At 33.6% G+C, this 72,089-nt stretch overlaps 2 protein-coding genes and 1 long non-coding RNA gene across 6 annotated transcripts; 1 reads left to right on the forward strand and 2 right to left on the reverse strand.

Annotated features, from left to right (window-relative positions):
- Nucleotides 1-10,789: 10,789 nt before the first annotated feature.
- LOC128238414 (thymidine phosphorylase-like) lies at nt 10,790-19,282 on the reverse strand. The gene is made up of 8 exons (XM_052954322.1): nt 18,880-19,282; nt 17,051-17,253; nt 16,499-16,727; nt 15,109-15,227; nt 14,328-14,490; nt 12,793-13,020; nt 12,309-12,449; nt 10,790-11,851 (listed from the first exon to the last, which is right to left on the reverse strand). The coding sequence occupies exons 1-8, from the start codon at nt 19,067-19,069 to the stop codon at nt 11,715-11,717; spliced, it is 1,410 nt and encodes a 469-aa protein (XP_052810282.1). The 5' UTR covers nt 19,070-19,282; the 3' UTR covers nt 10,790-11,714.
- A 5,081-nt stretch (nt 19,283-24,363) lies between these two features.
- Nucleotides 24,364-38,985, reverse strand: LOC128238415 (thymidine phosphorylase-like). 4 transcript variants are annotated; one of them, XM_052954324.1, is made up of 10 exons: nt 38,907-38,985; nt 38,379-38,590; nt 37,883-38,124; nt 29,782-29,984; nt 29,277-29,505; nt 28,505-28,623; nt 27,448-27,610; nt 26,281-26,508; nt 25,808-25,948; nt 24,364-25,395 (listed from the first exon to the last, which is right to left on the reverse strand). In XM_052954324.1, exons 2-10 carry the CDS (start codon nt 38,423-38,425, stop codon nt 25,259-25,261), a joined length of 1,509 nt encoding a protein of 502 aa, XP_052810284.1. In that variant the 5' UTR covers nt 38,426-38,590; nt 38,907-38,985; the 3' UTR covers nt 24,364-25,258. The 4 variants fall into 4 exon arrangements, with proteins under 4 accessions (XP_052810284.1, XP_052810283.1, XP_052810285.1 ...); XM_052954323.1 differs by lacking the exon at nt 38,907-38,985 and having other exon boundaries at nt 38,379-38,783; XM_052954325.1 differs by lacking the exon at nt 38,907-38,985 and having other exon boundaries at nt 37,883-38,783.
- LOC128238416 (uncharacterized) lies at nt 30,692-47,120 on the forward strand. Its single transcript, XR_008261701.1, has 3 exons — nt 30,692-30,942; nt 39,645-39,711; nt 46,913-47,120. It is a non-coding gene; the product is annotated as an uncharacterized LOC128238416 (long non-coding RNA).
- The last annotated feature ends 24,969 nt before the right edge of the window (nt 47,121-72,089 follow it).

The raw sequence follows: 72,089 nt of genomic DNA on the forward strand, positions 1-72,089 counted from the left end.
GACTGTCTGTGCATCTGTCTGAATGCATGTATATCCATCTGTCTAACTGACTGTCTGTGCATCTGACTGTATGAATGTATGTCCATCTGTCTGGCTTCCTGTATGAATGTATGTCAATCTGTCTGGCTGTATATATGACTGTCTGACCATATGTCTACCTTTCTGACTGTCTGTATGAATGTCTGTCCACCTGCCTGTATGCATGTCTGTATATATGTCGATCTGTCTATCTGTCTGTATGAATGTTTTTTCCATCTGGTCTAGATGTCTGTATGAATGCCTGTCCATCTGCCTATTTGTCAATCTGCATGTATGAATGTATTTCCAGATGGTATTGCCGTCATAATAAATGTATGTCCATCTGCGTTACTGTCTGTCTGTCCATATGTAGTTTAAATGTATGCCCAGCTGTCTGTATGAAAGTATGTCAATCTGGTCAATCTGTCTGTATGAAAGTATGTCCATCTGGTCAATATGTCGGTATAGATTTATGCTCATCTGTCTGTATGAAAGTATGTCCATCTGGTCAATATGTCTGTATGAAAGTATGTCCATCTGGTCAATATGTCTGTATGAAAGTATGTCCATCAGGTAAATATGTCTGTATGAAAGTATGTCCATCTGGTCAATATGTCTGTATAGATTTATGTTCATCTGTCTGTATGAAAGTATGTCCATCTGGTCAATCTGTCTGTATGAAAGTATGCCGATCTGGTCAATATGTCTGTATGAAAGTATGTCCATCTGGTCAATATGTCTGTATGAAAGTATGTTCATCTGGTCAATATGTCTGTATGAAAGTATGTTCATCTGGTCAATCTGTCTGTATGAAAGAATGTCCATCTGGTCAATCTGTCTGTATGAAAGTATGTCCATCTGGTCAATATGTCTGTATGAAAGTATGTCCATCTGGTCAATATGTCTGTATGAAAGTATGTCCATCTGGTCAATATGTCTGTATGAAAGTATGTCCACCTGGTCAATATGTCTGTATAGATTTATGTTCATCGGTCTGTATGAAAGAATGTCCATCTGGTCAATCTGTCTGTATGAAAGTATGTCCATCTGGTCAATATGTCTGTATGAAAGTATGTCCATCTGGTCAATCTGTCTGTATGAAAGAATGTCCATCTGGTCAATCTGTCTGTATGAAAGTATGTCCATCTGGTCAATATGTCTGTATGAAAGTATGTCCATCTGGTCAATCTGTCTGTATGAAAGAATGTCCATCTGGTCAATATGTCTGTATGAAAGTATGTCCATCTGGTCAATCTGTCTGTATGAAAGAATGTCCATCTGGTCAATCTGTCTGTATGAAAGTATGTCCATCTGGTCAATATGTCTGTATGAAAGAATGTCCATCTGGTCAATCTGTCTGTATGAAAGAATGTCCATCTGGTCAATCTGTCTGTATGAAAGTATGTCCAGCTAGTCAATATGTCTGTATAGATTTATGTTCATCTGTCTGTATGAAAGTATGTCCACTGGTCAATATGTCTGTTTGAATGTCTTTCCATCTGTTCACTGTCTGTCTGTCCATATGTCTGTGTAAATGTATGTACATATGTCTGTATAAATGTATGTCCATCTTTCCTGGCTGTCTGCATGAATGTCCTACACTCTGTCTGTATGAATGTCTGTCCATCTGTTTAACTATTTGTCTGTACGAATGTTTATCCACCTGTCTGAATGAATGTCTGTCCATCTGTTTTACTATTTGTCTGTACGAATGTTTATACACCTGTCTGAATGAATGTCTGTCCATCTGTTTAACTGTCTATCTGTTTATCTGTCGGATTGACAGTCTCCGTATGTCTATATAAATGTCTGTCCATCTGTGTAGCTGTTTGTCTGTATGACAATCCGTCTGTATGTATGTCTGTTCATCTCGTTGTGTCGTGGTAAGTCTCTCTATTTTCTATATGTATGTCTGTATGTCTACCCAATCATCCATCCAGATCAACACATAGACAAACAGTCAGCCACAAAGTATTAAGGGCAAGTAGAAACAAATAGACGCACAGACACCACATAATCAGAGAAGCAAGCAGTAAAAGACAAATATGCATTCATCCATTAACAATCTTCCTGTCTGACTTGTTGCCAATCTGACTGGTTGCCTATACCTTTGTATGTGTGTTTGTGTGTGTGTGTTTAAATCGCATTTAGCAAGCGAATCTTTCTGTAATTAACCGCCCGACTGTTTGAACCGGAAATCAAAACATGATACAAAATTTATCCCTGTTCAGTGTTTAAATACTTTTTCAAAAGCGGCACCAGCCTAAAGAGACTGAAATAATAGTGGATTTGCGAATGTTTTGTCGTGTAATGGTACACAATCTCTTCATGTTTTGGAACAGAAATGAGGCCAGATTGCTATATATGAACACTCAGCAGGTAAAATAGCTATAAATGTTGTTGTTACCTATAAGGCACTTTGTAAAAATATGTTCATTTGTCAGCAGCGTTTTCGTTCAGGTTCAAAAAAAACGTAAGATAGTTGCTTTACCGTACATGCCGGTGACAACACTAAAATGACCGTCATGATCAAACGTTAAGGGCAGGATCTTTGGTCTATTGGTAATACACTTGACTGTCAATCAAGGGATTGCAGGTTCAATTCCCCGCCGCATCGGTATAACACAAGCGAATCGTCTTTCGGGAGGGACGTTTAAAATGCACCTGCACGTAAAAGAACTAGGCTAGCATTAACCAAGATTACATTCTGTGTATACACTATGCTCTTTAACCCTTAATTACAAACAATATTACAATATTATCCAAGCAATTGCCGAATGGACCTTGCCTGACTATAAACAAGCACATACACGCACGGACGCACGCACGCACGCACGCACACACGCACACACACGCTACGGGTAATCATGGTAAGTCTTTGGCAGTGTTGCACTAAGTGGAGAATTGGTCAGCTGAATGTACTGAAGAAACAGAACCCTTCTGACCTTAGTTCGACGTTTGATATTCGTCCCAAACATCTTGACTTCATTCCAATACCAATCCGATTAAGGTCTGGACACAAGGCTTCTGTTAATATCCTGCTCTAAACCATTCTGTATTAGTAATTCAATTTCATTTACAGAAGCCTGTATTGCAAACTATTTTATCGATAATGTCATGGAACCAGAAGGACGGAATCCTAATATCCTATCATCGTAATCCTGTTTCTTGCTTTTTGAAAATGTCCAAGAAAAGAAACGCGATTTATGTTTGCTAAAATGTCGCATTTATTTCAAGTTATACAGTGCGTTATGAAGTAAAACATCTTGGTAGTCAGAAAATAAAGATGCTCCGATTCAACAATTTTAAACATTTTTGAAATAATTTTGTTTCATCTAAAACTTTTAAACATATGACAATACTCATAAATCCAAGAAGGAGTTAAACAAATCATAGGCTTACCAAACTTTTTTTCTTCTTGATTACAATTACGTATCTGCGTAATTGTTAAAATAGTTTCATATTAATTATTTATGTCCAAAGATGTCTATAAAATATATCCAAACCAGAAAACATTTCTATGTGCTAGGCCGACCATTACCGTAGGGTGTACTTTTCCGAAATAACGACATACAACGATTTCTGCAAAACAAAAGGATATACTTTGCTGAGAAAAACAACAGACAACAGAGATGGATGGTGCTGCCAAACATAATTGCACCACCGCCGAATCATTTACGGATTGAACTTTAAACACATGAAGGCAAGCGTGGAGAAACGTGCGAAAAAAATAATAATAACAGGAGCTTGACCTTAAACAAGACAAATGAACACTGAAGGAAGGTAGTCAGCCAAAACTACATGTTTCATCCGTCCGTATATTTATTATAGAATTTAATTTAATAACACATTTGCATTTTCCAGATGTACAAAGTTCAAGCATAATCGAAGGATTACCTTTTGCTAAAGTAGGTGAAAATTAGAAAAGTGGTATATGCACTGAACAGTATAATAAAGACAGACTTGGGAAGGAAGCTTTATACTATGTCTAGCATCTGTTTCTCTTTCAAGCTGCTCATGCTTGTGTAAAGGCTGATATGGAGTTTGTTAAAGTATGCGCATGAAATATATTTTGAAGATATTCCAGTTGTATTGGTATAACGGTATAATACATGCTGGCTGCTTACAGTATGGTGCTGTTCCGTAAAGTACAGAACTGTACAGCTTATGGCTTCTCTTATTTGGACAAATCCATGATGTTATTCCAATACATTTGTAATAGTTGTTTGGTGTGCGGAGTGAATAGCGCAATCGCTTCTTACTGATGCGTGCCGTGTTTGATTCCCGGGGTATGTGAGTTTGCTTTATGGTAGCCAAACTAGACCTGTGGGTTTTCTCCGGGTACCCCGGTTCCCTCAACAGCACAAAACCACCCTATCGCGTAACATCGTGCCAACTAGAATGATTGCGATGTTTTAATAACGTGTTTCACAACCGTTGTTGAATAGGTTATTTAAAACTAATGAATAACTTGTCAACAGTCTTTTTCGGACAATGCTAAACTGGTGTCGTCATATATGGGGACTTTCGTTTCAAAAAGAACGTATTTCGTACCTAAAAGAGAAAATCTGGCATAGTTTGACACACTCATTTTTTGTTTAAGTTATGAATGTCATTGCGTTGGATCCTGTTATTTAAGAGGAACAATCGGAAACCTTTTTCAACAGCTCAGATATCAATCATAATCTGAGACGAAGATATTCAAAAGTTAAATAGTCCAGACAAAATGTAAACCATTTGCATTAATAAGACAGGGTCATACTCTAAACGAGTCGATCATAACTGGGTTGCATGGAAATAACAATGAAAGCATTTCTAATCGAAAGGCAGGCGCTGATTAAACAGTGCCGTAAAAGGGAACAAAGATGCATATTTTGTTTAATATTTTATCATATAATACAACCTGTACGCATTCATTCTTAACGATGAATGTTTCAAAAAGGGGTATATCTGACAACAAATAAACAGGAACAAATAATTTACCCCAGGGGCAAATGTTCAGTATAAAAACGCGGATCAGGTTAAGTCCGCTGTTCTGTCTTAGCTATATCATGTCTTGTATTATTAAGCCTAAAATGTACAAACCAGCAAGACATGTGTTTATGAGGCATATCTTTATGATTAGATATAGTCGTTTCTGAATCATTCGAGGTAAAAAAAGGACGGCTGGAAAACACGAAATTGAATTTCTTGACATATATATATATATATATATATATATATATATATATATATATATATATAATTTGTTAACATAACAGACTAGACATTGTCACATTTAAAACGAGACGAGGTGCAAGGAAATAACAATGAAACCATGTATATCCAAAAGACAGGCGCTGATATAATAGTCCTGCGAGAAGACAAAGAACATTGAACAGTTATTGCCACTATTGTAAATATTTTCTGGCATGTATCCAAACAGAAAATCAAATTGCCTCATTACATGTCATTGGTTATTTCATTAGTTTCTGAAATCGCTGCAATACATAGTTGCAACTCTATTAATCTGTCATTTAATACAAACTGTACGCCTTCCATTTAAATGGCATATACAAATGCAATACGAACAAGACACAATACCCTTATAAATGAATATCTGCCACCAGATACTCAGCACTAAAATCGCAACTAAAGTTAAATACACTTTCGGTCTTAGCTACTTCATGTCTTGGTTTGCAAAACTGTACAAACCAACCAAACATGTGTTTATGGGGCGTACCTTTATGATTACTAGATAATCTAAATTAGATTAGATATTTCGTTTTTGCATCGTTCGGGAGTAATAAGGATGGCTGGAAGACACATTGATTGAATTTCCAGACCCCATTACAGAGACAGAGACAGTATTAAAAGGACAATAGGCTATAACCAGCAAGTCCGCTCTTTCCATTGAAACAAAAACATTCATTTGCCAAGAAACACAATATCATGACAGTACTTTACAATGTCTCATCCGAATAATTGAAAAGATACTTACCAATCGAGGAATTTATCATACGGGATTTAGATTTTTCTCAATTAGGATACATGAAGGGTAGCATTTAAAGAGCTGAAAGGGAATATTTTCTTATTTACTTAATTATATTAAAATAAACATTGATAAAAATAAAAGAAGGGCTAGACAGGAAAATAAAGCAAACGAACTGTTAGGGAAAAACGTTTTCTAAATAAAATACAGGAAATGAAAAACGGTCAAGAAGACATCAAATAAAAGATAAAAACTTTGATTGAAGACGATGTTAAGAAGCTCAAGACATAAATGCGCAAAACGACAATCTGGAGAACCAGCACAGGCTTAAGCAGTACCGTTCAATAATGAAACTTTTTTTTCAGAAATAATTAAAGACCTGTTTGTAATATTCCAGTGAAATCATTACTCGCTAACATATGCCCTTATTAACTGTGTGCGTGATTTTAGTTTCAGTAGTCATCACACTTCATTTCATTAATTGCGTTTGAAGCCAATATTTACAGCTAATGGTTTCACGTCTTAAAACCTCTACGGCTTGTGCCGGCCGTCTGCCGTTAGTGTCCAAAGCGGCCCTGGACCCCCATGGCGTGAATATTAGATATATGTGCAATACTCAAACGAAGCGCATTGCTTCATAAACCATGCACAGCTTTTCTGTAGGTAGGTGTTCGCTCAACACAGATCGCAATACTCCTTTGGTTTAAACAGCCCGTGCAACAGTTATACCGTTGCTGTTCGTGCCTTATCGTTCCGTATTTCGTTCCTTCACTCGTGCAATACTAAATCGTTTTCAGCATAGCAAGCTGACAATTTCTCTGTCGCTGGATGCTGGGTCCTTAAATTACAGCTCGTTAAATACCCTTTTCCTTCTAACTAATCTACAGTATATTTACATCGGTTGTGATTGCTATATCAACTAAAAAGATGTTACTTGCATTCTTTACTACACAAATATCAGAGATTGAAAAAAATGCTGTCGATCATAACTTATCCTACAACAAGTAAATATTTTATAGCAACATTTTTTACACTTCACAAATAGAAACTAAAAAAAACACAAAACGAATTAACTATAAAAAATAAGCTTAAAATAGGTACTTCTTAATATATAAATGGCAACTGACACCTATTAATGGCTGTTCGTGTAAAGGTTTTCCTGACATATTTGTTTTGTATTTATAACGATGATCTATATGAGCTTTAGTCAAATTAACATTATATCCCATTATTTCTTCTATGATGATGTTTCAAGGTTGCAGCTATTGTATTTACATTTTAAAAAAGTTTATTGTTTCGATGTCTGATACTATATAACTGGAAAATGCTCTTTAACCAATCAAATAGTAAATATAATTGACGAAGAAATGGTAAACATAACGTTGAAGACCTTTAATACATCAAGCAAAGCATGCAGTTAAGGCTTATATCATTTAGAAACAGTTACATGAACATATGCTGCAGTAAAACGCAGTTCTATTTCGCAAGTTCTCTCGCATCATCAACTAAATATGCTCATAATAGATTCAAAACAGCAGTGGGCATTTATATAATTGAGCTTATTAGGATATTTATCGACAAATGGATTTGAACTATCAAAGTAATGCACTTCATGGAATTGTACTTTCTTGATCTTTTATGTCTTTATATAACAAACTACAGAAACAAAGCGAGTTACTTCAACAATTGAAATTTTACAGAAAACGGTCATCACTTTGATCTCTCAATTATATCACCTGACAAGACCAGTAACTATGATACTGACATATTTTGGGCTGACAAAGCCCGCCATGCAGTGGTACTTTTGTTAAATTGTTTAGTGTGTTAAACTTGTAAGAGTTATATGTACATATTGAACGAATGATGATTTTTATGTTGGATCGGTCATTTTGAAGTAACATATCTTTCATTTTTTCTTTCTAATAAGAGATACAACATGTTTGTGTCATTACAAAATACATAACAGAATTTCTTCATGAATTGATTTTATCATTCTTCAAATATTATAACTTAATAAGTATGCATCATATCATACTGTTCCAGTGTATCTCATATTTCCGAAGTTTAATCTACTTGTTTCCCATACGAAGACCAAGGGAGAGCATGCATTGGAGACGAATCAAACGTTATGATAGACGGCTAGTTTGCCTTTAACCTAAAGCATTTGGCTTCTGGGTTAGGGTTAGCTTTTCGCATAAATATTCTGTAAACACTTTACGATCAATCATTGTGACTTGATCATATGGTGTTTTTATTGCACAGTTAATAAGATTTGCTAGAATATGTACAGATGTAAAACAAAATCAGCTCTCGCAGTAAACTTATGACGGAAAAACTTCTAAAACAGGGTTTCAGATATTATAAATTAAGGAAAACTTTCTCAAAATTTGTTAATGGTCATTATAATCTTATATCAAAATACAATAATAGTCTTAAATCGCTTATTGCTAATAGTATTGGTCATCCCGATTTTATGGTGATGTTTTAAAGAAAATTCGTAAAATAAAAGTGTTTCCAGCAGGAAGTTTGGCAGATAGACTCAATGAATAACTTGGATTTTATTTAAACCGTGGACATTAAGGAAATATTTTGAAGAGTACTTGCCTTCTAGTTTTTGAAAATGAATTCCTGAAACAAAATATAGGGTTGAATATGGCATCCCTATATAACTGAGCTTTCAGTCCTTTGATTTTATGAAAATTTTGCTAATTCATGTTATTTTCAAAACCTTTTTTGGCTGACTCGGAGTGTTTTGGCATGCGACTTCATTTTCTTCAAATATTTTACCTTTTCAAATCATTTGGAAGGAAAGATTAGCTAATACATGACACTTTTATTTTTAATAATGTTTTCTTTATTTGTTCCCAGTTTTAGTACCATGATGCTTTTTATTATGAAACTCTATGATAACACAGTTTTAAACCTTTTATTTTATAAGGCAGACTGTGTGTGATGTTCATAGTTTCAACCAATGACTGCACCGTATCTATGAAAAGTTTTTACATAAGGTGCTCTGAATTGTATTCCTCCGTCTGCAGATATAATTGGGATCTCTAATCATATAACTAATTGGCGGTTACCTTTAAGTTTATTATTATTTGTTTTATCGTTAAGTTTCATACTTTGATGAGATTTAACTTTTGCGTTTTTTATATATTTAGGATTGTTGGGATAAGAGTGAGGGTTATATATATGATGACGTTCAAACGTTTACATTATTGATTTATTCGGGATTGTTGGGATAAGAGTGAGGTTGTGCACACAAACTGGTTTAAACCCCAAGTAAATTTACATTTTACTGACCGTCCCAAGGCGGTACCTTACAATCCGAGATAAACATACCTAGTTTTTTATATATAGTATGTATGCTTTTGTGCTGTTCTTCCATGTTTCTTGTTTGTGATTGTATGTTCTATTTCTTTTGCGTTTACCCAGTGCCATTAAACCGGGTTTATGTCTAACCTTTTTGCTACTGAGCTTGTTTTTGTAGCTTTTCGCATAAATGTTGTGCACTTTAACTGCTTTAAGCCCCCAGTATTTTTACATTTTATTGCCCGTTCCAAGGCGGTACCTAACAATCCTTGATAAACAACCCTTGTTTTTTTTTATAAATGGTATATGTGTACTGAGTTGTTTGTGGAGTTTTTTGGTGTTGTTCCATGTGTCTGGTTTGTTTTTGTATTCTATGTCTTTGGCGTTTACTCTGTGCCATTAAACGTGGTTAATGTTTCTCCAAGTTAGTGTATACTTCGATAAGTTTTACCATTTACGTTTTTACTTTATTCGGGATTGTTGGGATAAGAGTGAGGTTGTGCACACAAACTGGTGTTAACCCTAAGTAAATTTACATTTAACTGAATGTTCCAAGGCGGTACCTAACAATCCGTGACAAACATACCTAGTTGTTTATGTATAGCCTGTATGCATTGTGCTGCTTGTGGAGTACTTTGCTTTTCTTCCATGTTTCTTGTTTGTGATTTTATAATTTAAGTCTTTGGCGTTTACCCAGTGCCAATAAACCGGGTTTATGTTTAAACATTTTGCTACTGAGGTTGTTTGTGTAGCTTTTCGCATAAATATTGAAACTGTGCTTTTAGTCCAAGTGTACCATTTATATACTTACTTTAACTATTTTATATTGAGTTTTTGCGTCTCTTCTTTCGACGGGCATTTTTTATGTTTAAACACCTTTTATGTCTATCGGAAGTTATATTAGTGTTTGTTCGATGCAGAATTAAAATAAGCGTGCGTAAATATATGTGAAATTAAGACACGAGCTGTAAGACTTGTACATATTTATAACAAAAGGCAATTTGTTACCCAATAAGAACGTCTCGCGTATTTGTTATGCAACAAAACCTACCAGATACACTTGTATACTTTTCTAGCATTTCATATATAAACTCATGAACGTATTACTCTTCATATCAGGCAAATTGTTTGGGTGGTTTTACATTCAGGTTAGAAAAGGTGCATTTTTGTTAAAAATTATACCAAGTAGGTCCTTGTGATGAAAGCATGTTAATGATCACTTCCAACTCAATGAATATTTCCTAATGTTTGACATTTATTTCCAATGCCATCTCATACTTTCAATCAAGTGTTTTCGTATGAAAAATTTACCGTTTCCTTAAATAGCTTAATATCATTGCTGTACGGGGACATTGTAAGTCTGCTTTAAATTCAGTTTTATATTAGAAAAAATACAATAGTTGTCGAAGCTTCTGGTAATTTCTTTATTTGTTACCTGCAAGCTAACCTACATTGAATTTTGACGAAAGAAACATGCAAACGAACAGCAATCATTATGATGTTTTATTTTAAACGAAAAATAAACATATACAGCAACAAAATATATATGAACCAACATAATTTATGTACAAATAATACACTATCATAATGGTAAATTAACTCGGCTTAACAGAATGTACATTCAACGTGAGTCAATCACAAAAAGAGATCCTAAAATATAATTCCATTTTTATCAAAAAGCTCAAGAACAATTTAATTTTCAAAACATCTTATTTAAATCTTATCTTATTACGGTGTTCCAGATGTCAAGGAAATGTGTTTTAAATATGTTTTTCTTGTTGCAATAACATTTTCAATTTTTCAAAAGTGGTTTTCAATCTTGTACACTATTTTCAAGAGCCAGTAAATCTGTGTGCTGAAAACCTAATACAGAAAATTTCTATATGTTTATTTATGACATTCAAACTAAAAAAGGAAAAAAACGAAACTTTCTAACTTATTGTCTAATGACGGCAACAGAAATGGTCATTATTGTATAATTGTAAGTGTAGCAACATCAAATAAATACAAAATAATATATAAAATTAACATAAGATACATGTAACAAAGTAGCTGCACCAGATAAAATAACGTGGATATATTCACAAATGAAACTCAATGAAAACCAAAGAGACAGTTTGGAGTCGACTAATGTACCAACATGAATAAATCGATTTAATACGTACAAACAATTATCATCAAGACGATTGATGTTCATATAAATTCATCATTACGGTACAGGTCATGTCATGTTTCATATAACTGTACAATTTACACGATATTTAATTTAGAATGAAAGCTGATTCAAATGTTGTCTCTTCAAGAGCGTATTCATAACCGAAATACCAAACTTCACCTAACTGATTTATACAACACCTTCGTTTGGATATTACATTAATGTAATTGATAAATGAGTGTGATGAAGTCTCGATAGCTACGTGATAACGTCAAGAACACGTGTGCCATGTGTGATCGGGCTTTTGCCAATTACAAAAGCGTCCTTGAGTAAACCTGCGAATTCTGCAGGGAAAATGCCATCCTCGTCGTGATGGACAACCATCGCAACTTCGTCTGAAAAAATAAGGGGAGGATATACAATTTAAACTATTTATTAAATATGTATGTTTGCTTATTATAGCTATCTAAATCTAAGCAAATATATATTAAATAATATAAAACGGGTATTGTTATTTTCATTTACAGTAAATGAATCAAGTCTACTATATTTAATAATAGCATGAAAAAATACTTAAATATTACTTTTATTCTTTTTGGTGTATGAGATTGTCATAAGTCACGCATTTTCAAAAATGATTGTCTTGATTTTATGAAGCTACAAAGGAAGCATGGCTGGTCATGTAATTGACGCATATGTTGATCAAATAAATATACTGTGTAAAGGAGGGTATATTCAAATATCGGTACGGATGGGAAACTGAAGAGCAATATGACCGATTACCATAATTAGTATTTTGTTGGCAACAAATCTATGATACACATGGAATATAATCATAAATCATAAACCAACCTTTGTTAACCGCGTCGCCGACATGTTTTTTCAACTGAATTCCAACCCCGAAGTTAATGGCCTCTCCCGCCTTCTTCCGGCCAGCTCCCAATTTCCACGTTACAATTGCGCAGTTCATTGAGTCGATGCTGTGGATGTGGCCTGTTTATGATCAATAGCAAATCAATTCAAATGTGAAGCAACAACAGCGGGACAGTAGTCATACTAAATGAAGTGCACCATACTTTTTTGAATGCACAAGAATTTACTTCGTGTACCTTTATTGGTATGAACAAAAAGTAAAATTTAAAACAAACGACCAGAGTTAGTATCAATACTATTACACCCCTTATTAGCTTACTTATTGTGAATTGCAATAGTCGTTTTTAACTAAAGGCCACGAGAAATGACAATTGTTCCAGAAATATCGGAAATGTCAGCTGACAATAAATCTTATTTGCTCCATAAACTTATAACGATTAACAGATCATGTTTTATTATATACCTGATTTCGAACATTTAATCTCATATGTGTGTTTTGCCTTGGGCAAGTATTCAAACACATCCGCCCCCTTGAGGCACAGTTTGTCCGCAAGTTCCTCTTGGACACCCTGGGCTACCATCATGGCCTGGAACTTGGCAAGGGCGCTCCCGTCAATCAGCGTCTTGGCTACCATATCAACAGCCGCATCCATGCTACCCGCTGCGTTAACTTTGTATAGAAGATGGCCACCTAAAGAAAAGATGTTAGTTTTGCACTAGTTTAGTTTAGATCGAACAAAATATATTTGGCAGAGCAAAACGTGCTGCATATTTCCACTCGAAGAACTAGATGTTTGACATGATAGAAACTTGCTTAACTTTAGTTTAAGTCTATAGTCAGAATTCGGAAAAATTGTAAAAGTGTGCCCTGATTTAAATCGCCTGATTCCGTATCCGAGGTAGTTCTAAATTCTATCATTTAACGTCAAAGATGCTGGGCATTTAGGGATTATAGGATAAGAGTTGGAACACTTGACCACATGACAACTTTCACAAATGAGTATAGAATTCGTTGGAATATAGGAGAGGGAATCTAATAAAGTTACTGGGTATTTGTGAGGTCACATCACTTTATACCTTATTCATCAAACTATGCATGTATGGTATTGTATTATTATATAGTACGTAGATCAAAGTTCAATTATATGTGGATAAAATACAATCATGGTTCAAATTCATTTAGATGCACAACACATATGGTTTTGCAAGTTTAAGTTTATATTAAATAAGGGTTTGGCGCACACACGCGCGCAACTGATTATAAAACGCTTATAGTACAATCAAAAGTTTAGAAATATGACCAGACGTACACAGAAAAAATAATTCCCGTTCAATAAGATTATAAAACATCAACGATGAATTGGTATTTATGAGTTCGCATCAATGAAAAGTCTTCATTCATCACAACTGGCCTGCAGCGGATTGTATTATCTCAAAGCAAGTAGTTCAAAGGTCAAAACATTGCGTCATGAATCACATTCATTGAGAATCATTACACGTATGGTTGTTCTAAATTGAGCAACCAAAAGATAAAGACAAGGCGGACACACAAGTGCGACTATTTATAAATCGCTTGAAATACAATCAAACGATTAGAAATATTTGAATTAAAAAAAAATATTCCCCATTCAATACGTTTCTGAAACATTTCCCTATATGGACGGAAATCCAAGAGTACATCACATGAATAACCAACCTTGTTATCTTTTCCCCTCAATGGGCAACCTAAACAGCGGAAAACGAATAGCGATAACAGGAAAACTGGCTTGCATAACTCTTTACATTCACAAAATGTCAAGGACAAGTAAATATTGCGTTCTTTCCCGCCACAACAAATGATAAAATTGGGCCACTGTTTCAGTAGGTAACTAAGACTATGTTTCAGTAGGTAACTAAGACTAAGTTGCGAAACTAAAATAACTTATATATCTATATCTAACCCTAACCCTATAAGCTTAGAAAAATGTCAAATGTGAGATAACAAGACTTGCACAATACCTAGTCTTGTAACGAGGTCTGTTAAATCGTTTGGACCATTTCCATGTAGACACTCAATGGTTTCAGCAACTTCGAGAGCATTTCCGATATTCATTCCGATTGGTGAATTCATGTCGGTTAGTAGGGCAATAGTCTGTACACCAGATCCGTTTCCGGCGGCAACCTGTTGGGAAAGCTACTACGATTAGAATGGCATACTTACGGAAGTCTCTTCAAATCATTTGAGTGTTCAAAAACAATTTACGAAATCCAGTGTATATCATTATACAATACATTTTTGCTTTTATCGTATCGCCTATATTAGTAGGTATGGTTTAAATATGTTATGGACGAAGTAAAATAATATTTCCAACATATGTTAGAAATAATGTAATATAAACTTAAATTCCACTTAAGTAATTAAGATACAGCAGGTTTTAGGATAAGGTCTTAAAGAGTTGATGATCATATTATAAGATAAATCATTCTGGCAGATACAATCATACGCAATAACCTGAGAACTGTAAGCATTTAGGAACTTGATTGGCCAACATAATATAACATTCAAGGGCGACGCATCTGGTACACTCGTTATTGACAGAATGACTGCGGAAGGACTCTGAAACCTTTTGGAAAACAGTATACCGAAGTTTTAGACATGATAAGATAGGGTCAAACTCAGTTTTGTTGTTTTGTTGATATTGTTCTTGTTATTGACTGACGTAAAAAGGAAAATGAAAAAATACTATATTAACATACTGAGTTGAATTTTAAAAACAAGTTTAAATAACTACAAAGTTACCATTCTGTTTGCCAGTTCTCGTGCGTCTTTCTCATTCTTCAGGAAAGCGCCCTTCCCAATTTTCACGTCTAGAACAAGGGCGTCGAGGGACTCGGCAACTTTCTTGGAGATTATTGAGGCTGGAAACATCAAGACATACACTTGTTAATAAAACTCTCGAATATATTGTATACAAAACATTTTGCGAACAATCACGAGTAGTTTTTTTTAATGTGTGTACCCTCAAATGATTAAAATTCACATTTATAAGCGACGTGAGAGAAGAACATTAGGTAAGTGTTATCAAAGATTAACCGTACTTATATCGGGCTAGCAATAATAAAAAATTAAAAATGTTTATCTAGGCTTATGTACGGTAAATTTTAAAGCTCTCTATTATATCGTTTTGTTTGGCGATGGCCAACAACAAACAATGCAAAATACTCTGTAAAAAATACTTTTTAATTTTACTGGATAGGCCATGACCAATTTTGACATTGTTGAACTGATGGTTTTTTTAGTTTTCTCCGTAAACTTTCAATTATAAATGAAATGTCAATATTAAGTTCAAACCGTTATATACGAAATGCAACAGAGTCGAAAAACAGTATTTGTTTAACGACTCATTACCTAAAAGATAGAGCTAAACAAATGTACCCGTCTAGAACAAGTGCGTCCAAGGACTCGGCGGCTTTCTTTTTTATTGAGGCTGATACAAGAAAGAGACGACCTATCAGCTAGTTGTTTATTTAAGGCCTCAATAACAAATAGTGTGTTTCTACTTATAAGTATATCAGTAATTGCAAGAATGTTATTTTTATAATATATTTCGCTTATTTAGAATTTAGAAAAATTGTATGCAATGTTTGCCCCTGAAATACACAAAAATCATATTCATATAAAGCGACGCTAGAGAAAAGTGTAAATGTCATCATAAATTAACGGTATTTAACAGCCCTAATTTGTTAACGGGATAGCGAAAACGAAATTATTGTTCAATGCAAGTGTACGGTGAATTTATAGTTCCATTTTTAATCATTTTGTTTCGCTTTGTCCGTTTTGCTGGTGATTGCAAGCAAAAAAACAGGCAATGTCTTCTTTGAAATGTTTTACAACAATTATTGTGTTATATGATGACAAGCAACGTGTCCGATTAACTTACTGGGGTCCATGACCGATGTTGGTCATGTTAAACTGGAATTATTGTGTATTTATGCCGTTAACTGTCGATTTAAAAAAAACTGTCAAACTCAAACCGCATTTACAAAATTCGATACAGCCCAAAATGTATATTTTAACCTATATTTTGCCCAGAGCTTAAAGCTTCAAACGATCGTATACTTTATGCAGATACCCCAGTGGTTATTTACTTTATTTGAATATGCACAGACATCTAAAAGCGTGTCCTTACATGTTATTAAGCCAATATTTTCAGTCGTTGACGTCACATCGCGCGTGGCATACATAATCTTGTCCGCTGGCACGAGATTGCTCGTCTGTCCAACAATGCAGCAGCCGACGTCTTCAAGAATCTTGATCATGTTTGCATGTGATTGGGAAACCGTGAATCCAGGAATGGATTCCAGTTTATCGAGTGTTCCGCCTGTGTGACAGAGACCGCGTCCCGACACCATCGGTACCTGTGATGTACGATGAAAGGATGTCTCGCTACTGTAATGCAAAAACTCGCCTATGCCTACTTCTTTTTCTTCGCATATAGGGATTGCATGTGTAACCCTATTCTAATTTTACTTTAAGATGCAAGTGCTGTGGAGTTGTTTTCTTGACAGCTTGACAACACTTAACAGTGTACGATTTCTGTAGTGATTGCGTGATTGTAAAGTCCTTTTTTGTATTCGCCTTGGCTTGTTTATGGAAATGATTTATGCAAATTATATAACATTAGGCTAGGCTGTTCACTTTTGGTGTATGTTTTGCCATCACTGGTGCTAGCTCTACTCACCTTCATACCACACGCGGCTAGAGCAGGCGCGAGTATCAGGCTGACTTTGTCCCCAACTCCACCAGTGCTGTGTTTGTCGACAATTTTGCCTCTCCATTCCGCTGGCCACTTCAAAACCTCACCACTGTGTGTCATTGAGCGCGTCAAGTAGGACGTCTCATCATAGTCAAGGCCGCGGATGTACATCGCCATCAACATTGCCCCTGTGAGAACAAGAAGTAAAGTTGTAACGCCTTTTCATGAAAACCCTCAACTCAGCCAAATCCCTAACTACCCCTCTCCCATTCCTACACTCATGCATAAGATTTTACTTGAAACATTCCATTGAAAAATCCGGATTATAATTTTATTTAACCTAAGGTTCGGTAATTACATATTGACCTACTTTCTAAGATATCATTGTAAACAGGGAGCTTATGTTTGCCAAAACCGGGAAATTTGCGTCGCAAATAGTTGACATTTAAGCGTTAATTGTTATTTCCAGCTTGAATGATTGCTGTTTTACAATTATGTTCACAAACAAAAGATGACTGTTTGTCCTTCCATCATATTTCGCTATTAAATTTAATGAGACATTTTTGTGGTTTAATAAATCAAAAGGATATGTTTATTATGTTGTTGTGCCCTACATAGTGAAATGTTGAAAATAGTCTGTACGAATAATAACTTTGAAATAGGTAGCTGACATATAATGGCTATATTAACTTTTATCAAGCGGGCCTTCGTGAATAGTTCGTTAAGTAACTGACAAACTGAACTAGTCAACTAGGGCAATAATGAAAATGAGATTTCGAGTGGAGTTAAACTTTATATTCAACCTCAGGATTCAAAATAAAATAAATCGTAGAAAATTCCTGGTTTATCATTCTCTAGAACTCAAGGTTCATTCATTTTACTAAGCGCATGAGGAATACGAAATGTATACAAATAAACCATATTGTTTCCATTTCCATTATGATATAAATAATTTGATTAGTGGGTGCAGTTTATTGTATGCTCTATTTATTAAAGCCATTGCAATGATTAATTTGTATACTGAACTCGTTCGTGTATAGATAACTTCACACTATCAGTCTTAAAAATATTATGCGCATAAGTGAAAACTTACATGAAGATCATGATAGGCCAAATGTTTGAATACATTGGCAGGTGAAGCTGTCAGACATAAAATAGAGCCGATAACGTTACAAGAAGTAAATATTGCAAAAAACAAAATTGCGACTGTTGATAATTAAAATGTAATATTAATAAAATAACATAGTTTGATAAATACTTCCACACATTATATAAGATATTCCTTGATGTACTTTTCTACAAAAAAATGTGACATTATATATATTTCTACCTTAAAAGATGCTCTTTGATCGGTAGTATTATCATTAAGTTAAAAAGTTCATTGTTCGATTTTCTCTGCAGATATTATTGCTATATACACACATTTTATACACTTTTTGTTGAATACAAGCATTCATTATTATTATTATTATTATTATTATTATTATTATTATTATTATTATTATTATTATTATTATTATTATTATTATGCAATTACGATTTGTTTGTATTCTATATTTTTAATAATGTTCACTCACTGATTGATACCGTTTGGTTGCGATAACGGTTTCTTTTTTCTTTTTGGAACTGCTAAATGTAACAAATAAAAGCAACAATGTCACATGTAATGTAGAAATACATAGAAAGAGCTAAATAAATATATATTCAAAGCAATAACGGTTTGTTTGTATGACATATACAAATATTTATTGCGCATTCATATACGTTTGTTCTAATAAAAATAACTGTAATATTATTTTCATAATTATTCCTACCTAGTTGCGCATCTTGAACCTGACCGGCCACAACCTCTTTCACAAAATATTCCACCTCTTCACGAGTTAGCTGTTTTCCATCTCTTTTTCGTTTAATCAAGCTAGGAATACACAGTTCTCCATTTATTTTCCCAGTTTCCGTCTCCCCGTTTCTTTTTTTGTTATTGGAGTTTCCTGAGTTTGGAGGCATTTTAATGAGTTTTGCTTTGGATTTGGAAATATATTTTTAGCTAAACAAATGTTGAACAAAGGTATAGCCTTAAATGTGGCAAAGTTCTTCGCGGATGGTGTTGCTATGATTAGTCAACTTATGATAAAATTTAACAACGGAACGTTTGCATCAACAACGCGTCTATGCTATTCGATATTACTTCTGCAATATTGAAATACTCGTATAGATAGAAATATACAGCTGCGTCCTTTTATATTGCTTATTGTAGACGAATACTGAAACAGTTTCCGTACAACTCGATTTGCAATGCGAAAATGTTCTAACCGCTCCTTCATGTAATGTCACTTAGGATAGTATCGCTTTAAAACTTTCGTTACATAATTTGTCCTGAAATCTAGGTCAATGAGATAAAACCGTCCGATTTGAAAAAGTACACCAGACCGACCTTGTGAAAATGCGTTATTGAATGTTTACAATTATTCTACGCAATTCACAGTCAGTCTCGTATACTTTTCAAATCGGACATTTTATATCTCATTCATAAAATTTACGAATGTGCAATTTGTTTATATTGTTATCTTTTGTGTTATAAGTGGGATTCTGTTTATGATAGGGGCAATCTGTTGAATGATGATACGATATTTAATTACACTTTTGTTCGGCACTCAATCCATATTGTAGCCCAGCTCAAATAAACAAACCATTTTGTATATATGCAATGTACATGTATATGAATGGTCGTCTTTGTTTTAAGTGCATTTAATATTGTTGAATTTTTTTATCAATGGTCATTTTTACCAATTTCTTCTTCTTCTTCTTCTTCTTCTTCTTCTTCTTCTTCTTCTTCTTCTTCTTCTTCTTCTTTTTCATCTTCTTCTTCTTCTTCTTCTTCTTCTTCTTCTTCTTCTTCTTCTTCTTCTTCTTCTTCTTCTTCTTCTTCTTCTTCTTCTTCTTCTTCTTCTTCTTCTTCTTCTTTTTCAAATAAACGTTGTTGTAAGGGTTTTATTTATAGATATAACTTTATCATAGGACAGGAGTTTTACTTATACGCGCCGCATATGAACACACCTTAACGATTTTTCATTCAAAAAAGCAAAGGCTTTATTGACATAGACACAATCAAAGAAAACAAGTTTCCGGTACTGGTTTGAGAGGACCCGCGTCATTATTCGGACCTCATGTATTCTGGACCCCTTTTCAGATAAAGGTTCAATATATGTGCGTTTTTTACTCCACATTTCAATGCTATCAAATCAATTATTGGTGTGTTTGAATTCTAGGTTTTAATTAGGACGATCAAGTAATGACCATCAATCTTAAAACATTGTGCGTGTATAATGTAGTGAGCGACAATAAACAATGGTAAAATTGTTAGTATATACTTACCAAAAGAAAGAATTTAATGCGACGCAGTTATTTCAATACTTAACACAGGTGAAAAGTTTGTCGAATCGAAATGTCGCTTTAATCGTGACCGTTGACTGTACTTCATAACAACAACAACAACAACCTTTAATCCATTGGGGATATTCATCGCAGCCAGAAAAAAGCATACAAATGAGTATACATGTTGGGGTATCGTATATCATTATGGTTAAATATGTTAATAACTTGCAATATTGAAAATCTAGGAGGGGACAATGTTATAACATTTATATGAGATTATAAAGATTAAATTGTTAAAACATTTCGAGATTCAGTAAAGGAAATGTCTTAAAGTGAAAGACAAAAATGTAATAAATAATAGGGTTTGATTTTAGTAAATACAATAGGATGAATAGCAACCAAATGCATGGGTAAATGTTTACATGTAAACACGCAAGTAAATAATGTTCTCACTATCTGGGTCAATGGTGCGTAGGGGGATATGCATGACGGTTCACGAGGATCTCGTGTAGTGAGGCGTTTTATGAATTTAATGCCTCCAGGAATGAAACATTTCAGATAAGCTTCATTAGAGATAAGACTTTTATTGTGAATTTTTACTACGAGATGCAAGATGTATACTGGTTATTTATTTTAAATGAATAGTTGGGATATTTCCCCATCATCAGCGATTACCGAAGAATTTTAGTATGCGACTAGCAAAGACGCCGAGGTTTGTAAGTACACTTATATCATTTGATTGGAAAAAATCACAAAATGTTGGCACGTTTGAATTAACATAGTAATATATCTTAATGAATTTGATTCTTAGGTCTTTGTATTTGTCCCAATTGAGCAGATAGTGATAGGCATCAACTAAGTCCGGTTTAGAAAATAGAGTACAACATGACCCATTTATTTTAATGACTTTGTCGTAGAAATGTATTCGGTTTGGATATTGCTTAAAACCAATAGGTAGTACCTCATTTCGGTCGTCGAATATGATGCACATTTTTCATAGAAAATGCAAAACACAAACAACTCTTTTAAGCGACCACTTTTGACAAAAACTCTTGCTAAGCAAAATACTTCAAACTACCCAAAACCATGTTATAATAGGTATCAGAAATCTTATTGAAGATTTGCCAGATATATACATTATAATAGTCAAAATGCAGAATGGTTATCAGCATTATAATGCAATCCTCATTGTACAAATGCCATCGATTCAAATAGTAGTTCCCTCTTTATGACGTTTATCCTAATCGCCTCATCATATGTTCTGTCCATTTTTACAATGGTAGGAACGTGCGTCACGCCCACCTACTGAAACGAATCCACAAGCTCGAGGAAAACGTTAACAAACTAGGTATTGTTCATGTTTTTTTATTTCCTGACATATTTCCATAAAAAGCAATAGCACATCGAACAAATCAAAATTTATTGCATGCACGGTAATGGTTCATTTCTGAAATTCACTATTCGTGTTAGCCTGAAAATGGAATAATTATTTTAAGATAAGGGTTCCCTGCGGACGGAATTAAATTTCTTTACTTAAAGTGAACAGAAAAAAATATGTTTATGTACTTTTGGGGGTGGGGTGGCACGATCTGGCTAAAAAAACTCTGAATCTTGTGAAATGGCTGTCAGGACCTTTCTCGATCAAGATCTGCATAAAATCTGTCCGATTGCCTAAAATGATGCTACACCGATGCAGATTTTATTATTGATTTGAGGTCATCCGGTCAAATGCCAAGGTCACAGTGACCTTAAACGTGTAAATCTCTCCGAGTTGTAACTTGACAATGCATAGACCTTTGGTCATCAAACTTGTCATAGATGTTGGTTGTGACTAGTTTATGGCCCCTATTTATATTGTTGTCAATAGGCCCAAAGGGGTCATTATAACCATGAACTCGAAGTTCTTGTCCGAGTGGTAACTTCTGCCTGCACCGACGGTCCTTTTACTTGACGTCGAGGTTGGATGTGACCAGTTGATGAACACTTTTGATTTTGAGGCCATCAGGTCAAATCAGCTGGCCATTCGGTCCATACATATTTTATTCTCCAAATATTCATAACATCTTGGCAACATGGTTTAAACTAATTTATCAGTAATACAACTTCGTGGATTCTCTTGATATGTTGTGCCTACATATTTGAGAAAAAAAGGACGTAACGTTTTACTTCGACAATTCAAATATCAAAGAAAACGGTCATCTCCTTGAATTCCTCAGTAATCCTGATACATGCAACAATGATACTGATATATTTCCGGTTGAAACCCGCTGTGAGATGACTTCTTATAACTTACGTTCAGCGTGTTGCATTAGATAAATGGATAGATTTATTATGGCACAGTGAAACATAGCACGAGGATAACAACAGCACAAAGAATAGATTAAAATGCAATGAAGAACCATGACATACTGCAATACCAAGGATAACACAATATAGAGTCATCTCTTATTTCCATTATAGCCTTTCGTATTGGTAGCATGGCATAGGAGTTATATTCACATCTTAAACGAAGGATGATTTGTATGTTTGAAACGACATATTGAAAAATATGTCGTGATTCTTTCTAAGAGATATCATGTTTTTTAACAACATGTCTGTTTTTGTAAAGACAACACAAATAACTGAAATTGATTCATCTACTGAATTTCTTTCTCTTCAAAAGCAATTACTTAATCTGAACCGTATGCATCATCTTAGAATACTGTTCCAATAGAGGCTTGTCAAACATAAGGAGACCAAGGGAGTACATACATAGCAGACGATTCAAACGTAATGGCATACGGTTATTTTTCCTACTTTTATAGTTGGCTTCATTAACAACATAGATTATGCAGAAATATTAAAGGCCTTGAATGTTTATGTGAAAAACTAGAGAAACAAGCTCAGTAGGCAAAAGTTTAAACATAAACCCCGTTACATGGCACAGGGTAAACGCCAAAGCCTCCAATATCTGCAGATGGATGCAATGTATTACTTTAAAATGCTATGAAATGAGATCATGTATAACGTTGATTTTTGTATAATTTTGCTTTTGAGCTTCGATAGCGTTCAACAAACTGCGTCCGGTGAAAATATTAGTACTTCTACTTTCGTTTTAATGCGTTGCAATATATTTAAGTGAAACATAAAATGCGGCTGCTTCAACATGCCGACGCAACGTTTGAAGAGTTAAACATAGAGACCCGGAAACGCCTCATAGTTGCTATAAGACATCTAAGTTTGCTCTTGTAGACACCTCTATGTCACAAGTAAACAGAGGCCCAAAGAATTTGTCAGGATAGAAGTGAATCTGTGAAATAATAAGGTATAATAATTTATTGTTATCATGAGGCCAACTCTCTCAATTTCTTTGTTCGTTGTTAAGATGTCATTCATCATTGTTAAATAGCACCATTTGGGCTTAAAAAGCCCCAATAGCATTCCTCATCAATACACTACACGAGACTCAAAATAAAATGTGGGGCCGTATTCATAAAACGTCTTAGTGTATAATATTAACATTGTGAAAAATCTCATAATATATTACAATGTTTATTTCAAAATCCGAGTAATTTTTATCATAGGTTTCATATGAACTCATCATTTAGACCATTTCCGTGCATATTTTCATAGTTTGTTGTACAAACATTGTTAGCTTCCATCAAAATTAGCATCGTAAAAAGCCAAAGTTTTTAGTTGAAATTCAACCCAAGTTGTTTTATTAATACGGACACAGTACTTTCCTTCATTTATTAATAATAAAAGAAAAAAGAAACGCTATCAATCATTGTTGTGCATATGTTCATATTTTTGTTTTATACTTACTAGCATTGTCAATATTTTTAGATTAAACAAAAATGCACAAAATAACCTAAGTTGCCTTATCTGCACCCTGCAATTTCCGATCTGTACTGCACCTTTAAAAATATTTATAAAAGAAACTCGTATTACTATCATTATCCAGTTTTATTCTAAATGTAAAACATATACATCAACAAAATATATCAACAAAGAAAAAACATGTTTAAAATAATACACGATTTGGTAAATCAACCTATCGGCCTAACAGATTGTAAAAAAAAGGTTACATAACATCAGTTTCTCAATCGACTCAATGACTCTTTGATTCTCATAAGAAAAAAAATGCAATTCTTATTTACTTAGTGTGTTATCAACCGTCTAAATAATGGCAAGCTTTCCTTGTTGTAAATTAACGACTTTTTATAAATAATCAATATCATACACTGTCAAGACCCAATAAAAAATCCGAGCGTTATCTGCAAGATAGGAAAAGTCTCTGGTATTTAAATGAAAAAGGCGGGAAAAGGGACAAAAGCTTCATTACATTTTCCAGTGACACCAACTAAAATAATCAACATGACAATATGGCGAATGTTTATAGAATCCAAACAATATGTATGCATAGGTATATACAAAATCAAATTAAAATAACAACACACAAATAAATCAATAACAAACGAACGTAACAAAGTAGCTGCACATGATGAAATAACTTGAATATTTTTATAGATGAAATACAATGAAAAAACAAAGATACAATTTGGAGTCGCCATTTGTACCAACATCAACACTATTGAAACAGTTAAAACTCCTTGTTGTCCCTACAGTATTGGTTATGTCCTTTGTAATATGACTGCATGCATAAAATGTACGACATAGAGTTCGAAATCAACGTGTAATCGAATTTTGTCTCTTCAAGAGCATGTTAATAACAGATATAACAACTTCTTCTACACATTCTTACGACACGTTGTGTCGGATATCATTTTATTTACAATGAACTAATGTCTGAGCGTGGTGAGCGTGATGACGTCTCGATAGTTACGTGATAACGTCAAGAACACGTGTGGCGTGCGTGACCGGGCGATCACCAATAACAAACGCGTCCTTGAGCAAACCTGCAAATTCTTCAGGAAAAATGCCATCCTCGTCGTGATGGACCACCATCGCAACTTCGTCTGAAATAGTGAGGGGATTACATTCAATTTATATTATGAATCAATAATGTCTGTAAAATTGCAATCAATATATAAACACATACATGAATAAGATATAATTGGAATTGTTGTTTTATTTTTATTAAAACACTTTTACTTATTGTCTTTTGTCTAAAAGTTACTAACGTTACTTCTTTAAATCATCTCATTTAGCACGTTGTCCCGTAATAATTAAAAGAACTTTTTTCAGGAAATCACGAAAGAAGCCATGCTGCTTATCTTATTAACATAAACATCGCTTATGTAAAGAAGGATAAACACAAATAACGGTACAAATCAGAAACCATAGCACATTTGGTACGGTAACCACAGTAAGTCTTTCTTAAGCAACAAATCTATGATACAAATGAAATAAAGTTTTTTATGTACCAACCTTTCTCTATAGCGTCACCGATGTGCTTTTTCAAATGAATTCCAACCGCGAAGTTAATGACCTCTCCCGCCTTTGCTCGGCCAGCTCCCAACTTCCCTGTTACTATGGCACAATTCATTGAGTCGATGCTGTGGATGTGGCCTGTATATGGTCGAAGGAAAATCAATATTTATATAGAGAAGAACGAACAAAGTCGTGAAATAAGGCATGTTTCATTAAAGCGTATGACGGAAAGAATCTTGAAGCTCAGATTGTTCGGAAATTTATTTTTAAAATATATTTAACGAAAACAAAGTGTCAACAAAGTTTCACCTGTTATTTGTCTCTTTTTTGAGAACTTCAAAAGTTATTTTGAACTAAAGACCAAAAAAGAAATCGAATCTTTCAAATATCGGAAATGTCGGCAGATCGGACCATTTATCTCATTAGCTCTTTAGAATAAATAAGATTAACAGCATTATTTCAGTAAATACCTGATTTTGCACATTGAATTTCATATGTGTATTTTGCCTTGGGCAAGACCTCAAACACATCCGCTCCCTTGCGGCACAGTTTGTCCGCAATTTCCTCTTGGACACCCTGAGCCACGATCATGGCCCGGAACTTGGCAAGGGCTCTTCCGTCATTCAGCGTCGAAGCTATCATATTAATAGCCGCATCCATGCTTTCTGCCGCGTTGATTTTGTACAGAAGCTGTCCACCTGAAGAACACATGTAAGTTTACAATTATATTAGTTTAGTTTTGATCGAAAGTTCTGATGTTTGATTTCAGACTCAGTAGTCGAAACGGCAACTCTAAGCTATGTATCCTTCTGTTATGCAGATCATAAAAGTGCTGCATACACTCCAACGTAAATGTTTAGATTTTGCCATGTAAGAAACTTGCTTTTCATGAGTCTGGGTCTAGTTTCAAACTTTAAAAAGTTTGTAAACATTGGCCCTGATTTGAATTACTCTCGATTTCGCATCTTAGTAGAAGATAGTAGTAACGTATGTAGTTACTAACCCAATACACCTTATGTAGTAACTAACCCAAGACAACTTATGTAGTAACTAACCCAATACAACTTATGTATTAACTAACCCAAGACATATAGAAATAATTTGAATATAAAAGAAGGAAGAGCAATACTTGTACTAATTAATGGGTATTTATTCACCAAAATGGCATGCAATATATTGGGTGGGGGGGTACATAGTAAGTAGTTCAAAGGTCAAATCATTGCAGAGTCACGTGTATAGTTCAGTCAAAAGTTAAGGAGTATATTCGATAAAGAGGCTAGCGCAACGTAAAGAAAATCCCCACTCAATACCATAACCGAATGATCCCTTATAAGGACTGTTATCTTAAAGTACATCACATGAGTAACCCACTTAATTATGTGCAATTCAAACATCACTATACAAATAGCGATAACAGAAATATTCATTTACATAACTTTCTCCAACACGACATTTCAAGGACAAGTAAATATCGCCTCATTTCCCGCCACAACAAATCAGAAAATTGGGCCACTGCGTCAGTGGGTAACTAAGATTAAGATGTGAACCAAACAAGTGTTTATATAATCATATATACAGGTTTAGGGATAGGTCAAATGTGAGATGATAAAATACTAATAAACCGACTTTCGCCATACCAAGTCTTGTTACGAGGTCTGTTAAATCGTTTGGACCATTGCCATGTAGACACTCAATCGATTCAGCCACTTCGAAAGCGTTTCCGATTTTCTTTCCGATTGGTGAATTCATGTCGGTAAGTAGGGCAACAGTCTGCACACCAGATCCGTTTCCGGCGGCAACCTGATAGGAAAATTACTGCAATGAGAACTGTATACGCACAAAAGCCCCTTAGTAGTCACTTGATATTTATAAAATCAAATATTAATGATTGATATAGGATATAGCATTCTTATCTTTCTCTTTTATTAACACGAACTAAGTATGGTTTACACATTTTGTTGATAAAAAACAAAGAGTAAATTTAGAAAAACTGTTATATATAAGAGAAAGTATCAAAAGCCCCAGCGTCGATCATCATAGTATAATTTTAAAACATTCTAACTTATACAATCATATAGATTAACCAGAGAATAGTAGACTCAATCGCCCTTGGCTGACCTACAAAACTTTTTTCTAAAATTTGAGGGTGATGGAACAGTTGCTGGACTCTGATACATGTTGGTCAAAAGTTTAACCAAGGTTTAGGACATAGTTAGATAAGGTCAACCACAACTGGTTCATGGTCCAATTAATTCTTGGATCGCGTGTGTTTTGTTTTATCATTCGACTTGCTTTCATGTATGTTTGATCATTATGAATCGATATTTATATTTTGGGTAGGCAGTTTTTCGTTGTTGATTATCACCCGAAAACAAGGTAACATTTTTTAAAATGTACTTCTTGTTTCATATGCCTATATGTTGATCGTAAAGACCTTGTTTAATAGCGTCTAATTTAAACAGTAAAACAGTACATAGTATGATCTATACTTAGACAAGAGTAAAGACATGTTATATAACGATATATCTGATACTCTCAAATACTGTGGTGGTGGTGGTGGTGGTGGCGGCGGCGGTGTCGTTCCTGTTTTTGTCTTCTTTTAGTGACTGACGAACAAAAGTCCATACAATAATATTATTCAAGCATACGTACTAAATAAAATAAATTTAAAAGGTCAGATAACAACACAATTACCATTCTTTGTGCAAGTTCTCGTGCGTCTTTCTCATTCTTTAGGAAAGCCCCCTTCCCAATTTTCACGTCTAGAACAAGGGCGTCCAATGACTCGGCGACTTTCTTGGAGATTATTGAGGCTGAAACATCAAGACATACACTTGTTAAGATCAGACATCAATGATGAATTGTGTGTTTCTGTGCATCGTTTAAAGAAAATGCTCGAATATATTGCATACAAAACATTTTGCGAACAATCACGAGTAGTTTTTTTTAATGTGTGTACCATCAAATGATTAAAATTCACATTTATAAGCGACGTGAGAGAAGAACATTAGGTTAGTGTTATCAAAGATTAACGATACTTATATCGGGCTAGCAACAATAAAAATGTTTTTCTAGGCTTATGTACGGTAAATTTTAAAGCTTTCTTTTATATCGTTTTGTTTGGCATTGCGGTTTGGTTGGCGATGGCCAACAACAAACAATGCAAAATCCTCTGTAAAAAAATACTTTTTAATTTTACTGGATAGGCCATGACTAATTTTGACATTGTTAAACTGATGTTTTTTTTAGTTTTCTCCGTAAACTTTCAATTATAAATGAAATGTCAATATTAAGTTCAAACCGTTATATACGAAATGCAACAGAGTCGAAAAACAGTATTTGTTTAACAACTCATTACCTACAAGATAGAGCTAAAAAATGTTACCGATCGTTAAGCTGATACAGATATCTCAACAGCAAATAAATTAATTTGAATATACACAGACATCTTAAATTGTGTCCTTACATGTTATTAGGCCAATGTTTTCTGTCGTTGACGTCACATCGCGCGTGGCATACATAATTTTGTCTGCTGGCACGAGATTGCTCGTCTGTCCAACAATGCAGCAGCCGACGTTTTCAAGAATCTTGATCATGTTTGCGTGCGATTGGGAAACCGTGAATCCAGGAATGGCTTCAAGTTTGTCGAGTGTTCCGCCTGTGTGACTCAGACCGCGCCCCGACACCATCGGTACCTGTGATAAAGAGAGTGAGAATTCGCTAGTGCCTTCTTTTCGCTAGACATATGGCGATTTCTTGTGCTATGATATTATTATTTCAACAATTAATAGATTTGTTGTAGTTTTGTTGGAGTTGACAATTTACAGCATTTAACATTATACTATTTCTGCAGTTGTATGGTTCCTTTTAGGTGGAATTGTATTTATGGAATTCGAATTACTGTTACTTTTCGTTTAGGTGTTTTATTTTTCTTTGTGTACTTGTTGTCCCCTGCTGAAAGCTGCACTCACCTTCATACCACACGCGGCCAAGGCGGGTGCGAGAATCAGGCTGACTTTGTCCCCAACTCCACCAGTGCTGTGTTTGTCGACAATCCTGCCCTTCCATTCCGCTGGCCACTTCAGAACCTCACCACTGTGTGTCATTGCGCGCGTCAAGTAGGTCGTCTCCTCAGAATCAAGGCTGCGGATGTACATCGCCATCAGCATGGCGCCTGTGAGAGAAAGAGAGAAAAGCATTACGCCCTTGTATCTGTTACGCCTCTGTATCACACTCTTTTCCGCAAAATCCCGCGCTACTATCCAACCCCAACCCCCGACCTGCACACAAACCGACGCTCCAATAGGCACCAAACTTTTACTCAGAATTTTTTTTGCAAAATTCGGATGTAAATTTGATATCTTTGTAAACGAAAGTTGAATTCAGGCAGTGCGTACTTGATATATAATGGCTAGTTGTTTTAATACTTTGAACAGGAAATCACAAATTAAGTTTACTGGGACAATAATAAAACTAAGATTTTCATATTTTAAAACATTACTCCGGTGTAAAAGATCATAACAATTCATCTGTGTCTATATCTAGGATTCTACTTTAGGCTCATTCAGTTTATCAATCAATGTAATTGTTTAAAACACTGTGTATTGCAAGCTTTATTTCCAATAGGCTGTAATTGATGTATTTGAAAAATGAAGTATTGCGTGTACAAGTCAGGCATGAAGTATAAAATTATTTGCTTTTTCGCTTTTAAATATGCTGTCATATGGAACAAATTCATAATATTTCAAGGCATTAGCATGACGTTTTTTTTAATAGTTTTTGGGGAAGATAATTCAGACTAGTTGTTTTTGCATAGTGATATGTAACCATGTAAACACAGATTTTCTTCAGGTTAAAGGCATGTCCTTGACGTTCAACTGCTTAACTGAATTTAGACAGTAATGTATTCAGAAAGGAATATTTAAGTGACATAAAATGTATATAAACACGTTAAATATGTCATATATATTTTGAATACGCTAAATTAAGAATATATACCTATAGAGAATGCATTCTGAATAATGAACATGATTTTGTTGTATAATTATCCATTTATATTGTCTTTAATCAAAACAATATGAATACTAAAAACTATATGCTGTGTGTTCCTGTGGATTAAAACAGTTAGTTGAGTAAGTGATATGCATTTTTTCCTCAAATCAATATGATTTAATGATAAATGCTCTGAATTGTTGACGTTGCTAAACTTACGGCGTCATTTTTAGAAACAGGGTCAGGAGAAATATTTTAGATATTTACAGAGTGAAATTGATCTATTTTTAGATCGAATTGACTCAATGAGGATTGAGTCATGGAACTCCAAATTTCTATTTATAGATCAATATCGCGTTCAATCCTGTTTGTAAAAATGTTCTCTTGTTTCAGTATAAAGGGTTTATTTATACATAATACATAATCATGTAAAAATGATAAAATTTCCCATAATCTACTAACAGATTTATAGGTAGGATTAGCTTCTGTGTGGTGGAACTCAAAAATTATATTTATAGATCAATATCGCGCGTAATCCTGTTCATACAGATGTTCTTTGTTTCATCATGAAAGGTTTATTTATACATCATACATAATCATGTTAAAATGCTAATGTTGCCAATAATCTTTGATAGATTTATAGGTAGGATTGGCTTCTGTGTTGTGGAATTCCAAATTTCTATTTATAGATCAATATCGCGTTAAATCATGTTTATAAAACATATTGAATATTGATTCATCATAAATCGCCACCTTAGTGCAAGAACGCAATATTTACTTCTATTTCTTTATGCAGTTATTGAGTTATTGCACTAAGGTGACGAAATGGTTTATTTATACATAATACATAATCATGTAACAATTGCTAATATTGAAAATAATCCGACGCAATAACAGTGCACGCAATAGTGTAAATAAAACTATTACAAAAAATCAAACTCAAGGTAGATTTACAAAATTTAATACCTTTAATGCATTCATAATGAGTTTAAGCAGGTAAGGCCTGCAGTAAACGCAGAAAGAACCAATAACTTTACAGGAACAAAAAAAAATCAAACAAAGTTGAGATTTTTTATAAAATTAAAATGTTATTTTTATACAATAACCGATTTGATGAAAAAGTACCGCATGTTAAATTAGATGTGTTTTTGTAAAGTTTAATTTGTTATTATAAATGTTCGTAAATTAATGGGGGCACTTTGGTCGGTAAAATAAAATTGAAAAAAAAACACACATAAATATCAATTTGGGCAGTAAAAACAAACACCAAATAACTCAACTTTCCATTTTTAATTATAATACAAGTATCATAAATATTCGTACCTAATTGCGCATCTTGCACATGACCTGCTACTACTTCTCGCACAAAATATTCCACCTCTTCACGAGTTAGGGAGTTTCCATCTCTTTTCTTTTGAATCAAGTTAGGAATAGTTCCCCGATTGATGCTTCTTGAGCAAGGAGGCATTTTTGTTTTGGATTTGGATTTTTCTTCTATCGCTTTCAAACAACAAATATAATTTAAATTTGTTCAAAATTCTTCCCGGACGGTATTGCTTTGTTCAGTCAACCCAAGATTTAACTTATAAATCAAAGACGCGTCTACGCCTTTCAATTTAACTTCTTCAGAATGTGACAATTGTATAGAAGTAGCAAGACTGGTGCGCCCTTATATATCGCCAGTTGTAGACGGATATTGCAAAGGAGACTAGTTTCTCTTTAGCCCTCCTTCTAACAGTTTTTGTCATGTGATCTACGTGATGTTTACAATTATTTAACGCATTATAGTGTACATTTTTTCCAAAGCGGACGATTTTATCGTAATCATAAAATCAGCGATATTGTTGATATCGTTGTCTTCCTTGTGTTATTAAGGGAGTCTTTTAATGAAAGGGAATTCTTTTTGACGCTTAATAGCGTAATGATATGTTATCCATCAAACGACAAGGATAGCAGGTACATTACTCAACTGAAAACGTAAACAAGTCAGGTTACCGTAACCTAAGTTTGTTGCATTAAGTTCAACTTAATCAAATTTAAGTGTTTTATTTATTAATAGATTTACTTATACTATAAATAAAATAGTGTAACCGCAATCTTGGAAAACGGATGCTACTTATAAAACAAGTCGCGACCAAATACGGCCTTACACACTTATCGAGGTTTGAAAAAAAGCATGATGCTTAAGAAAAAGGAAAGGGAGCTGATGTTAAAATGGGTATATTGTTTCGAAGTTTTTAGAACCTAGATGTAATGATTTATTTTGTTAATAGAAGAATCTTCAAAGCAAGAAGGGATAAAGGTGCACCCTGGTCTCCATGAAAACAAAAGGGGCAGTGGGGAGCACCCGGCTAATACTCTTTAGATGAAACCCTATTGTACTGATCTTACGTTAAATCAGCAAATGTTGCATTCAAATAAAAAGTTTGCGGGGCTTGTTGGGGAGGATCCAAGTCATCATTTGGAAGTCATGTATCCCGTTTTGCTTTCGTCAGATAACGGCTCATTATGTGCGTTTATTTACATCGCGTTTCAATGCTATCTCGTATATCAGTATATTGTTTTTATGGTATATTTAAGGAAGATAATGTCATAGCACGAATGCATTCCACTCAATGAATCATCATAAATCAAAAGGCAGCCTTGCGCAGATCTATGTTATCTCCGATAACAAGGTTTTAGTGCACGCATGCTATCCTATATTAATACATGTTCATATATGAAGTATAAAGAAAATGATAGCTTGTCCTAGGTATAGCCTTATAAAAAAATAACATAATTATACATTTTGTATATTTTTTATAAAGTAATTCATTTTCCAAAAACTTCATTTTTGAGATTTTTATATTATTTATTGGCTTTTGACATAGTAGATTGTCTTCCAGCGTAGGAAAGACGCGCATATGGGAGTATTGCGACACCAAGAGCGCTATCTGACTTAAGTGAATATTAAACTCTTTTTGATAAACTAGATTATATGATTAGGGTTATTTATTGTTTTATTCATTGCGAGGCCAAATATTAATTAATATTAAGTTAACTCCTGTTTTAATGATATATTTCTTTTCCTTTCTTTTTTTAAATTTGTCTTTATCGTTTTTATCCAAAATCATTTTTAGATTATTTATGTCCTTCAAACATGGTTATATTCCATATAAGGTTTCCCCTTTTGGGTTGTTATCGCCCAAACTATTTAATATCATTAGTCTTGTTTTCTAACAAAATGAATGTGCGTTCTCTGTGTACTTAAGTAAATGTAAGACTACATTAGGCACACCGACAAAAGGGACAACTGAGTGCATGTTCAAAATGATGGACTTTAACCGTTCGCTGTACATAGCTGTCATGCCGCCATAAAACCTGCACTCTCACAGGTTGTCATGCCGCCATAAAACCTGCAGTCCCACAGGTTGTCATGCCGCCATTAAACCTGCACTCCCACAGGTTGTCATGCCGCCATAAAACCTGCACTCCCACAGGTTGTCATGCCGCCATAAAACCTGCACTCCCACTGGTTGATCGTTTTGACAACTATTTTTTTATGTCTTGGAAGTAGCAATTTTTTTCGTGCATATCTAGAAACCAGTGATATTTATAACACTGCTGACAAAAATGAGATGGGTTTTTTTCATATTTACGTTCGAAAATTAATGTAATCATACATATATTCTTAACGCGTTTATTCAGCTATATATGGACCTTATGCATTATATCGAAGAAATCAACAGTGAAAAATGCAACGCAGCCGTTTTACATATGTTGTACTCTCAGTTTTACTTTTTAATAGATTGGTAGTTACGGACCGCCGTGTACAGAAGTCAGACTTATGACATGTTATTTATAGTAACTATAGTTTGACTTCGCTGTGTTCCGACACCACTCGTTATCTTTCGAAAGTTCTTCGCAAGAAATTTAGATATTTAATGACTGTCCGTTTAAAAACTTTGCTTTCGTACATATTTATACGCACATAATGTTTAATATATATCAAGCGAGTACTTTACATCGATAAATCGCTTATGATAATTGTTAAATTAATTTGGAATCAGATAATCGCTTTAATTGAAAGCTTTGACCTTTCTTCATAACATGGTGCAAAAGATCAGTTTAAAAAGATAACAGTGTATGTTTTGACAGTGCACCGTCAGACGGCCGTATTGTGAAAAGGTTTGACGATAAGAAACAAAACTTTCATTCAAACTTTGGCAAAAGACCGAAAGCGGGGCTCTGTAAGCGACGTAGACTGAGCTATGTTAAGTTAATAGTTAAGAAAATAGGAAAAATATCTTTGTTTCAAGTCTTCATTCGAAGCAAAATTTTGCCTTCCGAAGTAGCATTTCATCACGTGGTATATCGAGGGGTGAAAGCGAAAAAGTTCTATCTGCTTCTTTATTTAATGTCACTTAGAACTTTTTCGCATTCATCCCTCGATTATTATACACACTGGATAAGCTCTTTTTACATTACAACTTTTGATGAAGAAATCCATCAATCAGTTTCAACTTAACGCCACAAAGAAATTAATATAAGCTATTCAAACAAAAAGGTCAAAACGCATCTAGTTTTAAAGATGCTCACTTACTCCCAAATAAGATTTACCACAGTTAATAATATTGTTTTAATCTTCCAAACTGGATGAATAAATGTCGAAAACAATGGTTCTTATGAAGGATACCGAGTTGAATTTAAAAGAAATTAGCATAAAACACGGTATTTCGACCTTATGAAACTATAGTAGACCACAGTAAATCGTTTAACGTTCACCAATCGTTTAATATTTTTGCGCTTTCTGCTATTAAATACACGGCAACAATATTGTTCTCAGTAATTAATATTTTCCGCACATGCATTATTTAGTAAGTAGTTAAAGGTTTATCAGTCAAAATTTATGTTTGTTATAAATGTGTATGTATTGATTTTGAATAAGAGTGTCACTTTAAACATTATATTCAACATAAATATCTTACATTGCAATAGTGTGTATGTCATTATATACATGATATATTGAATCGTGCTGAAACGAAAGCGGAGCTTATTATGTTTCTCCAAAACGACATCTTGTAAATCATTTTCCATCAAACAATGCAAAACATTTCTCGACAAACTTCCGATGGTCTGAAATAACTATGTAAAATCTTTCGCCGTTGCCCATTCCAGTTTTGAAAATATATAAAGGGTTTTGTATTTTATTTCTATTTCTCCCACTCTCTTTAAATATTAACGACCATATTCCGATGAATAAAACTTTTAATTGGTTTGGCCTTAATGCGTTTCTAAATGAGTATATGTATGACCGATATTTCCACTTAAAGGAAGTAAATGCTTGCAATAACTTAAATAGCTTTTATCGAGTTTCATGTGAAGGTTGAATTACTTTCCATATAGTAGATAGAAAGGACAATGTAGATAAATCCTAGTTTTGATGATGTGTTTCTATTGATTTACAAGAAAGACATGTATATATTTTATTGATTTTTTGTTATTATCGAATTAATGATATTTAAAAGTTGCACCGGGCTTCTGTTGTTTAGTCATGTCATTCTGAATTATATCTATATTGACTGGGACGGACAAACAAATAGGTGTATAATATATAAACCAAATGTGAACGTCGGAGAAATCGGCATATAGTCATAATTGTTGCAATGAGCCAGGCATATGCCCCAGAGTATAAGTAAAACAAAATATGCGTGTTCTGTAGCCATTAAGATACATTTGGAAGCGAGTTCACCGGAGAAAACAGAAATTAACTGATTTCTCGATAGTACTCGCTGATTGTTTTGTTTTTTTTTGCATCAATGGCTTCTTTGCAGTCATATAAAAAAATTCTTAAAGCGTTAGTAACGCTTTTAGCCATAAACCATAACTTTTCGAACAGAAATATGAAAAACGGCTATTTTGTTAGCAGTCTTATATAAAAAAAAAAAACAATCCGTACATTTGCACAAAAGATAGCTCATTCAAACTCAGTAGTTTGGTATGAATGAACTCCTGCTTTGGTGTCTATGACCTATAGTTTTAGTGACATTTACCCCCCAAAAATGCTTAAACTGTAAATATGTGAGAGTGCATCTTTAAGTTCAACTATGATAGGACCACATTAGCAAAACACGTTAGCATTTGTTTTAACATGTCAGTTCTTGTTTATCAATGATATATCTGTCTCAAGCACGGTTTGGTCAGGCCAAAAAAAATACCTGTGTTTCCGGTAACACTACGAAACCTATTTTTTCTAAATACATCTTTATTTTCGTTGTTACGGTGTCTCTGGTCCCGGGTCCGGAGAATAAACACTCATTCCTGATCTGTATTACCGAGACCCTTTGTCAACAGGAAAACAAAATGGCGGCGTCAATACTGTCAGTGGACGCCATAAAATGTCCGCATTTTGGGGGCGTAAAATCTTTGTGATCTTTTCTCAACAGCATTGAGCTGTATAGCAGAGTTCGGCAAACATTTCATCCTGTACGGCACGTAACCGAAAACACAGGTATTTTTTGTTTGGCCATAGTAGCGTGTGTCACCAAAACACAAGTGAGTGATTTGTCACTAGTTTTCAGATGTTTATAAACATGGAAATCGATTTTAAAGCATAATTAATGACGTCCAAATCAAAGGTCGGTTTAAAAATTTGTTACTTGAATAGTCCACTCCTAATGAAACTGATCTTATCTAGATAATTGATGATTATTGGTAAAAAAATCATTTTGGCTTTCGAAGATATTTACTTATGGAGTATATATAAAGACATGTTAATGTGCATAACTGCATGTTGCCTGCCGACATTTAACGTCCTGTCAATGCCGCTTTTCTAATCAATAATGAAAATAGTTGCGAATCAAATGGTTTGATTATTCAAGGAACTTCATTTGAAATTGCAAGAAAAAAATCAATTGCATTTATGATAATGATTTTAAAAATATTATTTGTAGGTGGGTTTTTTTAACTAAGTCTGGTCATGTGGTCGAGTTAATCCGAGAGCCGATTACTTTCTGCTCAATGTTTTTGTCTTTGCATTTGACATCAGTTTTAAGAGCCAATTAAAAAATCAACAGTAAATCGAAAAATAAAATAACTCACCTAGCTGGGCATCTTGTATCGACCGATTGACCACACCTTCCACAAAGAACTCAATTTCTTCTATAGACAACGACTCCCCGTCACGCTTCTTCCTTATTATGTCAGCTATTCGGAGACGAAAAACGCTATCAACTCGTTGCCTGTTTTGAGAACCCATTTTTTCCGTTCCGTTCTTTAGGTACTTATTTGTGTTTTTTGTGCAGCAGGAAATAAATTTTCTTAAGGAAGTGTTCACACTGAAACTTAAGAAATAATCAATCCGATATTTAAAGTTCAACTTTACGATTCACAACTTTCAGCAAAGTTTATTTCTGACCGTTATTAACACTGTGATGACCGAGAATGGATCGTATTTGAGCGTGATCCGAAATATATAGAGCTTTTATAAATGTTTGGAAATCTACATGTATGTAGGAATGTGAAAGCAAAATATCGGTTAATGGCTTCAGAATATGTCCAGTCAAAATATAAACTGACACTGTTATCTCCCACTTACTAGTAAGGTCGTATCTTGTGGTATTTGCGATACAAACTCCTTATCATAGCGAAATGTCAGTATACAAACATGTACGGAAGAAAAGTACATCGAAGTTGTAACCGTGATCTATATTCATTCACATACTCTAACGAAGCCCATTCATGCCCTGATTACTGAGTACACAACTTGTCAAGTCCTTAAGCCGTTCAATCTCCTTAAGATAACGCAGCCTGAAACAAAACTCCCCTGTACTTTAAACATTCGCTGTTTTATAACAGGCGCCATTAGACGAGGTAATTTAAACTACAGCCCTAATTAAATATAGCTTACGCAAACGGACCATAATATTTGATATTAATTTATTTCCATACGTGAAACAGTTTCCAAAAACTCATATGACATGATAAAGTAACATTTAGCTTATGATTTAATCTCTTCCTAAGACCATACAGTAAATTAAAGCAAGTTCCAGATGCAAACAGATCGTTATGTGCCGATGAAAACGATTGAAATTTGTACGAAAGCGTATAGAAGTGTAAAGAATACCGGTTTGTCCATTTAATCCTTCGCTCTCTATATTTCAAGTCGAATATATAGGCATTTGATAAGAATTTGGCTTTAATTAGTCTTAAATGCTGTATTTTTTTTATAATCTATGCATATTCTTTCTACCTGATTGTCATTAATTGTTTGCTTGAACAAAAATCGTTCGGTTCAGATGATATTTGATACACTTTTGTGAATTAAGTACAATAGTGATATTGATCGATATGTAATATGGCGTGCGTGTACACGTGTGTGTATGTGTGTGCGTGCGTGCGGGTGTGTGTTTGTGTGTGTGTGCGTGCGTGCGCGCGTGCGTGCGACGCACGTGTGTGTGTGTGTGCGCGTGTGCGCGCGTGCGTGCGTGCGTGTGTCTGTGTTATGTGTGAAAAAAAATTGTAATCGAATAACTAGAAAGATTTTTCTGTACCCCCGTCGCATATCTGACATTAAACATAAAGTACAGGCAGACACTTACTTGGTAGGCGTTGCTGCCATTTTAATTTTACGAACTTATTTTACAAGTGCACTGGCATACATCCAAGGCGGGTGTATGGCGGAGATGGCCGGGGTGTTCCGATTGTGCTTCAACCAGTGCATTTATGACGTCATCTTTATTGGTCGTCTTAGTGTTCACTGCCTGTGTCAATGCGGTAACCCCAATGTTTGCCAATGACGATATCTTGATATGTTGTGTTATGTGTGTTGTTTTGTAGTTATGTATTCTAATGTTTTTTACAGCCTTAAAGTGACTAGACACCAGGTGATACAATTGCAGGAAGAACATAAAAATGTAGCCGTATGAATCGTACGTACTAATATATCAAATCGCTCACGACACATGTTTCTTTCGCAATTTTTTTGGTATTTCTCCAGTTTGAAATTAACTGGGGCTGTCTACCATGTTAAAACAGTCAAATTGAAAATAGCGTCAGTATATATATTTGTAATAATAACGAGACTTCCACATGATGAATACTCACTATAAACTGGAAAACCATTATGCGCTAATTTTAAACGGGTTAAGTCAGCTAAAAAGCGACAAAATATAATTCTTATCATGCAAATTGATGAACTATCGGCCTCATTCTAGCTCGTATAGATAATTCTAGGCTTGTCTTGTAGAATTAAAATATTTGCCGATTTTGAACCATCTGCTGTCAGGCCCATTCAATCCGTGAGCCTTAAAACACGGTATTAGTTAACTTAGTGCCGTCGTGTATGTCCTTTGTTTCTCCCTTGTTTTTTACTGACCATTCTAAGGCATTTATCTAATCATTTAAAGATTGCGACATTTTTATGTTATCTGTGTTTGATGTCTTGTGACATCGTTTGTTTGTCGTCAGTGTAATTGAGACCTTGACAATTGTGCATTGTAATTTCTAGTCTACTGGCCTCGTCCCTGTAGAATCTTAAGATGTGAACGTCAGGGTGAGGATTCAAAGGGGTTCTCAATTTGACGGATTATTTTACAACTATGCAACGCTGTAATTTTGGCTAATGATTGCATCATTGAAACACAAGCAAATTTAAAGTGTTTCACACGTTTGAAGGGGGTATATTGGAGTCACCCTGTGGTCGGTTTGTCGGTCGGTTTGTCGGTCGATCCGGCGGTCCGTCGGTTTGTCAGTCGGTCCGTTGCAATTTACCTTGTCAGGAGCATAACTTAAAAACTACTGGATGGAATTGGATTAAACTTCATACAATGATAGAGCATAATGAGAGGAAGTGCAATGTACAAAAACCATAACTCTAGTTTTGCTCATTACTGAGTTATTGCCCTTTGTTACTTTTGTTTGTCCGGAGTATAACTTGAAAAGTACTGGATGGAATTCATTGGAACTTCATATAATGGTAAAGCACAATGAGAGGAAGTGCAGTGTTTAAGAACTATAAATCTACTTTTACTCTATTTCAGCCAATTACAGAGTTACTGCCCTTTGTTACATTTTCTTGTCTGGAGCACAACTTGAAAACTATTGGATGGAATTTAATAAAACTTCATACAGTGATAGATCATAATGAGGGGGAGTGCAGTGTATAGGAACCGCAATTCTATTTCAGCCAATTACAGAGTTACTGCCCTTTGTTACCTTTTCTTGTCTGGAGCACAACTTGAAAACTATTGGATGGAATTTAATAAAACTTCATACAGTGATAGATCATAAAGAAGGGGTATGTAGTGTTCAGAAACCGCAATTCTATTTCAGCTAATTACAGAGTTACTGCCCTTTGTTACTTTTTCTTGTCTGGAGTATAACTTGAAAACTTTTGAATGGAATTTACTTAAACTTCATACAGCGATAGATCATAATGAGAGGAAGTGCAGTGTACAGGAACCGCAATTCTATTTCAGCCAATTACAGAGTTATTGCCCTTTGTTACTTTTTTCTTGTCCTGAGCATAACTTGAAAACTACTGGATAGAATGTAATAAAACTTTATACAATGGTACAGCACAATGAGAAGGAGTTCATTGTACATAAATCATTACACTATTTTAGCAAATTACAGAGTTATTGCCTTTTCCTGTTTGTTTGTTTTTGTCAAACTTTTGTACGTACAGTAACTTGAAAACTACTAGATGGAATTTCATAAAACTTCATACAATGATAAATCATAATGAGAGGCGGCGTTCGGGGGTATTAATCACCTTCAGTGATAGCTCTAGTTTCAAATTTTTGCTGTCAAAAAAATGTGAGAACCCCTTTGAAGTCAAATGATTTTTCACTCTGCACTTGTACACACGTTATGAATGACTTCAATAGTAATTTATTAACGCGAGCTAGCGATTAACCAGGAAAGTAACGCGCATCATATTCTAGAAATCCGTTTTTGGATTTGTAGAACTCCATGTATATCACATATATCCATGGTATATGTGAGAGTTCATTTTGGCGATCTACAGAAAATGAGCGCAGCGAGGCCGTAGGCCAAAAAAGCTTTCTTTAGATCGCGGGTGGGTGGGTGTGTAAGTTTATTTATACTCGTACTCGGGCCTTGCCCATTCGGCGAGTACTCCGTTAAGATTGTTCGTCATTTTAGGTTTTTTGAGCATAGTGCACAGACATAATGTAACACTGGTTAGAGCTACCCTGGTTCTTTAACGTGCACCAGCGTATAGCACCGTCACACGGGACCCAAATTTAACGTCCCTCCCGTAAGACGATTAGTATTTTTTTAGTGATGCGACGGGGGATCGAACCTGCGACCCCTGGATTGATAGTCAAGTGTGTCACCACATGACCACGGGTCCGCCACTCATTAGATCGCCAAAACGAACTCTTAGTTTATTGGTGTTCGCACTCAGTTGGCCCACTCGCTCCGCCCTTTGTGCAGCCACGTGGTATTTTGGCGCGAAAGTTTTTTATGCATAATCATTAATGAAAGATTGCAAATTTTGGTACTGAATCTGCTTGACTGGCTGTATATTATAAAGAGCATTTTTACGGACGAAACGTTAATGGAATTTACATAATCTTATGGTTATACAACTATGTCAAGTGATTTATTGACGTAGTTGAACCTCTAAATAGGTCAATTATATAGCTGGATAGTAAACAAGGTCGTGCTGTGTCAAACCAATGATCTTACAGTGTTTTCACTAAGGACTTCCTAGTAAGGAGTAAGGTTTTGTCCAATACGTTTCTAGTACGACCTGAAAAAGGATATGAATGAATTTTATCGTACCCGATAACCTAGATTCAATCCATGTGCTACTTTTACAAAATGGGATGAATTAAATGCCATATAAATGCCGTTGCACTATCTTTGAGTACATTGGGTGGGACACACCAGGATTTGGTGTAAGAGGGGCCGCAACTTAAGGGCGAAAAAATGTAGTAAAAATAGGTCAATGGGTCCTTCCCTAAGACGATTTTGCTATATTTATTAATAGTTTAACAATTCACCAAGAACCCAAGTTATTGACATCATATACGCAGTGAGCGAAGTGGGATCGCATAAATCTTTTGTCTAAAAAAATCTTAAGAAGGAACACGAAACACTTGCGTGAAATAAAGCCAAAGATGTTCTCCATGTTAAACGGAAAAGTAACAAGTATAAAAGTTGGTTTGAGTGACCGAATCACCATATCTTTACAAAGTCAAAGTATGTCTGAATTCAAATGTATTATTATTATTGGTGTTAACATTATGTCCATAATCGTGGTCATCTTTACTCGATTAAAGCGCGATATCTTAGGGTCACTAGGTCAGGTCTAGTTCAGAAACTGGACATTAAGATACTATGGCTGACCTATTTCAAATTCAACTTTTGATTATTTGTATGAATAATTTAAGGCCTGGCAATGTAGTTCATGTAGTTGAATAAGTCCTATGTTTTTTTGAACTTTATTAAGTTTGCAACGCTTTTAAAGGGATTTATAACATCATAATACGTGAAACAAATAGTTTCATTTGTAGATGTTAGGGGGAGGAGGTGCGTGTTGGGTACGCTCCCCACACCCCCTCGCCCTGGCTGGATCAGCAGGTGATCTCAAGCATCATTGGAAGGCGTAGTACGAAGATGATTAAAATGAATTTTGTGATCATGAATGTCAGTCAATCAATCCATACTTGCATCTATATTCTCTAAAAGTTCTGAGAGTTTTGAGCTACGTTCTTTATGTTCCTTCCTTTTTCGTTGTTTTATGGGGTTTTGTTGTTGTTATTTAGTGTGTTTTTGTTGCTGCTGTTGTTGCTATGTTAAGTGTTTATTTTAACGGGGTGTTGGGGCATGGGGAGCGGAGGGCATGGGGTGATAGCTCCAATATAATTGTTATTGAGGTGTTGTTCTCTTCAACCATTAACTGTACACATCATAGAAAGTCCTTGGTTCAGGAGAGATACAAGTTCAACAATGGGACCATAGTTTGTTGACATTTCTTGTCATTTGCTTTCAAGCAACAAATGAATCATTATATGCGCATTTCACTTGCTACATGTATGACATTCACATTATTCATAGACCAACTATGTAACAGTTACGAGATAATCGCCTTTGACCGAATTTTGCTTAAACCGTGTGATGTTACGAAACAAAATGGCAAACGGAACTCATATGATGAAAAGAAAATATATCACGACTGCTTCTCATGACTGTACTGTTTAAAACGTTTATGTGACATAGTTTTAGGACGATCAGAAGTCTAAAAGATTTTTTATAATTGATTCAAGCCATAAATTTGACCCGTGTTTCTGATTATGTTTACAAAAAAGAGTTGAACAACTGATTGCACAGACCTCTTAGATAATTCTTATTACCATTCTGAACTATAGCGAAACATCCCGTAAGTGAACGACATGTGACTCAATGGACCGAACACTTCCTAAGTATGCAAGCAAACATTTCGTTAAAACATTGAAATGTGTTCAATTGTATGTTCAAGCGATCTACTGAACATAAATACGGACAGTTGAATATAAACAAACTTGGTTTCAATGTTTACAAACCCGTGTGCCTATTTGTTTTATGCTCTCGCTTGCAAATTGAGGACGATGGATTGGTCCCTAGTGGAAGCGCTCTAATATTTATTATATATTATTATAATTTTACTTATTGGGAATAATTTTATGAAAATTCAATTCATTTAACAAATTATCCCATTGATATGATTATAAAAAGAAAATCAGATACATTTGGTATTTGATAACATTAAAATTACAGCAAAATGGCCGTAATGGTAGAAAGGTCTTTAGTAAACAAGTTTGAAAAACAGCAGCCAGTGATTAACTGAAAGAGCAACCCTGTCAAATGGGAAACACAGTTTGATATTTCCCTGAATTTACTTAATATACTTATTGTATGTTTCCAGATAGATAGATAGATTCTTTGAAGAGCCGGAATTAGTTGACCAATGCTTCCAATTCGGGGTGGGGGGGGGGGGGGGTAAACTAGCAGACCAAAACAATTCCAATACGGGTGATTAAACTAGTTGACCATTAATTCCAATACGGGGGATTAAACTAGTTGACCAATAATTCCAATACGGGGGCTTAAATTAGTTGACCAATAATTCCAATACGGGGGGCTAAACTAGTTAACCAATAATTCCAATACGGGGGAATAAACAAGTTGACCAATAATTCCGATACGGGGGATTACACTAGTTGACTAATAATTCCAATACGGTGGATTAAACTAGTTGACTAATAATTCCAATACGGGGGATTACACTAGTTGACTAAAAATTCCAATACGGGGGATTACACTAGTTGACTAATAATTCCAATACGGAGGATTAAACTAGTTGACCAATCATTCCAATACGGGGGATTAAACTAGTTGACCAATAATTCCAATACGGGGGGATTAAACTAGATGACCAATAATTCCAATACGGGGGATTAAACTAGTTGACTAATGATTCCAATACGGGGGATTAAACTAGTTGACCAATAATTCCAATACGGAGAATTAAACTAGTTGACCAATAATTCCAATACGGGGGATTAAACTAGTTGACCAATAATTCCAATACGGGGGGATTAAACTAGATGACCAATAATTCCAATACGGGGGATTAAACTAGTTGACTAATGATTCCAATACGGGGGATTAAACTAGTTGACCAATAATTCCAATACGGAGAATTAAACTAGTTGACCAATAATTCCAATACAGGGGGATTAAACTAGTTGACCAATAATTCCAATACAGGGGGATTAAACTAGTTGACCAATGCCTCCCATACGGGGGATTAAACTTGTTTATCAATAATTGCAATGATATGGGATTTAACTAGTTCAAAAATAATTTATCAATAATAACACAACTAAAAAATATGCCTTATCAGAGCCAGCATAAACATGACAACAATTAAGAATCAAGTAAAAAGAACAAAACATATAAATCCTTCCATTTAAATTTAATACAATTAAAGACTTGCCTAGAAATACATATGAAGTGATATTCAACAGAGGACCACAAGTAACCCTTTTGACCGAACGGTTCCTGGGAATGCGAGCAAATTACCGACCATGGGCCTAAGAGCTACTTTCATTCGTTATCATTAATATATTTCCATATTCCCGCATGGCTGTTCTGCTTCGGTGTTCATTTACTAATGCAGGTTTCGCCTTGATACCGAAATCGACAAATATTTCCCTCAATAATTTAACCATAGGTTGCGCATTTTATATCAAGGCTTTCCCCTAAACATATAATGTTTACTAATATTCACATATTACTCAAAATAAAGAACTGTGTCTGTAATGTGTTCCATGGACCCATTGTAAGACATAAGTAATTTTAAATATTGAAATATCACACAGTATCATAGGATGGTCAGGTGAATATTGTCGCATGTGATTATTGTTAGACTGTTATCTGACATTCTATTAAAAGTATGCGTCATTTCTAAGGCCATCTAGAATTTTAAGTCTTCACGGGATTGCCACATCCCAGACAGTAGGTCAGTTGGTTAACAGTGTTTTTGTATACTATTGATCGTTTAATATCAATGGCCCATACATTTAACCGCCAAAACAAACTGCACTTTTAGATAAGTGTTCTAAATTAGAAATGTGATATCACTTCAAGCCCTTCTTCAGTATGATGCAATGTTATGTTCCGATATTTTCTGAAAATGAACGTAATTCTAGATTGAATAGTGCAATCTAGCTTGAAAGCCTTACGGTAATTATATTAATTAAAATAATACTAGTCCAATTCTGTTTCGATTAATTTCACGATCAGATTTAGGATTCAACCTAAGTATAAAACTATGTCCATAACTGTGGTCATCGCCAAAGTAAGCCTCCTTTACTCGACCAAAGCGCGATATCTTAAGGTCATTAGGTCACACCTAGTTCAAAAACTGGACATATACTTACTATGGCTGACCTGATTCAAATGAAACTTTTCATTATTTATGTTAATAATCTTCTGAAGGCCTGGCAATGTAGTTCATGTAGTTTAATAAGCTTTTTGGTTATTTGAAACTAGTTTAGTTTGCAACGCTTTTAAAGAGGGTAGTAAAATCATTATACGTAAAACAAATATTTTCAGTTGTAGATGCTAGGCGGAAGAGATGCGTTCCGGGTACGAAACGCCCTGTCTGGATCAGCTAGAAATCTCAAGCAGCATTGGAAGGCGTAGTGCGTCAATGATTGAAATGAATTTTGTTATCATAAATGTCAGTTAATCAGTCTACACATGCATTTATAATCTCTAAAAACTCTAAAAGTTTTAAGCTAGGTTTGTTACTTTTGTACCATTGGCGTTGTTTTATGGGGGGGGGGGTATTTTGTGTGTTTGTGTGTTTTTGTTGCTGATGTTGTTGCTATTTTCAGTGTTCCTTTGGACGGAGGGGGGGGGGGGCTTGGGAGCGGAGGGGTGGGGGTGGCTATTTCTTCACTCCAATGCTATTGATGATAGGTGTTGGACTCTACTTCTATTAACTAACAAATCATGGAACGTTCTTTGTCCATGAGAGATACAAGTTCAACATTGGGACCACAGTTTGTTGACATTTCTTGTCATTTGCTTTAAAGCACCAAATGTATAATTATATTCTCTTTTCACTTGCTACATGTATAATATTCATATAAGTTCTTATCAAACTATGAAACATTTACGAGATTATCGCATATTGGCCGAATTTGGCTTAAACCTTGTGATGGTTCGAAATTAATTGGCAAACGGAAATCATATGATGAAAAGAAATCATATCACGACTGCTTCTCATGACTGTAAGCCGATTGTGACACAGTTGTAGGACGCTCAGAAATCTTAACGTTTTTTTTTCAAATTGATTCAAGCCATATATTTATCCTGTGTATCTGATTATGTTTACGAAAAAGAGTTGAAATACTGATAGGCCTCTTGGATGTTTCTAATTACCTATCAAGTAGAAAAGTTGGTTTGAGGGACCGAACCACAATATCTTTAAAAAGTCAAAGTATGTCTAAATTAAAATGTATTATTATTATTGGTGTTATCATTATGTCCATAACCGTGGTCATCGAGTAGCTATGCCTTCTTTACTCGACTAACGCGCGATATCTTAAGCTCACTAGGTCAGGTCTCGTTCAGAAACTGGACATTTACATACTATGGCTGACCTATTTCAAATTCAACTTTTGATTATTTATATGGATAATTTAAGGCCTGGCAATGTAGTTCATGTAGTTTAATTAGTCCTATGTTTATTTGAACTTTATCTAGTTTGCAACGCTTTTAAAGGGATTTATAACATCATAATACGTGAAACAAATAGTTCCACTTGTAGATGTTAGGGGGAGGAGGTGCGTGCCGGGTACGCCCCCCACACCCCTCGCCCTGGCTGGATCAGCAGGTGATCTCAAGCATCATTGGAAGGCGTAGTACGAAGATGATTGAAATGAATTTTGTGATCATGAATGTCAGTCAATCAATCCACACTTGCATTAATATTCACTAAAAATTCTGAGATTTTTGTGCTACGTTCTTCAGGTTTTTTTTTCCTTTTTCGTTGTTTTATGGGGGGGGGGTGTTATTTAGTGTGTTTTGTTGCTGTTGTTGTTGCTATGTTAAGTGTTTATTTTAACGGGGGGTGGGGGCTGGGGAGCGGAGGGCATGGGGTGATAGCTTCATTATAATTGCTATTGAGGTATTGTTCTCTTCAACCATTAACTGTACACATCATAGAAAGTCCTTTGTCCACGAGAGATACAAGTTCAACAATGGGACCATAGTTTGTTGACATTTCTTGTCATTTGCTTTCAAGCAGCAAATGTATCATCATATGCGCATTCCACTTGCTACATGTATGACATTCACATTATTCATAGACCAACTATGTAACAGTTACGAGATAATCGCCTTTGACCAAATTTTGCTTAAACCGTGTGATGTTCCGAAACTAAATGGCAAACGGAACTCGTATGATGAAAAGAAAATATATTATAAAAAGTATTGAATTTTTTATGTTTTGATCATTATAAGCCGGATGAGTTAAGCATTAAAGGGCATTGAATTTTATATGTTTTGATCATTATAAGCCGGATGAGTTAAGCATTAAAGGGCATTGAATTTTATATGTTTTGATCATTATAAGCCGGATGAGTTAAGCATTAAAGGGCATTGAATTTTATGTTTTGATCATTATAAGCCGGATGAGTTAAGCATTAAAGGGCATTGAATTTTATATGTTTTGATCATTATAAGCCGGATGAGTTAAGCATTAAAGGGCATTGATTTTTTTGTTTTGATCATTATAAGCCGGATGAGTTAAGCATTAAAGGGCATAAAATTTTATATGTTTTGATCATTATAAGCCGGATGAGTTAAGCATTAAAGGGCATTGAATTTTATATGTTTTGATCATTATAAGCCGGATGAGTTAAGCATTAAAGGGCTTTGAATTTTAGAGAAACTGCATCTTTCAAGAGAAAACCTGTTTTGGGCTCCTTTAAGGCAGACGATGAGATAACAGCGAATTGAAATCGCACCCCAACATACGTATACCACTATCTTTACGTTTTACTATTTTAAGCACATGTTTCGACTGTCAGTTAGTTATTCAAAAGCACCGTATGTTTCGTTGGTACAATTGAACTGATAAAAAGATATTTCATGAAAAAATATAAATAACTCAAACGTTGTTTACAATGATAAAACAATATTCTAACGCGCATAATGAACTTTATGTAATTGGATTGGCTGGCGTTATCTTAACTGAGTCGCAAATGTATTGTACATGATATAAGGTTTCAAATGTTGACTTATATAAACGTTGTAATTTTTTGTTGTACTCTGTGTGTACTGACGATTGATTTGCACGTTTTACGTGCTACATGTTTAATATTCATATGATTTCTTACCTACTATGTAACAGTTACGAGATCGCATTTTGACCGAATTCGGCTTAAACTCTGTGATGATTCAAATTAAATGGCAAATAAAACTTATACGATGAAAAAAATCATATCACGACTGCTTCTCATGACTGTACTGTTTTAGACAAGTGTATGACATAATTGTAGGACGATCAGACAATTAAAGGAGAATTTGTAAATTTGATTAAAGCCATAAATTTGACCTGTGTATCTGATTTTGTTTACAAAAAAGTTGAATTACTGATTGCACTGGCCTCTTGGATTCTTCTTATTACCAGAGTTATATAGCGAAACATCTCGTTAAAAGGTATGTTCAAGCGATTTAAAGGACATAGATATTAAACGTTGAATGTAAACAAATTTGGTTCCAAAGTTTACAAATCCGTGTGCAAATAGGTTTTATGACTCCCCCTACATATTGAGGACGCTGGTTTGGTCCCTAGTGGCGGCGCATTACATATTTATTTTATTGTCATTTTATTTTTGGGGCAATAATTTTATGAGATTTATTTCATGTTACAACTTATCCCATTGATATTATTATCAATAGAAAATCAGGTATATTTGACGTTTGATTAATCAAAATTACAGCTAATTGGCCGTTATTGTAGAGAGCTCTTTCGTAAGCAAGTTTGGAAACAGCAGCTATTGTTTCACTGAAAGACCAACAATGTCAAATGGGAAACATAACATAACATAACATAACATATCTTTATTCAGCATTAAACGGCATATGCACATTTATAGCGATATAATAAAGTACAATATGGAACAGTGAAGACACAGGTTATTTACAGAGAGGTCAAACATTCAAGAAAGTAGGTGTCATGTTGCAAAAAAGACATGGTAACAATTTACATATTCCAATACGTAAAGATTTACATTCAGATAAATGATCAATTTATTGAAGTGTTATTGCTGTTGCATTTGTTCTAAGGCAAAATGCGAAATAGATAAACTTCGCTAAGTTGTTAATACAGTGAACAGATGTTGATGACATAAGATTGTCAAATTTATTAAGATTTGACCACGGTTGTAATAAGGTTTGAGATATTGCTGCGGAGGATTTTGTATTTAGGACATACGAGTAAGAAATGATACTCACTTTCTACGAAATTCATGTTACACTGTTTGATATTTTCCTGGTTGAACTTATTATACTTATTACACGTTTCAAGATGCCGGATAATATTCCTTACATTAGTACATTTAGGTCAACTAGTTTTGAAGATACACGTTACACCTTGGGGACCCACTAAGGCTACTTAATGGGGCACACTGTAGGTGAACATTTGATAGATGGGGGCAAATAAATGAGTATGTTTAACTCATTTACCTGTAATGGTCCACACAAAAGTATGTTGTGTGTACAGTTATAAGAGAGTCTTTATAAATGGAGTTTTCACAAATTCCCCAGTTAAAAAAATCGCCAAAATATCGCGGATAGTTTGTATTTCTTCATATTTTGTTTTGTTTTGATCATTAAAAGCTAGATGAGTTTAGCATAATAACGCATTTAAAACTGCATCTTTCAAGAAAAAACCTGAATTGGGCTCCTTTAAGGCAGACGATGAGATAACAGCGAATTAAAATCGCACCCAAACATACGTATACCCCTATCTTTACGCTTTACTATTTTAAGCTTTTTTCCGACAGTTAGTTGGTTCACGCGCACCGTATGTTTTGTTGGTATATTTGACCTGATAAAAATAGTTTATGAAAAAAAATGAAGAATAACTCAAACTATGTTTACAATGATAAAACAATATTCTAATTCGCATAATGAACTTTATGCAATTATATTGGCTGACGTCATCTAAACTGAGTCGCAAATGTATTGTACATGATATACGGTTTCAAATTTTGACTCAAAACGTTGTTTTTCTTTGTTGTTGTTGTTGTTGTTGTTGTTGTTGTTGTTGTTGTTGTTGTTGTTTCTTTACTTATAAAATCGTTTTACATATGGGCAGAGAAACATCATTAAACATTCACTCCATTATAATAGTGTTTTAAAGTGTGTTTTATGTTTTCCGGTGATTTATGGAGATTTATCAGTGAAATAAAAATGATATTTCACTTCTTCAAACACCGTTTTAAAATTTAAGTACGCTCTCAAATCCACATCAATCATAAGTGTACACAGAGCACAATTTAGTCGACGTCATTACCGGAATGGCGTTACATTCGCATACAATTTTGCGCGCTTCTATGAAAAACAATCAAAGAAATGACATTGTATATACTTTCAATGCATAAAATGAAATATTTCAATATATTTTACCCCGTGAACACCAAAAGCAAAAATCTCACTAGTGGCAACTTTTGGTGCTCAATCGGTGAACTAAATTGTGGTCCTACACTGAAACAAACAATTATTCTCTATATCTCTGTATCTTGATACACACTTGAACATGTCCTTTCCCTGACTTATTTTGGAACTATTTAAGAACTGCGACACTTTCGATGAAGCAAAAAAATAATGTTTGTTTCAGTGTAGGATCGCAATTTATAGGTTATATTTCACGAGTAATCGACATGGCCACCAGTAAGATAAAAAAGTCTTACTTTTTAACACTTACAATACAGTGGGATTAGACTAGTTTATCAATAATAAGACAACAGGGGGATTAAACAAGTTATCAATAATTACAATACAGGGGTTTAAACTAGTTTATCAATAATTACAATACAGGGGTTTAACTAGTTTATCAATAATTACAATATTGGGGTTTCAACTAGTGTATCAATAATTACAATATTGGGGTTTTAACTAGTTTATCAATAATTACAATATTGGGGCTTAGACTAGTTTATCAATAATTACAATATTGGGGTTTTAACTAGTTGATCAATAATTACAATATTGGGGGGGGGGGGGGTAGACAAGTTGATCAATAATTACAATATTGGAGGTTTTAAACTAGTTTATCAATAATTACAATATTGGGGTTTTAACTAGTTTATCAATAATTACAATATTGGGGTTTAAACTAGTTTATTAATAATTACAATATTGGGATTTAGACTAGTTTATCAATAATTACAATATTGGGGTTTTAACTAGTTTATCAATAATTACAATATTGGGGTTTAAACTAGTTTATCAATAGTTACAATATTGGGGTTTAGACTAGTTTATCAATAATTACAATAATGGGGTTTTAACTAGTTTATCAATTATTACAATATTGGGATTTTAACTAGTTTATCAATAATTACAATATTGGGGTTTAGACTAGTTTATCAATAATTACAATATTGGGGTTTTAACTAGTTTATCAATAGTTACAATATTGTGGTTTTAACTAGTTAATCAATGATTACAATATTGGGGGGGGGGGTAGACTAGTTTATCAATAATTACAATATTGGGGATTAGACTAGTTTATTAATAATTACAATATTGGGGTTTCAACTAGTTTATCAATAATTACAATTTTGGGGTTTTAACTAGTTTATCAATAGTTACAATATTGGGGTTTAGACTAGTTTATCAATAATTACAATATTGGGGTTTTAACTAGTTTATCAATTATTACAATATTGGGATTTTAACTAGTTTATCAATAATTACAATATTGGGGTTTAGACTAGTTTATCAATAATTACAATATTGGGGTTTAGACTAGTTTATCAATAATTACAATATTGGGGTTTTAACTAGTTTATCAATAGTTACAATATTGTGGTTTTAACTAGTTAATCAATGATTACAATATTGGGGGGGGGGGTAGACTAGTTTATCAATAATTATAATATTGGGGATTAGACTAGTTTATTAATAATTACAATATTGGGGTTTCAACTAGTTTATCAATAATTACAATTTTGGGGTTTTAACTAGTTTATCAATAATTACAATATGTAGACTAGTTTATCAATGATTACAATATTGGGGGGAGGTAGACTAGTTTATCAATAATTACAATATTGGGGGTTTTAACTAGTTTATCAATAGTTACAGTATTGGGGTTTTAACTAGTTTATCAATAATTAAAATATTGGGGTTTTAACTAGTTTATCAATAATTACAATATGGGGGGGTTAGACAAGTTAATCAATAATTATAATATTGGAGGTTTTAAACTAGTTTATCAATAATTACAATATTGGGGTTTAAACTAGTTTATCAATAACTACAATATTGGATTTAGACTAGTTTATCAATAATTACAATATTGGGGTTTAAACTAGTTGATCAATAATTACAATATTGGGGTTTTAACTAGTTTATCAATAATTACAATATTGGAGTTTAAACTAGTTTATCAATAATTACAATATTGGGGTTTGAACTAGTTTATCAATAATTACAATATTGGGGTTTTAACTAGTTTATCAATAATTACAATATTGGGGCTTAGACTAGTTTATCAATAATTACAATATTGGGGTTTTAACTAGTTGATCAATAATTACAATATTGGGGGGGGGGGTAGACAAGTTGATCAATAATTACAATATTGGAGGTTTTAAACTAGTTTATCAATAATTACAATATTGGGGTTTTAACTAGTTTATCAATAATTACAATATTGGGGTTTTAACTAGTTTATCAATAATTACAATATTGGAGTTTAAACTAGTTTATCAATAATTACAATATTGGGGTTTGAACTAGTTTATCAATAATTACAATATTGGGGTTTTAACTAGTTTATCAATAATTACAATATTGGGGCTTAGACTAGTTTATCAATAATTACAATATTGGGGTTTTAACTAGTTGATCAATAATTACAATATTGGGGGGGGGGGTAGACAAGTTGATCAATAATTACAATATTGGAGGTTTTAAACTAGTTTATCAATAATTACAATATTGGGGTTTTAACTAGTTTATCAATAATTACAATATTGGGGTTTAAACTAGTTTATCAATAATTACAATATTGGGATTTAGACTAGTTTATCAATAATTACAATATTGGGGTTTAAACTAGTTTATCAATAGTTACAATATTGGGGTTTAGACTAGTTTATCAATAATTACAATATTGGGGTTTTAACTAGTTTATCAATTATTACAATATTGGGATTTTAACTAGTTTATCAATAATTACAATATTGGGGTTTAGACTAATTTATCAATAATTACAATATTGGGGTTTAGACTAGTTTATCAATAATTAGAATATTGGGGTTTTAACTAGTTTATCAATAGTTACAATATTGGGGTTTAGACTAGTTTATCAATAGTTACAATATTGGGGTTTAGACTAGTTTATCAATAGTTACAATATTGGGGTTTAGACTAGTTTATCAATAGTTACAATATTGGGGTTTAGACTAGTTTATCAATAATTACAATATTGGGGTTTAAACTAGTCTATTAATAATTACAATATTGGGGTTTTAACTAGTTTATCAATAATTACAATATTGGGGTTTAGACTAGTTTATCAATAATTACAATATTGGGGTTTTAACTAGTTTATCAATAATTACAATATTGGGGATAAGAGCAGTTTATCAACAATTACAATATTGGGGATAAGAGCAGTTTATCAATAATTACAATATTGGGGTTTAAACTAGTTTATCAATAATTACAATATTGGGGTTTTAACTAGTTTATCAATAATTACAATATTGGGGATAAGACTAGTTTATCAATAATTACAATATCGGGGTTTTAACTAGTTTATCAATAATTACAATATTGGGGTTTTAACTAGTTTATCAATAATTACAATAGTGGGGTTTTAAATAGTTTATCAATAATTACAATATTGGGGATTAGACTAGTTTATCAATAAATACAATATTGGGGTTTTAACTAGTTTATCAATAATTACAATATTGGGGTTTAAACTAGTTAATCAATAATTATAATATTGGAGGTTTTAAACTAGTTTATCAATAATTACAATATTGGGGTTTAAACTAGTTTATCAATAACTACAATATTGGATTTAGACTAGTTTATCAATAATTACAATATTGGGGTTTAAACTAGTTGATCAATAATTACAATATTGGGGTTTTAACTAGTTTATCAATAATTACAATATTGGAGTTTAAACTAGTTTATCAATAATTACAATATTGGGGTTTGAACTAGTTTATCAATAATTACAATATTGGGGTTTTAACTAGTTTATCAATAATTACAATATTGGGGCTTAGACTAGTTTATCAATAATTACAATATTGGGGTTTTAACTAGTTGATCAATAATTACAATATTGGGGGGGGGGGGGGGTAGACAAGTTGATCAATAATTACAATATTGGAGGTTTTAAACTAGTTTATCAATAATTACAATATTGGGGTTTTAACTAGTTTATCAATAATTACAATATTGGGGTTTAAACTAGTTTATCAATAATTACAATATTGGGATTTAGACTAGTTTATCAATAATTACAATATTGGGGTTTTAACTAGTTTATCAATAATTACAATATTGGGGTTTAAACTAGTTTATCAATAGTTACAATATTGGGGTTTAGACTAGTTTATCAATAATTACAATATTGGGGTTTTAACTAGTTTATCAATTATTACAATATTGGGATTTTAACTAGTTTATCAATAATTACAATATTGGGGTTTAGACTAATTTATCAATAATTACAATATTGGGGTTTAGACTAGTTTATCAATAATTAGAATATTGGGGTTTTAACTAGTTTATCAATAGTTACAATATTGGGGTTTAGACTAGTTTATCAATAGTTACAATATTGGGGTTTAGACTAGTTTATCAATAGTTACAATATTGGGGTTTAGACTAGTTTATCAATAGTTACAATATTGGGGTTTAGACTAGTTTATCAATAATTACAATATTGGGGTTTAAACTAGTTTATCAATAATTACAATATTGGGGTTTTAACTAGTTTATCAATAATTACAATATTGGGGTTTAGACTAGTTTATCAATAATTACAATATTGGGGTTTTAACTAGTTTATCAATAATTACAATATTGGGGATAAGAGCAGTTTATCAACAATTACAATATTGGGGATAAGAGCAGTTTATCAATAATTACAATATTGGGGTTTAAACTAGTTTATCAATAATTACAATATTGGGGTTTTAACTAGTTTATCAATAATTACAATATTGGGGATAAGACTAGTTTATCAATAATTACAATATCGGGGTTTTAACTAGTTTATCAATAATTACAATATTGGGGTTTTAACTAGTTATCAATAATTACAATAGTGGGGTTTTAAATAGTTTATCAATAATTACAATATTGGGGATTAGACTAGTTTATCAATAAATACAATATTGGGGTTTTAACTAGTTTATCAATAATTACAATATTGGGGTTTAAACTAGTTTATCAATAATTACAATATTGGGGTTTTAAATAGTTTATCAATAATTACAATATTGGGGTTTTAACTAGTTTATCAATAATTACAATATTGGGGTTTTAAATAGTTTATCAACAATTACAATATTGGGGATTAGACTAGTTTATTAATAATTACAATATTGGGGTTTCAACTAGTTTATCAATAATTACAATTTTGGGGTTTTAACTAGTTTATCAATAATTACAATATTTGGGGGGGGGGGTAGACTAGTTTATCAATAATTACAATATTGGGGGTTTTAACTTGTTTATCAATAGCTACAGTATTGGGGTTTCAACTAGTTTATCAATAATTAAAATATTGGGGTTTTAACTAGTTTATCAATAATTACAATATTGGGGTTTAAACTAGTTCATCAATAGTTACAATATTGTGGTTTTAACTAGTTTATCAATAATTACAATATTGGGGTTTAAACTAGTTTATCAATAATAACAATATTGGGGTTTTAAATAGTTCATCAATAGTTACAATATTGTGGTTTTAACTAGTTTATCAATAATTACAATTGATCATATAATGAATATTGAAGCTTATAGTTTGGATATTATGCTCCAAAAACACAATCCGTGTAATATGTGTGTTGCAAAATACAACATTTTTTATTTTTAGTAGGAGTATCTGCTGTTAATGCACATTGACATAAATCACAATTTTGTTCAACCTGTGAGCAAACAGCTGATTTATTTAATTGGCATTTTTTTCATTATATCAAGAGTTGTCTTAAGTTCACCGTTATTTTCTTCTTATGCAGACCTTCGCTTTTTAAACCACTATTTTTCAACTGCTATTTATTTTATTTCTTTTTAAAACAATTGAGGTAACAACTTTATCATTGTTACCGTCTGACAGCAATTGAATTGAAAGATGATTTTTTTAGAATTAATATCTTGAAATAAAAACAAAAGTTTTTCTTAAAGATAGAGGCTAATTAATTTTTACGGTAGCTTAAAATGTTATATTTCTCCACTGGCTTTGCTACGAGTGAAATATTTACTGTTCGGTATTACTGTAATTTTTAAAATCAACAATTTACAGATATTTAACTAGAAAAACGCACCTCATTAGCCAAATACTGTCATGCCGGAATTCTGGCTTAAATGAGTAAAAATGATGTAACAATACGACTTTGAAAACACTCTTTTAAACGCAGGGTATAACAGCATATGAGCTAAAGCATCAGCCAATTCAAATCACGCACCAGTATCTTATTATTTCACTGCAGTGGATTCTTTCATAAAATCAGCTATGTTCCTTTTTCTGTTGTTTTTTTAAATTTTACCCGGAAATGACCAGGAACAAGTCAAAACACCATTAGTTTCCGCCTTACAAGATAAGCAAAAGTGTTGTTTTTTATTTGTTGTAAGAATAAATATCATATTGAATTAAAATCAACCGTGCATTTTTGTCCTGAGCTGTACTTTCAGTTCAACACAAGTTTATTCTATTTACATTTGTTAAGACATTCTATAAATCATATATACGAGTATATCGTGATTAATGACATCGTTAGAACTGTAAAGTAAAAACAGAAAAAATGGTCATATGCTTACATATTTATATATAACGTTCTGCTGAAACAGTCTCAAATATTGTAAGAAATACAGCAGATCAGAAATATCTCAAATTTTGTTAGAAATACAGCAGATCACATATGATCAAATACACTTCCAGATCAGTTACTAATTGAAAGTTGACAGCGATGACGTTATTTCTGTTATTAACTTTAACAACGTCCTGAATAATCGATCCATTGGTTTATTTAAAACTACAGCTGCGAATGACATGTATTATTATGCTCTATGAAATGCATTACGTTCCTTAAAAAGGTGTGTTTCTTATTAGGTTTTTAGATACTTTAATTATACAAGCATTGTCAGTTTTTTGGTTTGTTTTGTATCAATTTTCCATTAAGACCGTGCTCACTCGTTTTTCTTCCTACTATATATACAGTCGAAACTCGTTGGCTCGATATCTCATGGCTCGATATCCTCGTTGGCTCGAACCAAATTAAAAGGACCGATTTTTATTTACTCTTTGTTCATATAAAGTTCGACCGGATGGCTCGATATCTTGAGGGTCGATATTTCTCCACGCTCGAAGTCGTTTTCGCGGTCCCACACAAGAATTTCACACTTTGATTTGTTTGCATGGGTCGATGTCATTTTCGTGGGTTCAGTTAAGAATCTCACACCTTGATTTGTTTGATTGGCTTCATTTAGCACAAGGCGCTAATCGATTAAAATTGCTTGACTGATATTATAATTATTATCGAATTTAAATGGTTTAACAGTTTGAATAAACATGCAATCACATTAAGTTCTGTCTCCAATTGTTATCCATCCCTAAATTACTATGCATTTTGATATAACTTTAAAGCTATGTTTGTGTTTACAATTGCTTGTTTTTGCATAAATGTATTTTTATTATAAATAAAAAAATAAAATTATATTTTCTAATAATCGAATAAGTCATATTACGAAATTTAGGGTGCGTAATTATGCCCAATAAATACTCTTCCTTCTCTTTCGGGGATAGCGTAGCCAATAACAAACGAGGTAAATAAGACTTTATGTAACAAATAAAAAAATAGCATTCTGTAAGTAATCCCGCTTGGCTCGATATTCTCGAGGCTCGAAGTACTTTGCCCGGTCCTTAGAATATCGAGCCATCGAGTACATCAATACGTCCGCCAACCAACTGCTTTCTTACAATAAGCCTTGAATAAACATCGTCTTATATAACTAGTCGTGATAGACATGTTTCACAGATAGTTCCAGCAATATATATTATTTCCTCGACAGAACATTTTTAAGTCACACAAGTCATCACAGTATACCGTCTGTAAAACACATTGTAAACGTTGAGATGCCAAATCCCAAATGCAAGACACAATTACTGCCATAAGAAATTGTCGCCGTTTCTGGAAAACAGATACGATAAATAGTTTTCCAGACTTGTTTATCAAGCCATTGCTGTCAAAGCGCCACACATGAATTATAGATAGTAAGTTGTGAATGGCGGTGGAAAATTTATAAAGGGATTTGGCGGAGAGAAACTTAATCAGTCATAATAGAACTTGTTCACTGTTAAGACAGTAACCTATGTATTTCAGAGTTGCTAATGTGTTCACGATGATCACTGACGATATCTGAATTTTAAATAATTAATCGTTTACATCGTAGGCATTCACATTGTTTTTATTTTTTAAAAACATTGTTGGCAACTTTAAACAAACATTGTTTTATGTCAAACGGAGAAACACAGCAACATTAAATAGTTGCAATTGCCTTTTTAATATCCAGAATATTTGAAAAATCATCGATTTTCATTGACTAACACAACACTGCAAACACCAAGTATATGCTACATCCTACCTTTGACTCTAGTCTGACTAGAATATCCATGTACTCTTTAAAACATTTTTGGTGCATTCACAAGAATCAAAATACGTAAATTTAATGAATTCTGAAATATTATTGATTATCATTGACCCAAACAAATTGTGCACACCAACATCATTAGGGACCCTGGTGAGGTAGGCGTTATCAGGTATAGAATGAATTATAAAACATGATCTATAATATCCTTCAAAGATAGTTAATGTACTTGTCTTCACAATATAATGAAGAAATATCGTGATTATGAGGCAGTTGTTTAACATAGTGTTTAGAGTGCTAGCCGTACTATTGGACTTGAACGACTTACGGACTTGAACGGAGCCATGCGTATTCTTCCATGCATCAGGAAATTCATATTTTGTGCCGCTGTGTCAGTTGAAATCGCATCGGTAACTCAATTTATTTGACAGTGGAAGTTTGCTTAAGTCTAGGTTGTGCAATTCACCTGTATGTCGTGTAGAAAAATAGCCCTATAGATCATTCAATCAATTGGTACCTGTAGTCATGGTTATATTATATCAAGGGAACTTTTTAAGCTTTAACTATTATATATTTAACAATCTGTATATACATGCATAAAAATCCAATTTGTTAAACTATCGTCCATCTAAGTATGTGATGGGTACGACTCAATGCATAGATGCTAAGGCATTTAAAGAATATCTTTAATACTCGAATGCTTTGAAATATTGTTATTTACTTGCTGTTTTATATCCCTTATGGACCAACCGTTGCAAGAAAAAGTACCTGAGTTATTTATCGTTTAATATCAGCTTCTGGAAACATTACTATCTTTAAAAGAAAGCGGGAAGAGATATAAGTCTGTTATTTTGTTCTGTCCTTGCGTAGTACATAATATTTACAGTCCGAGACACAAAATACATATGAATGAGAATACAGTCTTTATTGTAACATATTCCCTGTAAACAAGCAATTTGTAGGCTTATGGTGTATCTGTTTTGCAATTATATTGTCTGTTCCACTGCGTTGGGCCAATGAATATCAACATCTATTTGTAAGGATTATCAGTAATTGCGCACATTTTTAAGGTGCTGTTATGCAACAATATAGCTGCTTAATGATGCTGTATTGATCATACGTTTGGGTTAAAACGAACAGAAAAAAACAAACAACTCTTTTATAGTAACCATGTCATATCTATGATCTTATAAAAACAACCTGGGAGAGCATACGGTATTTCTATTTTACAGATATATTTGCTTATGGGAGGTATCATTTCTTCTTCCTTTTCATTTTTGCTTGCTGGCGTTGTTTCGGTCGTGTTTTGTTAGTATATTTGTCTATTTGCACGTTGTGTATTGTCTTGTTTATATAGGCAAATGTCATGTATTATTACGTCAAACATTTACTTTGACCAGCCCAATAGCGTTCATATCCCCGAAAATGACATCATTCCCGCAATTCATTACTTATATTTACACCAATAGTTCATTATTTCATTCAAGAATTGTTAAAAAATACTTCATTTCATTTAAGAAAACCTTTCAGTTATCCTTTCTAACCCATTCTGTAAATAAAACCACTCGACTGTAACCGAAAACAATTGATCAAAGGACGTCACAATAACGCGGGAAAATATCAACCACTTTAACCGTAAAATTAAAACACATATGGCAACAATACATTTAACATATCGTAAATAACACATTCTAAAATGTTGATTTGTTTTACGGGACCTGCTGACACAACACAACAATAACAATGTTCATGTACATTGTTTTGTGATAAATCGCGATCCGAACATATCTTAAGATGTTGCATTCATCGGATGATAACCGCAAATGCCGAAAGGCAGTTCGTTTAAGGAATTGACGTTGAGTTGTAAATATGTATGCATGTCCGATGTTTTATCAGTGCTATGTCAGGAACAAAGCAGTACAGACTGTTTATGTTTTAACTTAAATATCTACATCTTATCGTTATTATAAACACACAATGCAAATCATTGGCAGTTGCAATAGAAGAAAATGTGAATTAAGTTTATTATTTTGTATTTCATATTTATTACTTATAACTAGTGTGTGTTTTTTTACACATTCTAATTATTTCATTTTTACAACGACGACATTTGTGACGCCCCTAGAGCGAACAGAAAGTTTTCAGCACTTCAAAAAGCGTAACTAAAGGCTACGATCGACTTGAAACTGTTCACCTTTTGCGAGTGCATAACCCTGACTCTAAGTAGTAAGTTACGCATTGATACGTAATCGTTTACGTTGGTTGCTGTCTGAAGTAGATGGACAGCCTTTAGATACTGCACTTGATGTAAAGTTTACTTACCATATCTGGCCTAAGAAAACGCTATGGTCTTTCAATGCTCCTAAACATTCAAATGCTAAGCTTATTTGAAAACAGTACTAGCATTGTATGCTTAAAACATCAGTAAACAGCCGGTTTTCATTTACCGTTCCTAGGCGATCATAATCCCATCATCCATTTATAATCGATGTATTGATATTTATACTGTGTGGGTTGCCTAGTGTGTATCTTGTATGTTGTCAAGTTTGTCAAGTCATTTATTTTATTGCAATTCGACAATAGAACACTAGCCTTTGTTTCCTCAGGGCTAGTTTTATTGCAATTTTATTGTGAATATGCAGTTGAATTAATAAAAATAATTTTAAATAAGTTCTAATTGTTCTGTCAAAAAACAAAACCTGTTGTCAATTCTCGTATAAATTATGATTGTTTAACTTTTAATGACAATTAAAACACCTACTTAAAGCACGAACACTATTTTGTGGGATAGGTTAATGATCGAAATGTATTAAAATTGAAATATAAATGCACTCAACCAATTTACTATTGAGTGTAGCAATTATGTCCCCATCTAAATGCCAAAGGATTGTTTTGATTATTAATAAACATACTAACGCTTTCAAATATTGAAAAGATCGAATAAAACTTGTAAAATACGTTTGCTTTTTATATAAGATATTAGGTATTAAATTTCATTAACAGTTTGTGTAATTGTGTGACAACGATATGAGCTAAATAGGCATACAATTTCTTACTGAAAATAAAACAAAAACATATCGGTGAATGACACTTTTTATTAATGGATAGTTTAGCCCCACTGCCGTCAAGTATTGCTCAGTCTCACTCATAACTTGTATATTTCGTATGTTTAGCTAGATCTTAAAACGTGAAAGGTGCTTTGTTAAACAATTCCGTTCTTATTTTTATCAGCTTCTGTCTTGTTTGATATAATAAAAGGTATTTTGAATTTCGTATATTTCCGCGTGAAAAGAAGGTGTTATTATACCATTCCAAAAATGGAAAAACAATTTAAGGGACTTCATTTGTACGTTTTATGTCTAAGCTATTTACTGGGGTAATAAACATGTCGTTTCAGTCTGTGTTTTCAACAACATTATGTCGCAAACTTAAATCAGATGTGGAAAAAGGCGCTTATCGAAAATAAAGTTTTAGTGATAGTGCCATTAGCGCAACAATGTTGACATTACAGATAAAGGTTGTCGATATGATTAGATAATTTGAATATTTAATGATAAGTATTGTAATTGGAAGTGTATTCGTGGATTTGAATTTTGGGTTAACTTTTCACACAAAAATCCGTTGATGTGTGCAAAACAGTTGAATCTCGTATTAAATCATGTCATACATAGTCTGATTAAACAGTCGGACTCAGTCAAGGGGGTTTGTATTTACTTTATCCTTTCTTATTGTTAAGGTTTTAAGGTATATTATTCATTAAGATTGTTTTCTTATTTGTTATTTATTATTATCTCTTTATGTTTAATCTACGTCAATCTATCAAAAAACTATTTTAGTGTTCAAAATAACAAAAAAAAACCGGATACATGTATAAAAGTAAACAATGAGGTATAAAAGTTTGCTTATGAGGTATTTATTTTTCGGGGGATTTTTCGGAGACACATTTAAACGAAGAGTTACCAAGCGTTTGTCTGCGTAATATTTAAACGTTTCATAAGCAAGGTATCTAAAGCGATATTTTAAATTGATTTGGTCTCTCAGCTCTAAAGCGATGTGTAATACTCCCACACATATTATTGTCTGTCTTGAATTTTTGTCGTTTTGACAGCAATGGGTTGTAAATCATTTCTTGGAAACAATTTTGTATCCTGCCCTTCCAAAGACTGCAAAATGTTCTTAAGCAATAATTGTACCTATCATTTGGGAATTGACATTTTTAACAATGTACTGTATTGCCAATAATAATCTGAGTTTTGCATAAAAAAGCAATATATATTGCAGCGCATCACTCAGATATCATGATGTATTGATGTCTTAGATAGAATCGTCACCCAAGGTTGAAAATTGATTTCATACCTAAAAAGGAAATGGCTGCTGTAATATGCAACACCCACCATCTACAACTAAAACGCGATCAGGTTCTTTATATAATAATTTAAAACACTATTTTGTGAAATCATAAACAACATTAAAACAACAGCTTATGTAATGATGAACATTGAAGCCAATATGTTGAATTTTATGTCCCAAATAGCACTCATATTCGTTTGACAGAATAATGCTCTTCAATGTTGGCGAATGATGTTAATGCATTTTAACATAAAGCACCATTTAGGATCAAAATAAAAAGAAAGCATCTGACTTCTTCAATTAGATGTCAATTATTTTTATTGTATAACGAGTTGTCTCAAGTACACCGTTATTTCCTACTTTCCAGATGTTCGCATTTTCAAACACTAATTTATCTGAAGCAACAGGTTTTGAAGCAATTGAGGAAACAACTTATTCATTGTTAACATCTGACAGCATTGAATTGTAAGTTGTAATTTTGTAGAAAAATGACCTTGAAATACATACATGTACATGAATTATTCTTACAGAAAGAGGATAATTGCTATCTTATATGAGCACAAATTGTTATATTTCAGGACTGACTTTGCTACGAGCTAAATATTTTTTGTTCGGTTTCACCATAATTAGTAAAAAGCAACAATTTATTGGTAATTCACTAGAAAATCGTACCTCATTAGCCAAATGCAGCAATACCGGAATTCGGGCTTAAATGAATAAATATACGATTATAAAAACGGAGGGTATAAGCTTACGCGTTTTTGAAATAGCAACTTGAAAAGTGACTTACTATTCCACTGCAGTTGATTTTTCCGTAAAAAAGGTTCTAAAATATGGTCCTTATTCTTTTTTTCGCTCTTGGAAATGAAAATGAACACAAAATAAAGGTCTCGCTTAATCAGTAAAACAAAAGGATGTTTTTCTCTATTTATTGTTACAATTAATACTATTTATATTATTTAAAGCTGTATTCTGCTTACAACATACACTTATAACAAATTATGGCCCAATAAAATAACATTTTTTTCTATAATACAAATGTAATTTGTACTAAATGTATTACCTCTTTTCACATACTGCATTGGCTGAGTGTATGATAAAACTATAAACAACGTGATTACCGACATCGATAAAACTGTTCAGCTTGAAATATTTGTTTATGTGCTCACATATCTAAAACATCAGCGGAAACAGCTGTCTCAAATTTTGATAGAAATCCAGCAGGTCACAAATGTATCCATTCAACTTCTAGATAAGTAAATATTGGAAACTGACAACGATGTAGTTAACACTTTGACAAAGTACTGAACAATCGGTTCATTGTTATACTTCAAAATACAAATACATCAATATTCCATTTAAATAACTGTGACCTTTGAAATTATCCAACAGAGACTTTTAAGACTTCTCCATTTCCTTCTTATTATTTTTATATAGCTTTTTTATTATACAAGCATATTATATTTCGGGTTTGTTACGTATCATTTTGTCATAAAGATCATTGCTAAGTGGGTTTGTCCAACACGAAATGCACCAACACACTCGCCAATGAATTTCCGTCTTACAATTATCCATGAATAAGCTTTGTCTTATATGGCAAGTCGTGGTAGACATGTTTCACAGATGGTTCTAGCAAAACATGTTATTTTCATAACGTATAGTTATGCCAAATCCCAAATTGAAGAGACAATTACTGCCTAATCAAATTGTCGCCGTTTTCGGAATACAAATACAAAAAATGTTTTCCAGACTTGCTTATCAAGCCATTGCTGTCCAAACGACAATAAATTATTATGAAATATAGATAATAAGTTGTGAATGGCGGTGGATGATGATTTATAAATCGATTTAGCGGAATAAAAACTTCTGTCCAAATAGAAGTTTTTTACTTAGATTTTCTGATATGTGTTCACGATGATCACACAATCAAAAGGTGATTTATGGCGTTAACATCAAACCATGTATTGTGTCACACGGCGAAACATAGAAAATATTTTGTTTGAATTGCGGTATTAATAAGCAGAACATTTGAAAAATCCACGATTGGCATTGGCCCATACCTGAATGCAAACACCAAGTATACGCTACTTTTTACTGATGGCATTTCTTTATGGAACAATAGACTGATTGGAATATACTCTATGAACCATTTTTATGCGTTCCCAAGAATCGATTTACGTCAATACCTTTGTGAAAACCTGAAAGTTCATGAACAGAACATTCGAAAATCATCGATTGTTATGTGCCTACATACAAATGCAAACACCAAAATCATTGGGTAACCTGGTGACGTAAACGTAATCAGGATATAGTAGGGGATATAATACATGATCTAAAATATTATCCTGAGACAGTTATTTAGTGTTATTCAGAGTGCTAGCCGTACCATTGTCTGTGAACTACTTACGACTCATTCACTAGGTTATAACACTCTATTGTTTGGCTGGTTATATGTTGCCGTGTGCCTTTCTGGGGCTATACACAATCGTCTTGCATCAACACTGTTCTGAACAGAGTCATGCGCTAACTTTTATTCATCAGGATATAGACACCTGATGCTGTTGTGTCAGTCGAAATTGCATCGGTAGTCCCATTTATCCGTCGATTGTTCATCCGAAGTTTGTTTAAGTCTAGGGTTGTGTTATACACCTGTAAAGCATAGAATAGCACTTTCAGCAATCAGCAAGTCGAACATATAGCTAAGGTTACATAAAGGAAACTTTGATCAGCTTTGATTTAGATAAAAAAAATTGAATGAACATGTTTATAAATTCAATTTGTTAACATATTGTCAAAATATGTGATGGACACCACTAGATGAATATATGTGAAGGCATTAAAAGGTGTAATATATATATATTTATGATGTACTTGTTGTTTTGTATCGCTTAAGGACTGAAAATTGCAAGTAAACCCTTTTGCAGACAGTCTCTGAATTATTCATTGGTTAATATCAGATTCCGGGAAATAATTATCTCTAAAGAAAGCGGGAGGGATATAAATCTGTCATTTTGTTGTGTCCGTTCGCTGTACATTTGTTTTCAGTCTGAGGTATAAATATATCTGCATAAGAAAACAATCTTAATTGAAACATATTCCCTGTGTACTAGCAATTTGTAGGCTTAGGTTGTATCTGTTTTGCAGTTATATGATCTGTTTCACTACGTTGTGTCTTGAACTAATTTTCAGAGAAAGTAGGTAAATGACCACATGTTTAAGACTCTATGCTGCTTCAAGAATTTTACTTTTTAAATGGTGCTTTAATTATCTTACGTATGTCTTTCAAAAAACATATAAAGATAAACCAACATTTGTAATAATTTGTCAGATTTTAACAACATGGATGATATACTGGATTGCTATTTCACAGAAGTTTTTACTTTTTCGTTTGATATTATTTTTTCTTACTTTTTCGTTTGATTGTGTTTTCTTTCGTGACCTGATAGTGTTTTGGTAAGTTTTACGTTGTGTATTTGTTATTTTCCAATGAGCATAGGTCATGTTTCATTGTGATTATGTCAATTCGTTGTACTTCATGCTACTTGTCACATAACTATCCAGAGGCTGAGAATAGTCTAGTTGTACATACGGCTGCCTCTTAATCAAGTGGCCGTGGGTTGTACCTCTACAAGTCTATCGTCTAATAGTTTTTCAGATGAGTCATCAGTATCGGTTTCTATCATAGAAAATGGATCCCAGAGTGAGTATATAACATGTCAGATTTCATAACAGTTTTACCTAACTTTTGTTAGGAAAAACGCGGTACAGAACATTTAAGTTTAAACTTAAGTGTCTGTGTTATTCTTAAGAAACGAAACAATGCAGTGATAGAATACAATGAAAACGCTTATAATATAATTTTAAATTATTCCTTTATGCATTTAGTTTTGCAACCGCCTTGGAACATTGTAGCGTAACATTTATTCGAGAAAAAACAATATGATGCATAACTTAGATTACATAAGCACAGAATCATTTGCACTAATTTTATCAAATATTTTCAAGGGGCTATACATTGTTGACAACTTTGCACAGTGATGGCGTTGACGGAATGTTAGCACAATATAATGTTTGCAGACTAAAGTTAAATTTCCAAATGTACAATGTAAAGTCTAATTCTTAGAGTAATAAGCGATGGTGTTTTTGGGTTAGAGAATCATTTCGATGTATAAGGTTAAGTCACAAATGCCAAACCTTCCACGGTGCCAATGATTACGAATTCCCGGTCGACATGTTTAGACCGATAACAATAATCTGATGAGAAAAGGCCATCCACGCATTCATCTTCGACAGGCAGCTTCATGAGTTGAGTCTGCAACGAAAGTTTTGTTTTATTATCATCACGAATCTCATTTGCACATTCTTCAAAAGAATAAGTATCCCATATCGGCTATGAAAATACATTTTACGTGAGACCAGTCCGGTTTGGACCCCGTCTGGTGTGGCCCTTTTATAAAAACCCGTCGAACCCAGTCGGCTCAAATTTCAAAGTGGGAATGCTTACATTCTGTAAATCGAATCGTTCCATTTCATCACGTTCGAGCCAATGATTAATTCGAAAGAAGCTGGTTCGAGCCAACGAGGAATTCGAGCGAAACTGTTTCGAGCAATCGGGGTTCGACTGTATGTTTGAGATGTATTACTTATCAGTGGTGTCCAATGATCTTAACAGATGATATTTTTCGAATTATGATATATTTCTCTATGGCGTATCTACTTCATAAGCTACAGTGGAGTCATCTAACTTTCGGTTAGCTTGAAAAGTACCAAAAGGTATATATAAATGTGCAACTGAGATCATTTATATTCTCTTCTACATAATACATCTATTCTTCTAAAGGGATCGATCTGACGATATGTTGGCTTACGCTTATAACTTATTTATCTTATTTAATTGCTTGGTCTTCTTGCGTTTGGTCTAGTTGTTGTAGTCTCAGAAAATGAACAATCGAATCGATTTTATAACAACTGAACGTATTAAGGTTGTTTTTTTTTAAGCTCAAGATACATTTGTTTAAAAGATTGTCGGTAAAGTTATTGTTGACAACATGATGATTTGTACATAGTACGTCGGGTTCTGTATTTCGATACCGTGTGTTATTCGTTAATTATTATTTGTTTGACAATTGCGAGCTCGAAAATCAGTTAACGTAGGTTGATGAAGAATATCTTTCAAGCTTATATGTGTTGTTTTATAAAGGAACACAAAAAATGTTTTACTACTTAGCTCTGGTAATTGCAATAATTATAAACAGTGCGTTTGTTTTAAAGGAATTATGTTTCTGCTTTTGTTTCCAAGAAGATATTGAACGTGTAGTCTTACACTTGCACTTTCTTTAACACTATACCGTTTCTAATACTACTAATACTGCTGCTTCTACTACTACGTTTAAAACATCATAAGCCAATATGTTGTTGTCACTATTACCATTTGCAAATTGCTCTAAAGTCGTGTTCAAAACAAGGACAGTCAATATAAGAAGTAATTGCGAACCTCTTTCTTGTCAATAGCAATTCGCTCTAAAGTCGTGTTCAAAACCAGGTCAATCAATATAAGAAGTAATTGCGAAACACTTTCTTGTCAATAGCGGTATGCTATAGTTTATTATTTTAATCCAATTGAGCGGATAAATAAATCATAATACGACATGGCCTTACAAATTGATCTAAAAGAATGATTTGTTCCTCTGTCCGATCTACTAATGGACAAGAAATTGAAACTATGTTGGATTGAAAAAGAGCAGGCTTCATTTAACATCGTCGGCATTCTGAGCACGATACGTCGAAAGCGTTTTTAGGATTTAATCAATATTTGCATGGTATTTCTTTTATTTTTGGACCAATATAATGCGAAAAGCTACAGAATCAAGCTCAGAAGCAAAACGATTAAACATAAACAAATTGAATCAGTTTGCAAGTTTGTTAACATATAATGCCCCCCGAATGTATTTCCTATAACGATTGATCTTAAAGAAGAAACTGTCTGGGGGTTTTTGAGTATAAACATTTTTAATCGTGATTCATGAATTTTGCATGATTTTGAAATGTCAGTTTAAGCTGAAGAAAAAAAATGAACCTCTATGTCTCCGTAAACCTAACCCTAGGTGGGCTTTTTTACTCTCACATCATTATGCTGAATACAAAGTGGCTGCCAACTGTAAAACGGCTGCCAATTGTCAGCTGGCTGCCAACTGTAACTAGCTATAGGCTGTTAAGTGGCTACCAACTGTTAACTGGCTACAAACTGTTAAGTGGCAGCCATACATAAGGTGGCTGTGGAGGGGCGAGCTAGGCTTTATACGGCTGAATATAAAGTGACTGCCAACTGTAAACTGGCTGCCAATTGTCAGCTGGCTGCCAAATGTAAACTGGCTACAGACTGTTAAATGGTTGCCAACTGTTAATTGGCTACAAACTGTTAAGTGGCAGCCATACATAAGATTTAACTTTAACCCTATAGTGTCATTATTCTGCAAGTGCCCCTGTTTAGCAAAGGCCACCGCTTAGCAAATTGCTCCTTTTTCGCAAAGGCCACCGTTAAGCAAACTGCCCCTAAATCATTTGATCATATTTTATTGCATGGCCTTTCGAATGAGACCACCGTGTGTTGTAGGCTTAAAAAAATATATGTCACTCAGCCTGGTTGGTTGACGGACGAACGTTTCAAAGTAGGATTGAGTAAACATGAGCAGGCTTCTTTTTAGATTTTAGGCATTCTCATTTTAACTTTGAAAAAACATGCTGTCTTGCGGACGATACGGCGATGTCAATCGAATGAATCTATCAATATGCGCATTGGTGATCCTCGAATGTTAGAAAGGATAACCCTTCATGTCGCAAGATTGTTAACACAATAAAATGCGTCCCGAATGCATTCAACGTAAACGGTCCATCTTTAAATAAGGCACACTTAGCTTTTTTAGTGTCTCTGACGTGCTCATTCACAAGTAGTTCAAGGTTTTGAAATGAGGCATCATAATTATTTTACCAGTGAACATACCCATGCTAGTACGGGTTGTGACAAGTTTGAATAAGAAAATCGATCAAATGAAACTCATAAATATGTATACATCTTGGTACAATACTGCGAAAGTCCCTCGAAAGCAGTGTCTTATTTCATTTTATGATATAGCTGTACTCAAAGTGGGTGTGTACAGGTAATGTTAGAAGCTATATTAAATAAAATCTATAAGAAAAATAATATATTTCTTAAAAAAATTCAGAACAAAGGACTGTAAAACCTTATTTTTCCCAGATCATATTCTTCCCACCTGTGAAACATAGGATCCTATTCTTC

The sequence above is a fragment of the Mya arenaria genome, chromosome 6, assembly GCF_026914265.1.
Source record: "Mya arenaria isolate MELC-2E11 chromosome 6, ASM2691426v1".
In the NCBI taxonomy this organism is placed as follows: Eukaryota; Metazoa; Mollusca; class Bivalvia; order Myida; family Myidae; genus Mya; species Mya arenaria.

Coding starts and splice junctions, on each gene's coding strand:
- LOC128238414 (XM_052954322.1), bottom strand. CDS start 19,069: ATGCCTCCAAACTCAGGAAACTCCAATAACAAAAAAAGAAACGGGGAG. Junction 17,254..18,879: donor GGTTCAAGATGCGCAACTAG/GTAGGAATAATT, acceptor TTGTTCTCACAG/GGGCAATGTTGATGGCGATG. Junction 15,228..16,498: donor AAATATTGGCTTAATAACAT/GTAAGGACACGC, acceptor TGATGTTTCCAG/CCTCAATAATCTCCAAGAAA.
- LOC128238415 (XM_052954324.1), bottom strand. CDS start 38,425: ATGATAAGGAGTTTGTATCGCAAATACCACAAGATACGACCTTACTA. Junction 38,125..38,378: donor CACAAGATACGACCTTACTA/GTAAGTGGGAGA, acceptor TTATTTCTTAAG/TTTCAGTGTGAACACTTCCT. Junction 26,509..27,447: donor AGACCTCGTAACAAGACTTG/GTATGGCGAAAG, acceptor TGTGTTCTTCAG/GTGGACAGCTTCTGTACAAA.